The sequence below is a fragment of the Euphorbia lathyris genome, chromosome 5 (genome assembly GCF_963576675.1).
Source record: "Euphorbia lathyris chromosome 5, ddEupLath1.1, whole genome shotgun sequence".
NCBI lineage: Eukaryota > Viridiplantae > Streptophyta > Magnoliopsida > Malpighiales > Euphorbiaceae > Euphorbia > Euphorbia lathyris.
This window is the reverse complement of record NC_088914.1, coordinates 80,702,939-80,775,027: the sequence shown is the minus strand read 5'-3', so window position 1 is coordinate 80,775,027 and position 72,089 is coordinate 80,702,939. Positions and strand designations below refer to the sequence as shown.

General features: G+C 37.2%; 2 protein-coding genes across 3 annotated transcripts; both read left to right on the top strand.

The window, feature by feature from the left end:
* Positions 1–16,333: 16,333 nt before the first annotated feature.
* Positions 16,334–20,586, top strand: LOC136228819 (uncharacterized). Of its 2 annotated transcripts, XM_066017300.1 has the most exons (12): positions 16,334–16,815; positions 16,894–16,978; positions 17,553–17,628; positions 17,893–17,979; positions 18,069–18,185; positions 18,336–18,740; positions 18,821–19,221; positions 19,300–19,399; positions 19,515–19,574; positions 19,654–19,740; positions 19,856–19,984; positions 20,060–20,586. In XM_066017300.1, exons 2-12 carry the CDS (start codon positions 16,896–16,898, stop codon positions 20,360–20,362), a joined length of 1,848 nt encoding a protein of 615 aa, XP_065873372.1. In that variant the 5' UTR covers positions 16,334–16,815; positions 16,894–16,895; the 3' UTR covers positions 20,363–20,586. The 2 variants fall into 2 exon arrangements, with proteins under 2 accessions (XP_065873372.1, XP_065873373.1); XM_066017301.1 differs by lacking the exons at positions 16,334–16,815; positions 16,894–16,978 and adding an exon at positions 17,199–17,419.
* Positions 20,587–58,089: 37,503 nt separating this feature from the next.
* On the top strand, positions 58,090–59,893 carry LOC136230015 (mitochondrial import inner membrane translocase subunit TIM10-like). Its single transcript, XM_066018941.1, has 6 exons — positions 58,090–58,317; positions 58,556–58,606; positions 58,754–58,806; positions 59,200–59,238; positions 59,366–59,435; positions 59,709–59,893. The coding sequence occupies exons 2-6, from the start codon at positions 58,562–58,564 to the stop codon at positions 59,757–59,759; spliced, it is 258 nt and encodes an 85-aa protein (XP_065875013.1). The 5' UTR covers positions 58,090–58,317; positions 58,556–58,561; the 3' UTR covers positions 59,760–59,893.
* The last annotated feature ends 12,196 nt before the right edge of the window (positions 59,894–72,089 follow it).

Here is a 72,089-nt window from a genome sequence, read left to right as displayed (position 1 = left end):
CTTTGTCAAATTTGGCCAATAACGACCTCAAAATGAAAATTTTTAAGAATTAAAATTGTTTAATATCATATTTACTATGAAAACATATTTTTTTATTTGTCAAAATCATCATTTTTTGAGTTTTCTCTCACTAAACATTAATTTTATCTCTCGTAAAAAAACATCTAAATGACCTCAAATTTAAAAAGTTGAAGAATTAAAGTTACTTAAAATATTATTTAACTCTTGAAAATTTTCATTTCGAGATTGTTATCGGCTAAATTCTGACAAACTGAACTCAAATACAAAATTTTGCAAACCACAGTATTACGCTTGTAAAAAAAAATACTACAAGTATCAATCTACAATTCGGTGAAACCACATTACATCTATATATATATATATAATTAACCCATTTTAAAATTGTCGTTTCCATTTCATACCAAATCCTTCCCTAAAGCTCAAACACATACCACAAAGGTTAAAATGCAACCTCGATTTGGCATTTCTATGTTGCGAAATACCCTAACCCAACACATGCAATCCGAAAGTTAGAGTTCATCAAATCCTAAAATCTAAGCATGGAATTCATGTTTCATGTTTCACATTCCAGTCCCAAGAGGTTATTAAATAAATTCCCATGGAAAATTTGCAAAAGAAAAAGGAAGAAATACAAAAACCTCAAATTTGAAATTCCATGGTGAAAACTTCATCCTTCAAACTTTGGTTCATTAGTTTTTGATTGATCTGTTCATGGGCCGGGCCAAGCTGGACCTAACCGGGTTTAATATTAAATTGACATGTCCAAACCCAATCCAACCCATATTATATTTACATCGCGCTCGGATCGAGCTGGGCTAAACTAAAAAAAACTAATTCCCAAGCTTGGCCCGGTCCGACCATCTCATGTTTATTTATATGTTTATTTACCACTATTTCATGAATTCGTGGATCTCTGTTTTATTTTATAGCTAAATGATAATAGAAAAAATTGATGAAAAATAGCCATTATTTCGTACACTGAGTTTAACAATTACAAAAAAAAAAAAAAAAAGTATTAAAAACAAAGAGAATATAGAAATTGTTAAGTGAGGAAAAAAGAAAGGGAGCCAAAAGAGAGCAAAAAAGTATTCATATTGTATGATATCAATAAATTTCATTAAAATTTAACTAAGCTAGTTTCTGATATTTCTCTTTTACAAATAATATGTATATATAGAGCAGATGAAAATAACTCCATAATTAATATATTCATGCAATAAATTATTAGTATTAGGGTGTATCTAAAACAATAAATATCTTATTTATGAGTTATAATTATTAGGGTAGTTTTTATTATTTCTTATATAATATAAAAACATGTCGGACTGGGTTTAGCAGGCTTTTGAAATGAAATCCAAGCCCAACCCATTTTATGGCTTGTACAGGTTCGGGCAGGGTTGGGCCGAATGTTAGATAAACATGTCCAAACCCAACCCACAAATAACGGGTTTGGATGGGCTGAGCGGGGCAGTGGGTTCTTGAACAGGTTTAGTTTTTTACAATTGAAAAAAAAAAAGTGATAAAGAAGAGTTAATCTTAACCATTGAAATCGAAATTTGAAGTTGGAGACTTTTTGAAATCTTTGGAAGAGAGAAATCATGATGTTAGAGATAGAGAGCTTTGAGTGCACATTTAGGAAGGGGTGGTTATTCTTTTATTGTTATGTATTCTAAAGGGTTTAGAAGATTAAAAAGAGATGTGTAGAAAGTCTTGGGTTCAATTTTTGAAAATTGAAAATAGAGGGACTGAATTTAAAGACTTATTTATTGTGTAATTTTAATTTTGTACACAAATTGCATTGCACATAAAAAAAGAGGAGCAATTGTTGAGAGGTAATTTTTATTTTTATTTTATGTAAATAAATAGTATAGGTTATATTTTAGTACGTAGTTGGAAAATAAAATGAAATAAAAGTTATAAAAACAGAAAAGAAATAAACATGTGAGAATAAATCTGCTACTTTCTAGCAAACCTGGCCATCCATCTTTGAGGAAATATTTGAGGCTCAAGATGAGGGCATACGGCATTTTAAAAAATCGGCAAGTAATTTTAAAAGTTCATGTTGCAAGCTTTCTAAAGACGACTCGTGGGCATCAAATGGACATGTAACAAATGAGTTATGAATTTTCAAAGCTTGATACATGAACACTGATATAGTGGTAATTAAATTGGCCCTGGACGCTCAGACATCGGTTTAGGCCCAAATCCAACATTTGGGCCTAAGCTCTTCAAAGCTCATGCATACTTGCTTATTCAAATACTTAATAAGGACTAAAGCCTCTTCGGGAACTGCCTCAGTGGACACATGGACCAATGGCCATTCTGGATCCTAAAGGCATGCTCCCCAATTCTCATTTAGTATGGAACAGAAAGATAGGGTCTGAAGCCCAATTAGACATTGCCACATGTCGAGGTACACATTTTATTGCCTATAAATAGATTAGGAATCAGAGCTACAGGTACGTAATCTAAAACACACTCTCTCTTATTCAATTGCTTTCAAGTTAACTTTGTACTTCCTCAAGTACTTGTCTGATAAATATCAGGTTTTGTACTTGTCCTGGATTAGGTTGATATCTTCTTACCATCCCAACGACATGATAGATATCGGGTCTTGTACGCTAACAACGACACTAGCGTAAGGAATACTTTTCATTCGTTCTTTTTCTTCTTGTGTTTGTGGCACATATGGGTACTGAGAATGATGTCCTTAGTTATAGGGCTATCTACAGACTTACAACTATGCATACCAAATCGATCGATGACTTTGTTGACATAAGTCTCTCGAGACAGGGCCAACATGTTCTTCGAACGATCTCTTGAAATCTTAACTCCAAGAATATATGCGACTTCACCCATATCTTTCATCTCAAAACTTGTACTTAGCCAAGCTTTGTTCTGGTTCACAAATCTATTGTCATTACCTGCTACCAAGATGTCATCAACATATAATGATAGAATGATAAATTTTCTGCTTGAGCGTTTAGTGTAGAAGTAATGGTCTTCTTCAATCAACTTGAAGTCATTCGAGATCATCTGATTATGAAATTGAATATACCATTGTCTAGAAGACCGTTTAAGGACATAAACTGATTTATTCAACTTGAAAACATGTTGTTCACAGGCTTGTATGATAAAACCCACAAGTTGTTCTATGTGGATTTCTTCGTACAATTCTCCATTGAGAAAAACATTTTTCACATCCAGCTCTATGTTTAAACTTACTACTATAGCTAAGATTGACCTAATAGATGTAAACCTTACAATAGGTGAGAATGTCTCCTCAAAGTTATGTATAGCCTTTAGTGACAAGGCTAATAACATCAAAGAGTCTCTCTTATGTCCCGAAAATACAAATGAATTAAGACAATGAAAGAAGAAATGACTTCCATAACATCAAACTAATTTTGGCAGATAGTTGATCTACCAAAGGAATGCAAAGCTATTCGGAGCAAGTAGTTTCTCCATGTAAAGAAAAAGGATGATGGTAGTATTGAAAGATAGAAAACTTACCTAGTTGTTAAGGGCTATACGGAATGGAAAATGATAGATTTTGAGGCAAACATTCTTACATATTATGAGGTTTATGTTAATAAGATAAATTCTAGCTATAGTGGCAAGTTTGGACTTGAGCCTACATAAAAAAAATGATAAATTTTGAGGAAACCTTCTCATATATTGTGAGGTTTACGTTAATATGATTGATTTTAGATATAATGATAAGTTTGGACCTGAATCTACATAAAATGGATGTAAATAATGTTTCTCAATGGAGAGTTAGACAAAAAAATCTACATGGAACAACCTATGTTTTGTTGAACAAGACGACAAACAAAAGATTTGCAAATTGAGTAAATTAAATTATGGCCTTAAATAATCTTCTAGATAATTGTACATTCGATTTGATAATGAAATGATAACAAATTACTTCAAGCTAATTGAAGAAGACCATTATGTCTGTAAAGCGCTCTAGAAATAATTTTATCACTTTGTCCTTATATATTGAAGACATCATCATCATTTGTTGAATATGTGAACTAAATCAAAGCTTGACTCATCGTTTTGAAATGAAAGTCGTTCAAAGAACTTGTTGGCATTGTCTCCACAGACATACAACAACAAACCCATCAATTCTTCTGTTGGTTTTCGATTGTCCCTTTTGAACACCATTCCAGGGATTAATATCCTTATTATAGTCTATGATGATCCACTATTGCTTTGTTTTGAGCCCTTTTTTTACCCTATTTCTTCCAAACCTACGTTTCATAATTTTTAATCAACTTGGTGGCATCATAATTGCTATTGTTAAAATGCAGAGGCAATCTTGTTTAATAGTTAAGCTCAATTTTAGGCATCCATCACTGAGGAGAGGAGTGTTGATTGTGAGTACAACATCAATCACTCTTGTAATCGTTGTGAATCCAGAGTAACTCATAGTCATATTTTAGGTCCATACTCATTTACCAGTGAAGATTTATAGAAATAAATTTACATGCGAACTAAACAAAGTATGGTCTTGGTATGGTCTAAACCCTGCAAAACAAAATAGAGAAAATGGTGATTCGATATGAGATACTCTGATGTTTAAATCAGCAATATGATTTAAATAAATAAATCAAAGTGTTTGAATTCTTGTATTGGGATAATGAATGTAAAGAGATACTCTTGATGCATAAGACCTTTATATAGATGGAATAGTCCTAATTATTAAAGGACATTGATTACATATCACCTATTTAGGAGATATTGTTAGAATGGTAGACTATTTTACACTCTTCAAAATGAAGGCTACCTCAACCGCTTAGGCGCTCGAAATTAAGAATTTGTCTTGATTTTTTTGGATTAGTCTCTCTAGATATTTTTTTTTAGTTATTTTCTAAATGAATTGAATGCGAGACGAATGGTAAATCTGAATTGAAGTTTGATTTTACTCAAATGTAAAGATTAGATAAAATAAATTTTTGGATATATTCATTATTTGAAAAGAAAGAGAAAAGGAAGAGGGATAAAAATGAAAGTGGCCTTAGAAGTAAAGGGGAAATGAAATGATATGATGGGTTATAGAGTCATGCATGCCATGCCCAACCGATAAAATGTAATAATAAGAAATGATGAATATGGCTAAAATTACTTAGGTGAAACAATAGATAAATTTATGATCTATAGTTTTGAAAATGGAAGTTAATTGGGACCAATATAAAAATATAGAAAAAAAAAGGGTGGAGTAGTGGGGACATTTAGTTACAAATGAGAATATATAATATATGATTGGCATTGACTCATTGTCCAAATCTCTTTGGAAAGTTCACTTTATTGTTGGATTTTACACTTTCTCCCCATTTTCCCACTTCTTTTTTATTCATTATCTTTTTTTATTTTCTAGTAGTTATTTATATAACTAACTTGCCATTTTATTTTTCACATGTATATTTTCTATGTTCAGCTCACATACATTTTTTGCTTTGTTGTTATTTGATAAAAATAAAAATTAACTCCTGAAATGTATAAGTGTTAGAAAGTTTTAAATGATGTAACCGTTTAATAAATACCAAAAATAAGTATTGCATATAAAAAAATATTAGTTGGTAATATTTAGACTATGTTTGATAACAACAAAAATCATTTAAATTAATAGATTAAATACTTATTTAGTTTAATGTGTTTGATAATGGTTTTTTTTTATAGAAATTGGGACGAGACAGAACTTGGGTGGGGTGAACACCCATGGCCCAAGAACTGACAAACCCACAACATATAAATAAAAGAAAAATGAGTGTTTGAACAAGAGAAGAGGAAGGAGAACAAACAAAAGAAGGGGGAGGAGAAAAGATAGGAAAAGTCAAGAAAAACGCAATTGTGAAATATTACAAATGTCATCATTGATAAAACTGTGGCAAAAAGCAGGAGCTGAAGGCCACCAATTGATCACGAAGGAAGAGACTCCAAACTTTGTCAGTGCATCAGCAACTCTATTTCCTTCCCTAAAGATGTGTGAAAAGATAATGTTCATCCTAGAGCAAATGCTGAGACAATGCAACCACCCTTGTCGAATACTCCAAGGGACATTCATAGAGCGGTGTCTAAGCAGATTAACTACGTACATTGAGTCTGACTCAACCCAAAGTTGATGCCAATTTTTCTCCCAAGCAAGTTCTATTGCAAAATTAGCGGCTCTTAATTCAGCCATATAAGCAAAAGAAGGAGGGGTAGAAAAAGCAAAACAACCTTTGAGAAAGCCACGATAGTTGCGAAAAATGCCACCCGCTCCTGCCTCGCTAGGAGTGCCAAAAGCAGAGCCGTCCACATTGACTTTAACCCAGCCCGAAGGAGGTTTAAGCCAATGGACCGGAATAATGTTGGGAGCAGGAGGCGGCCTAGGCGAAGCCAGAAGGCGGCCTAGGCGAAGCCAGAAGGAGGTTTATGTACTGTGTATATTGTAGAAATCTTATTTCGAATTAACTAAATTATATGCTCACAACTAAGGTGCTGTTTGATAAAACTGAAAATTAAGTGTTGAAAAAATAAGTACTGAATTTTAATTGATGAATATTATAAGTGCTGAAAATATTGAATAATTTAATTTTTAAAAAAATATTAGTCGATAATGTTTAACTTAAAATGATAAGTTAAATATTTTGATTTATCAAAATAAGTGGTTTTTAACTTAATTAGCTAATTTAAGTAGTGGAAGAACAACCGTTATCAAACGCACTTAAATTAAATAAGTGCTTAATATTTTAATTTAAGTAATTAAGTGGTTTATCAAACAAGGCCTAACTAATTAGGCAACATTATGCTTAAAATTAAATGATCACGACCTTATAATTGTAACATCTTGGTCCAATGCTATGTAAATATTATCCGTTTTGGCTTGGATTTGGGCCTCACGGCTTTAAAACAGGTCTATATGTATTGGATTCACACCCTTACAAATAAACCTCAGTCACTCTTTCCCCATTTTTGATGTGGGATTCACTTTATTCTTGCCTCATCGTCATCCCTTAGCGCCGCTCCTTGCTCAGGCTTTCAATCCAACGCCACCTACTACGGACCGGATCGTTACAATAATGCTTTTTGCCATATATGGATGCATAACATTTGTTCTTATTACTGTTATATTTCTTACTTGGATTTTAACAACATTCTCTTTATTTTCTTGGACTATACTCATTTACAACTACTAGTGACTGCTCCCTTTTTTTTCTGTTCTTTCTTAGCCTTAAAATTTTTGGTTCAAAAGCTGCTAAAATAATGTTGCTGTGGACCTTAAAGTGAAACTGATGAAATGACTATGTTTTTGTGTTTAAATTTCAAATGCAAATTGAAATTTGAAGTTCCCAAATTAAATCTTGAAAACATAATAATGTTAATCTCGATATAGGTCTCAGGATTCCAGCTCGCATACTCATACTGATTTTTTAGACAATTAATGTCTCAGTGTATATATAATCAAGCAAAAACTCATTGATTTAGTTGAACCATTATTTCATAATTAAGTTGCTAATTTCATAAATTAAATAATGAAATAAACTTAATTATCTTGTATCAAGATATGCTCAGAGGGGACGCGTAGTGCGACCGGGCCGCCTTTTTTTTTTTTTTTTGTTATCTTGTATCAAGATTCAATGTTGGAATCTATAAATTTGAATCATGTAAAGGAACAGTGTCATTGAGATTATTAATTAAACAAGAAGATTAATATGTTTTGTTTTAAAAAAAAAAAAAAGAAGATTAATATGTTTAATTTTAATTCCAGCATATATAAAACAAAATACTAGTGATTTTAACACAAAAAGACAAGCAAGTGATAACTTTGGAATATCTATGTTATGTTTTGGAATATTGCAAGCTTCCTAATTTCAACTTCATCCTACCTAATTTAATACTCTTTTCTTTTCTGCAATATCTCAGTTTAAGATTTATGCATATATAATTTCTTGAGATTTGAGATCTGCTGCACCAAATTGCCCTCAGTAATATAATATACTCTTAAAAAATAATTAATGGTTAATTTCAAAGATTTCACTTTTTTTTTTCAGATTCGTATTTGTGGTTGGTAAAATTTTCATTTTTCCAAATTTGACCGATAACGACCTCAAAATGAAAATTTTCAAGAATTAAAATTGTTTAGTATCATATTTACTATGGAGCCACATTTTTTATTTTTCAAAATCATCATTGTTTGAGTTTTTTCTTTTTAAATATTAACTTTCTCTCTCATAAAAAAACATCTAAATGACCTCAAACCTAAAAGTTTGAAGAATTAAAGTTGCTTAAAATATTATTTGATTCTAGAAATTTTTTATTTTTGAGGTCGTTATCAACTAATTTTACCAACCACAAGTACCAATCTACAAAATATGTGAAACCAATAACCCAAGAATTAATTGGTGTTACAAACTTGTATTTTAAATATTTATAAGGAGAGGTATGCGGTAAGTTCTGTTTATAAAATACATTGTTTTAAATCACAGTCGTATTTTTGTGTTTTATAAAAACACATTTACATACGCACACAACATAATCATTCTCCCAAACACACCCCCCAAATCGAAACCATAAATCATATGGTAGACATTTGATATTTTTTTTACTAATTTAACAGTTTATAAATAAAATCCAGTTTGATATTATTGCGACCAACACAGAATATGTTATAGGAAAAAGTGCTGTGAAAAAAGCTAACCAATGTTCCGTAGATACATTACAAAATTTCTGAAAGTGAAGAAATACAAAATAAAAGAATATATAGTGTTATAATATTTTTATTCCAAAAAAATAATATGAGATTTTCCGATAATTTGTGAAAACTACTTTCTCCAAAAAGATATAAATTGTAACTTTTCCTAAATACAGTTTTTGCATCCACCGTACTAAAATGTAATTTTGACGGGGAATCTTGGTATCATTTAACAACAAATACAGTTGCTAATTTTTTTTTTTTTTTCAAATATCAACACAAAGAACATAGTTTCTTGATCTAAAAATTCATAAAGAAACACATGGGTATCTAACTTAATCTTGTGTTCATAAATTAAATCAGACTATATTTTCAAGAGAAAATTTCAACACCATATATATGTGGAACTGTGTATGTGGTAGTATAGATCATTGTAATAGGGCAGGAATATATGTATTTTATTTATTTTTGTAAGTATATATATGTCCAAAAAAAGAATATAATTAATGCAACTTATTAATTTGTTAAATCTATGAAGCATGTCTGTCAGATTCTTATAAAACTTTGTACCCACTTCAAATTTACTCTTGGTTTAGGGTTTATATAAGCCAAGAAATGTTAGTATCAAATTGATAATAAGATAAAATAGAAGTTTCATTTCTTTATTTATCGGAAAAGGAAAATTTTCAATCTCTTAAAATATAAAAATATCATATCTGTCCAAAATAACCAATCTGAAGGGTAATATTATAGTCATATGCTTGCAGTCATATTATATAGGAGATATATTAGTTAAATCCATGGTAATTTTTGCCCTTAATCTACCATTGATTTGCTTTCCATGGTTAATCAGAACTCTATATCAGAACTCCAGAAATCTATATCTGAGGGCTAATTTTAGCTTTATTGCTGGAAGTAATTTTTCGAAATTCAACCCGTTAGGATTGGACAAAAAATTTTAGCATCCAACCCATTAAAACTTTATGATTTTAGTATATTGGTTAACAATTATAACATTTTACACTTTTTTTTTATATTTTTGGCTATAAATTATTTATAATTTTTATAAAATTTAATTCAGAAATTAAGTTAATTGAGTCTCAAAAGTAAGAATTTTATTTTTTTTAATGAAAAAGAGATATAATAGCAAAAAAAAAAAATAGCCTTCAGCACGCTAAAACTCTATGATTTTGGTATGTTGGCTAAAAATCATAACACTTTTTTTATTTTTAACTATAAATTATTTATAATTTTCATAAAATTTAATTCAAAAATTAAGTTACTTTAGTTTAAAAGATAAGAATTTGATTTTTTTTTTATGAAAAATGATATAATAAATTCTAAAAAAAAAATATAATAAAAATAAGTTTAAAAGTGTAATGTTAATAAAGAGCCCTTTTGAAAAGATAAATTTCAAATAAATAAAGTTTTATTTAAACAAAAGGATTTGTAGGGATTGAATCCATAACCCTTCACCTTAGAATAAGGCTCTTAAACCAACCCAAATACTTTGAACCATTGAAATAATACTAAATCGGTTAAATATAAACCAATATTTGGAAGGCTACACGGGAAAAATTAACGATACTCAAGGACGGAGCTGGTGGCCAGAGGGGCTTCGGCCCCCCGGCCCCGGCCTTGGACTGGGCTGGTTCCGCCCCTGCTTATAGGAGAAAAAAACTTTAAGGACCCTAAGTTTTCAATTTTTAGACATTTGACCCACCAATTTCAGTTTAATACCTCAATCTTAAGCTTACAATGAAATGTAATGAATACATTGAGTTTTGGTTAGTGGGACAGTTAATTTGTGAATCTTGAATCTTAATCTTCAATATTTGAATGCTGAAAAGATTAGAAATGCTAAAATGTTTTTTTTTTCTTTTTTTGGTTAGGAGTGATACTGAAAACAGATCCTGTTTTCAATTTTATTTTATTTTTCTTAATGTAAGACCATATTTCAATATGTATATATATAAATAGGGTTAGAGTAGCTTGAGTCTAGATATGATTCTTGGTGAACTCTTTCTAAAAACTTTTGGATCTTATTGCAATTTCAAGAAAAAAGTTTCCAATTAAACAATTACTAAATAAAAAGTTTTCCAAAGAAAATATATATTTATCCCATTGGCTTGAAGCAAATAATTAATAATATTTTCCAAATTATAGTTAGCAGGTGATATGACGACAAAAGAAGAGAAGGTTGGCCAGCTTAGTTTAATCTTTTTTTGTATCGATAATGGAAAAGGGCAAAAGGTCAAGGCTCCAATATAATAATGGATTCTTTGACAAATATTAGTCTCTTTGATACTCAAGGACAATATAAGTAAGGTTACCACTAATTAAACAAAGAGAAAAACTTCATTTGCTTTCATTTTTGAAGCATCCAATGTCTCCTTTCATCCCTTTTTAGGTCTTTTTGCTTTTCTTTCATTTTAGCAATAATATTTTCATTTTATTCTCTTTTATGTTATATTTGTATGGACTCACTTGACTGACCTTTATATTTATCAAAAAAAAAAAAACTATAGTTGGTATGAAATTATGCATTTTTTTTTTGGTAGGAAAGGAAAGGAAAAAACAAAAGCAAACAAACAACAGACTAGCCTGAGATTAGCCTAGGGAAGCTAACCCCGATCCTATCTTCTAACAGAAGAGACGAGAGAAAATGAGGGGGATCCGAAAGGGTCGAAACACCTAACAACCCCTCATGACCAGCAGCGGCCAACCGATCCGCAACACGGTTCTGCTCTCTGAAAATATGAGTGAAGTCAAGGGACTCAAAGGAGGGGCGAAGCCTATTGATAGCTCTGATAAGGTTGCGGCTACAGGTACCAACATCATGATCATCAGAAATAAGATTGATGGCTTCCAAATTATCAGACTCCACAGAGAGCCTCTTAATGCCCAGCCTAATCGCAAGCTTGATACCAGAGAGAATGCCCCAGAGCTCTGCAGAGAAGGAAGAACCCAACCCCAAATTCTGGGTAAACCCCGAAAGCCAGGCTCCCCCGCGTCTCTAAGCACACCTCCAGCAGCAACCTTACCATTGATGAGGTAGGAGCCGTCAGTATTCAACTTAGCAACCCTCTCTCTAGGCCTGCTCCATCCCACAAGATGGGTAGTCCCACTCTGGGAAGGTCTGCCCGGAGAATCCCCTTTAAAACTCTCAATAATGGAGGAGAGTTTATTCGAGAAGAACTCAGCGCAGATAGGCAAGAACACAGATTTATTCCCAAAAACCTCCTCGTTCCTCCACTTCCAGACTTGGTGACTGACTATAGCAAACACCATGCTCCATATAAGAAAGTAACTTCCCACTAACACCATCAGCGAACCAATCATTCGCCGAATGAGTCATGAAAGAAGAGAGAAAATGGTGAGGAAGAATTTGTTTCCAAATCTCCTTACTCTTAGGGCAGTCCCTCAGGGCATGACAAAGAGATTCAACATGGCCAGAACATCTACTACAATCTCCAGAAACCGCCAGATGCCGTCTGTATCTATCCGCATTAGTAAGCAACCTGTCCTTAACACCCAGCCACAGGAAACTCCTAACACGGTAAGGGACTTTGAGCGCCCATAAAGACTTCCAAGTGATCGAGGGAGGAACGACCTTGTTAAAGGTAAGAGCTTCGAATGCAGATTTGCAAGAATAAACTCCCTTATTAGTCAGCGCCCAGCAGTGCCTATCCAAGTCTTCCTCTTGATTACTAACCTTCACTCCCTGAATTCTCAGGAGGGTCTCAAGGCTAAAGAACTTATCAATCTTAGTCCAGATCCAGTCCCCTTCCGAGTCCACCACATCTGCAATCCTCCAGTTATGGATGTCTCTAGACGGAGGTTGAGAGCACACCTCTATCAAAGGTTTGTCCCCAATCCAGGTGTCAAACCAAAAGCTAATGGATTTACCATTACCCACCTCCAGACCCACTCCCAGGCAGAACTCATCAAAAACGGCGCTGAGGCCTTTCCAGAGGAAAGAACAATTGGTGACTCTCTCCTTAGGGCCCCCAAAGAGTGACTTTATAAATTCTGGCCACAAAGGGAACAACTTCATGATTTTCCATGCCCCATCGCTATACTATACCTATTATTAACATCTATACTCACGAATCTAAAACCGAAATTCCAAGAATCATTGGCATAATAAACATTGTTCTAAAATGTAATATGTTTAAACTAAGTGGTGATGAAACTCTTAGCCTGTTGGTTCGGGGTTTACATATGATTGTAGAGGTCATGAGTTCCAATCACATTAGGGTGGGGCGGATTAGGGGTTTTTCTTTATCTTTAGTGTAATTTTTCTTTGTTTAATGTAAGTGCATTGCGCACAACTTTTAAAAATAATATATGTTTAAACTAAGTGACACAGATTAATGACGATAGAGTTAATTTTGACCTTAAATCAACAAAAATATTTTCAAGCTAAATTTGAAGGAGTCGTCCATATGAATTGTAAAATCCTTATTTTTGAAGGGATAAACTCTAACAAAAGCTCTCAAAGAGAAATATAAGTTTGATTGATAAAAAGTTATATCTTACAAAGAAATAAATGAATTTATATCATTAAGGAGTAAAATCGGATAAGTGTAAGGAGTGGCAAGCTTGTAAATAAGCTAGAGGTAGGAGTTGTAAATAAGAAGTGACAAACTTGTAATTAGGAAAAAGCTTGAGAAAGAAAAAACTTGCTAATTAAGTAAGTCCATACTTCGTGTGGATTAAATTAGAAACTTTAGGAGTTTGTTTTCTTCTAGCCACACGTTGTATGAGAAATCCACACGTCGTTTGGGTGTTTTGCTGACACTTCTCATTATTTCACGTCGTGTGTCTATTTGACACATCGTGTGAGCCCTGTTCTTCACACAGTTTGTCATACATTTCCCTAGACGTGTTGCTCCTTGGATCGACTTCTCTCACCAGCCATCTCCTTATATATGGTCGACTGGATGCCCGCATCACACACTCCCTCTTGAAAAGAACTTGACCTTAAGTTACTTGTTGAGTATGGAAGAAACTCGTTGACATTGAACGGGCTCAATTTTTTCAAATCGAATAAAGGTGTTGTCCAAAATGAATTCATGAATTCATCAAATGGAATATCATGATGGCACTTGTCAACTCACTTCATAGTGATCGTGAGCACTTGTATTAGCTTCTCCCTTGTCTTTTTTTAAAAGAACTTCTCCCTTGTCTTGAGTTAACAATCTCGGGATTTCAAGCTTCACCTCTTCACTAACTTAGACACTATCCTGCAACTCTTGAATATCTCTCACTGTCTCTACATCACCAGGGATGTCATTCCTATTCACCAAATACTCCATGAATCTCACACTCTTTACCACAAGGTTACATCTCATAGACCCCCCATAGGGTAGATTCTTCCTCAATAAGCATAATATAGATCCCAACATATACATTTCAATAAAGCACAAAAGAATAAGTTCAGATTTTACCAAACAGGTGACTTGATTCATTTGCATCATACATGTGCTATGAGTCTCGATTCTTTTAAGAGGCATCATAAGGTACCCTTCATGCTCCTTCTTAGAGCTCAATTTTCCATGTGGAAGACTAGGTATACTATCTCTGGGATCCCATGCCATGTCACATGGTATCCTCCCCAAAGATGGAAGCCTTCGCTGCTCATTGAAGGATAAGTACTTGTCACCTTCGGACATCGGTTCTACTTCATCACTCTCAAACTTTCTCTTTCCCTTCTCAACTTAATTTTTGTCTTTGGAGCTTACTCTATCATGAGAGAGGCTAGGCAAATGATCTACGAGACCTAAATTAATGTGATGCGGTAATTTTTCCCAAGATGGAAGTTCTTGAAGTTCATCTTGTGAAGTAGCATCCTTGGCATAGTGGGACATTGGCTCAACTATCCTTGAATTAATCTTCATTGTTTTGCCTATGCATTCATTCAAAGTTAACTCCCGAGTTGGGCAAACACTCACTGCGGCTTTTTTTTTTTTTTTTAATAGAAGAACTCTTCAAAGGTGTAAGGATGTATTTGGTTCCATCTTTGCGTATGGTGTAGGTGTTTATTCTTCCTGCATGGGAGGTATCATAATCAAATTGTCATGGCCTTCCTAAGAGCTTATGACAAGAATCCATCTCTATAACATCACACATAGCTTCATCTCGATAAACCCAATAGCGAAAGGAACCTTACACTGATGAGTAACTTGAAGCTTCTCCACCTCATTGACCCAACCAATGTGATAAGTATTAGGATGCGGCTCGGGAACCAAACCAAACTTGTTGAAGGCGACTCGACTAATGATATTCACTTGGCTTCCTCCGTTGATTATCATCTCACATTTCTTCCCAATAACTAAGTATCGAGTTCTAAATAATTGATGTCATGAGTCATGCTCTTATTCACTAAACATTAGCACCCATATCAGCAAATACACAACTCGCTCCTCGCCATCATCATCACTAGCGTTGATTAAACTACTTGTTGTGTCTGAAACCATACAAGATTTGAATTCTTAATTATCTTTTCAGTATATTGAGTTATCTTTAAATAAGTGTGTATGATTGTTTGTTACAATAGAAGATATGATATTTCAAATTATATAAGACTAATTCAAAGCTTATCCTAACTGAGTGTCTAATTATATAAGTATCCTTATCACTTCTAATTGTTTATGCTAAATGTTGCTACAAAACGCTAAACCAAATACCCTATAATAAAAACTTTGACGAATCGCTCTTACATTTGTCCTTGGACATCTCTTATATTGGAGACTTTATATAGGGCTCTGGGAGTGCCATGTCAAATGGAGCAGTTCCAATACACATATTAACATATGTATGGGCCATAACATTTTAGATTTGTGGGGTCTTATACATATGTCAAACGTGTAAAATTTTATTGTTCTCATATGTTAAATATCCCACATTGCTTAATTAGAGAGTTAATGCATCCTTATATGCGTGAGAAATCCTAACCCTTTAAGGTACCTTTTAGGGTGAGTTAAACTTTTGTTTACATGCCATGATATTCAATGTTGGCCCCCTGCAGATATTAGCATCACGCATCAAATGAATTGGGCGTGAAGAGGCGTGTTAAACATCCCACATTATGGTGAGGGCATCAAGTTGACTGAATGTATGAGAATGGTTAGTTAAGAGAAATCGGGTCAAATAGGTGACATGTCGAGCGAAAGAGATGACAAATCTTATGGAAAACATAGTTCACATGACATGCGGAGCTCCCAACACACCGTGTGAGGAGCCCACACAACATCCCGGCTCCAAAATGAGATTAATCCACATGGAGTGTGGGGGATTTTAACACGTCGTGAGATATATAAATTCAACAAGGTCTCTTCCTTTCCAAATGCCTCATGACTACAATTATTCCACTAATTATTTACATTTCTGCCATCAGCTTAATTCCGGTTCTACTACCCCAATATTTACTAAGTTTCCATTAAGATATTAGTTATCATTTTTTCGCCATTTTAAATTTATATTAATCTAGCTTATTCTACATTGTGACATTAATTTGATTAATAGGGTGTATTACTTGAGCACGGCCTAGCAAAGCCAAATGTAGGCATGGTACTATAAGACAAGGTGGGAGGGTCGGTGACCAACTCCCACTTTCTTTCTCTCCTTAACACAACAACAAAACAAGAGAAGAGAATGTAGAAATTGGATTCATACATAATAGATCATAGATCATGCATACACTTATATCATATTATAATCCAATAATAACATAACTTATAAAACTCCTCTGATTTAGAGAAAAATCTCTACTTTTTGACATTTGTTAGGAGTCTACTTCTGATATCAATTTCATACAACTTTCTTCTTCCATTAAAGCCCACGAGCTGCTCTTTTTTCCCCCTTTCTTTCTATCCCCTTCTTTTGATGTATAGAAGTCTCACCATTGCAAAAGCTTAGAGCTTTAACTTAATCCCTTCAAAGTGAAGCTTCACTAGTCAAAAGCCCTCTACGGTGTCGTCTTTAAAAAACCGTTTTAGTCTCTGCTGTGTTCAGACTTTTTTTAGCTCAGGTGCAAATGATGACGTTTGTGGGTTTGACAAGTGAAGTTTTTGGAGTCTAATTGGTGCTTCCTGTGAACCCATTTAATGGTAATTGTTTTTAGCTCTGTTTTCACTTCTGGGAAATTAAATGTTGTTCTGATTTTCCCTAATATAATGTGTTTACAGAGATGTGGTTTGAAGGGGGTGGTGGAGATACTAAAATGTTGGGGCTCAGCTTGAGAGTGATTCCTAGACATAAACGTTCAAAGAGGTAGCTATCATTTTCTGATTTTTCCCCCATACTGGAATTACTTGTTTCTTCAATTTATTAGTTAAAAATGGCAACTTTAAACCCAATTTGTGTTTTACAAGTAATTACAATGGGAAATTCATGTCTTTGAACTTAAATTCTCTTTGTTTTGTATTTAATATTTATTCTCCTGGGTTTAGTTGGTCACTATTTTCAAACTAGAAAGAAACATGAAAAGATCTGTGGTCCAGATAAAATTGAGAGCTTGTTTTTTGCTTTAAATGTCAAAAGTTTCTTCAAAATGGCTATCTTATAATTTGGGGACGTTTCTTTGCGTTTCTTTTCAACTTCTTCTCTCATAAAGTTTGTGATTAATGGGGAGTTGATGGTGTTAAAAGTAACTGAAGTTTTTCCCACTATGAACATTGGGAAAGTAGTTGCTAAATGGACCTCTAGTAGACGGTAACTTAAACTACCAGTTGTTTCATTAATCTGCTCTTCTGATGAACACAAAGTTTCAGAAATGTCCAACATTTTTCAATTCTTCTTTTCACGAATATCTCATCTTTGATTTTTCGTGTTTGTGCTATGGCAGCTTCCCTGATAAGAAAAGAATTGAGGAAGATGGAGCAGCTAGTTCCTTTGAGGCATCATCACAACGCATAAAGCTGGTAAATTTACTCACTTTTCCCCTTTTTTTTTTCCTTCAAAATATTATAAAGTATTGTCTTTTATATGAAGGTTAGAGAACTATGACAAAGAATATCTCATTATCATGTGTTTTTATACCAGTTCTTAGTTCTTTTTCCATGTTATGTAAAGATATTGAAATCAAATCTTCGTAAGGTCTTAAATAGAGTTCAATGGAATAAATTAGGTTTTTAAAGTTTAGCAGAAGGATGATTCAATGATTACCCCCAAAATTTTGATAACAGGATATGGGGCGGTTGAAGGACTCGGTCAAAACGAAGCAGAAACAATTATTACCTAAGGCTGAAGTTGAAAATTCCTTGAAGGAAGAGGTGTGAATAAAGCTAGTTTCAACATTGAAAATACAGGCTCTTCAGCTATCTTTCATATTGCAAAAAATTTAATAATATTTTGTGTGCAGATTCTACAGCTTGAGAAGAGATTACAAGATCAGTTTCATGTTCGATGTGCTCTCGAGAAGGCACTCGGTTATAGGACTTCATCTCTTGATAATGTGGCTGCAATGTCAATCTCCAAGGTAACATTGTTGTTTCTGATTGTTAATTTGTACTTTCACATTGTCATTTGTCTTTTACCTTTTCGGAAAAGAAGGCGAATAGTTATTATTATCCGAAGCAAAATGATAACATTCGGGGTTTTTGATTTGCTCCTTGCTTTGTATGTTCAGCCAGCCACAGATTTGATAAAGGAAATTGCTGTGTTAGAGTTGGAAGTTGTGTATTTGGAACAATATCTTCTCTCCTTGTATCGGAAAGCGTTTGACGAGCAAATTTCATCGGTTTCTCCAGCTAACAAGAATGAAAGAACAAAATCACCAGGAACAACCCCGCGAAGTAGTTTTCCAGCTGCAGATAGACCTGATATAACATGCAAGAGGGCTAATCAATCACATGAAAAACAATGGAAGGAGTCTAATAATACCGAAAAAGATGAGAAGCTATTAGATTCGGGTGTGAATCGATGTCACTCTTCATTATCACAATGTTCAGCATTTTCGATAAGGGCCTGTCCTCCGGATTCTTCGGAAAGAGCTGTACGTGCTTGCCATTCTCAGCCGCTTTCCATGATGGAGGTAACTTAGTATTCTCATTTCATTAATGTTCAGAAGTTCTTTTCGGCTCCCAAGTACTTACATACATGAACTTTTTGCAGTATGCTCAGAATGCATCGAATATAATCAGTTTGGCAGAGCATCTTGGAACGCGTATTTCCGACCATGTTCAAGAGACGCCTAACAAGCTTTCTGAGGAAATGATCAAGTGCATGTCAGCTATATATTGCAAACTTTCAGACCCACCTTTGACACATAATGGTCTTTCATCTCCCAATTCATCTTATTCATCAATAAGTGCATATTCACCGCGAGATCAATGTGATATGTGGAGTCCAGGGTTCAGGAATAACTCATCATTTGACGTGCGGCTGGATAACCCTTTTCTTGTCGAAGGATTGAAAGAATTTAGCGGACCATACAGTACAATGGTTGAAGTGCCATGGATTTATCGAGATAGTCAAAAGTTGGGAGATGTTGAACACTTGCTACAAAGTTTCAGGTGAGCCATTCTTCGGTTTTCGCTAAAGGACATATTGATATGAAAATATTGACATTTTATCGGCTTATTCTTCTGTAGATCGCTTATCTGTCGTCTGGAAGAGGTCGATCCGAGGAGGCTGAAACATGAAGAGAAACTTGCTTTCTGGATCAACATACACAATGCACTTGTTATGCATGTAATGTTTCAAGTTCAATATGAACATTCTTCCTCAATTTCCCAAATCGTTTTAAGCGGTTCTGTTTCTCTTATTAAGTAGAATTGAATATGGATATTTTCTAATTTTTCTACAGGCATATCTTGCTTATGGTATTCCACAAAACAATGTAAAGAGACTTTTTCTACTCTTGAAGGTAAGAAAGCCTCCATTAGTCCTTACGGAAATTCGGTCCAATTCTCTTCGTGTTTTCCTTACAGCTCGATTCTGTGCAGGCTGCTTATAATATTGGGGGTCATACAATTAGTGCAGATACAATACAGAATTCCATCCTCGGATGCCGGATGTCTCGTCCTGGACAGGTTTATCTCCAGCCCTGCATCAAATTAAGATAAATGTGATTCTTGATTTACTGAAACATGAAGCAAGCATCATCTAGTTTAGTTGCACTGATAAAATCTTGCATTTTGATTTTAGTGGCTTAGATTATTACTTTCAACAAGGTCCAAATTCAAGACAGCAGATGAACGGCAAGCATATGCAATCGAACATCCTGAATCCCTTTTGCATTTTGCCCTCTGCTCGGGAAGCCATTCTGATCCTGCGGTACTTCATCCTTGACCCGCATCTACTTATGCAGAATGTTGTTTCTAGTCTAATAATAATGATATTGCTTTCCAGGTTCGCGTCTACACACCGAAAAGAATATTTCAAGAGCTTGATGCAGCAAAAGAAGAGTATATCCGTGCTACCTTTGGTGTGAAAAAAGATCAGAAAATCCTCCTTCCGAAGATAGTAGAATCATTTGCAAAGGATTCCGGTTTGTGTCAGGCTGGTGTTATTGAAATGATCCAACAGACTTTACCAGAATCTTTAAGGAAGAACATTAAAAAACGTCAACTAGGAAAATCTCGTAAAAGCATTGAATGGATTCCTCATAATTTTAGTTTTCGGTATCTAATATCTAAAGAACTAGTAAGGTAAAAGCATACTTGAGCTGATATTGCATTGCTCTCAAGGTTTTTTCATATATTTTTGAGATGTGATACCTTTCCTTGTACAAAGTAGAAGATGAAAGTCAGAAAGATTACAATAGAACAATGCACTTTTGTATTCCGCCGCAATGCAATCTCAGGTCGGTTATGTTGCTTTCGGGTTTTCCATGATTTTTGTAATGCTTTAAAGGAATGGAAATTGTGAAATCATCATTGTACATAGATTTAGTCCATTAGTTCAATGTTCTAACTTAGCTCAATGTTTTTCCTGTTTGTAGAATTTGTAGAAACTGAGCATAGTGTTTATAATCTCAAACTGATTGCATTGCAGAAATCACTGAATTATCTTCCGTATCGCGTATTAAGGTCATATGTTTTCAGATATTGAATTGGGCGTCTTTGATACTTGTATGTTAGAAACTCGAGTTTAATGTCGCACAAAAGGTAGCTCAAAAGGGGAGAATTGATTCGCAACATTAAAAATGATAAAACTTAGAAACATCCAAACACAATGGAATTAACCTAAACCACATGAATGTAAGAGCAAAATGGATTGCATTTGACAAATCTGATTCTAACCATTTGTGGTTCACATCTTTCTGTCGGTGGACAAGAACAAGATCCATTTTCAACCACTATGCACCAGAATTCTCCCAAAAAATGAATAAAAAAACTGATCTTTTCACCAAATTTGTCCCACTTGCAGTCACTGAGCTGTGGTTAGTATAATGCTAATCAGATTAATTATATTGACCCTGTCAGAGAAAAACTGAAACAGAAATTGCTTACAGCTAGATGAAGAACATTAAAAACACAATTAATACTAAATCTGACTCAAACCCATACCTATGATTCCCATTCTCAAAAAGATTCAAACTTGGAAATCAATTTCACATAACAAAAGAAGAAACTAAATCTACTCTAATAAGGACTTTCCCCTATAAAATTCCCAGGAGGATTATAAAAACAGACAGTTAAACTAGATTGTTCTTTGACACAAGAAGCTTGAGCACAACCTAATTCCAGAGACTTTTTCCACACAACTTGGGTATAAACACCACATTGGTGATTTGGTAAACATGAATTACTGGTGTGGTTATAGTAAATCTTCTGTTGAACCCAATGGTCAACAACCATTAATGGAGTCACAGCCAGACCACTAGCCCATAGCTGGTTAGCACCATACTTGCCGTTGCTGAGATTAGCAAATTGACAACCCATTTTGTTTCTTTGATATCTGACAAGTCTGCTTGAGGCATTGGCTAGCTTTTCACTCCATTTCAGAGGCCCAACGGATACTGCTGATCTTGCTTGGTTGTGTGCTTGTAGATACTCTCTGGCTGTGGATTTTAGGGGCTGTGCCCCTTGGGTTAGGCCTTGGCTTATGGCTAAAACTAGAAGAGAAAGAAGCAATGGGGAGGACATTCTTTTTTTTTTTTCTGTTTTTCAAGTGATTGAACAAATTGGAGTTTGAGTTGACAATCAATTTATAGGGGATTGGTTCTGGTGTGGACACTCCAACATGTAGAGAATTTGCAACAGGTACAGATTCTATGGGTCAGATATATGAACATATGAGAGTTTATGTTTAATAAATAAATTTGAAGATAGTAGCAAGTAACGACTCAGTTCGGAATGGGTGGTGTCAGGATAGAATTCTTGAGCAAGAAGCGGCTCTAAGGGATGCCGATAGGGTAAAAATGAACTAAATTTCATATCAGAAATGGAGAGAGTGACTGAAGATTTATTAGTAAACTGAGTTTTTAAGAAATGTATGTGTTGAAGCAGTGGAGACCAAAGAGTTGTATTTGGGTCAAAAGGATAATATGACTAGGTTGTTATAACCGGTATCAACTATCTACTTTACAAAGTGTGGATCGGGGACAAAGCAGGTGGAAGTTTGTGGTCTAAAATGACTCAATTCGAAGTGGGTGACACCCAGATGAGTAATGAACAATCTTAAATGATGAGGATATCTAAGAATGAATTGAATCACAAAGAGGCCAACTGATACAAACTGTTACAGTCAAACTAACAAGATGACACTCACATTGTATTTAACTATAAAGTACAAATTTAACCTTATGGTTATTGGAACGGAGTGCATTTAGTCATATATGAAACACTGCAAGCTTAAATCTAATGTACAATAATGCAATATCGTACTATTAAACAATGTAATTTAAACCTTATTAATAAAAAAATAAATTTATTTTCATTAATATTTAATATTTCAATTTGGTAGATTGAATATTTAAAATTTGAATTTGATATATTAAGAAATGGATGAATAATAATAATAATAAAAATATACATTGAGATTCTAAATGAAGGAAAAATAATTTGGCAACATCAAAATCGAATAAAATAAAAGAAATAATTTTAAAAAGAGACATAGCATGTTGAATCCAATACATTTTAGAAGCTAAGCTTGCTTCAATGTAATAGGAAATATATATTAGGTAGAAAAGAATCCTAACACATGAGATGAGATGATTTTCTTATAACAAAATAAGATCCCTTGTGTACTCCAATCTTCACTTTATACGAGACAACTTATTCCAATCACCCTTCAAATATAATAAAAGAAAATAGCTGGTGCAGATCAGAAAATCATAACATTTATGGTTGATTACGGATCTCGAAGATTTTCTAACCGGGTGAATAACGGAATAATTACTCAGAATTTAATTGAACCGTTGATTATTTTTGTTCGGTATGTTCTGATACTATATCATACCAATTGAATTAAAACTTAAATTGATAATTAAAGATTCAATTCACATTAATATCTCACAAACGGGGCTGAATAAATCTTAATACCAAACAAAAATGTGTAGTTAACTTTTATTAGGTTAAATTCTCAAGAAAGAATTGTAACAAACCAATAATCTCAGCCTAGAATTCACAATATATCTATCTTTACATGTCCTTCCCATAGTGTTAGAGTCAAGATGAAATGGTAAACTTCTATTAGGTGATGACATGTCATTAGGGTATTTTAGGAAGATATTTCATTAGTAATTGTTTACTAAAAGGTTCTTTTTGTATTAAGTATAAATAGCCTATGTACTGCTCTGTTTTACATAAGTGAAATAAGTGAAGAAGAAGAAAACCAGAGAAATATCAAGAGAAGATCAGTTCACTGATGAAGAGGATTTACAGAATCTCAATCCTTTCGCAGATCTGGAAGAAGAAACTGAATCGCATAGATCGCACAACACAGGATTTGATAATCCAGGTCTTGTTCTCTTTACAAATCAATTGATTGGAAATAATTACCTCTCATGGAGAAATTCTATGATCCGTGTTCTTACTGTCAAGGAGAAACTCCATTTCATCATCGGATCTGAAAAGGAACCGAATGAAGGGACGACTGAGTACAGGAGATGGAGGAAGAACGATTGCCTAGTTGTTTCGTGGATTCTGAACACTATTTCAAAAGAAGTGGCTGAAGGTTTTCAATACGTATCATCTGTGCGTATTTTGTGGAAGGAACTTGAACACAGGTTCGGTGATAACAACGGACCGTTATTATACAAGATCAAACGTGAATTGAGCTTCTGCACACAAGGTAATCTTTCTTTGATGCAATATTTTAATAAACTCAAGCGCTATTGGGATGAGTTAATGTTGCTAAGGCCTATGCAAAATTGTACGTGTGGAAGTGGTAAGAATTGCACTTGTAATGCGTTTCAGCGCATGGCTTATAACAATGAAGAAGATAAGCTCATACAATTTCTCATGGGGCTTGATTCACACTATGATCATGTGAAGAATCAAATATTGCTTTTAGATCCACTACCAGATGTGAATAAGGGCTATTCGATGGTGTTACGTATTGAGAAACAAACAGAAATTGCAATGGAACAATCTATCGAGATTGCTAGTTTTTCAAGCTCACATAATCAAACTTCAAAGGCAGAATCAAGTTACAGAGGAAGGAAGAAGGATACAGGTGACAAATTTTGTGAGCATTGCAAATCAGCAGACCATCTCAAATCTGGTTGTTTCAAACTGATTGGATATCCAGAATGGTGGAAATGAAAGAATGCTAATACTGGTAAGACAAATGCTACCAAATCCTTTAATTCTGCTAATTTGTCTATGAAGAATGAATGTGCAGATGAGAATAATGAGGATGATAGTGCAAATATGGCGCATATGATTAAAGAAGTCTGTATGATGATGAAAAATAAGAGCACCGATCTGCAAGATACACCAATCCAGTGCAGAGATTTTACTGCTTTTACCGGATTCACAGGTCAGTCTAACTGTTATATTCCAGATAATGTGTGTTGGATTGTTGATAGTGGTGCGACATCGCACATGAGTTCACAGAAAAATTGGTTTTCCATATGCAAATCAGTTTTTAGAAAACAGGACATTGTGATGCCTGATGGTTCAACTCAAATAGTGAGTCATGTAGGAACTGTGAAGTTAACTCCTAGCCTTTTTCTACTGGATGTTCTTTATGTGCCATCTTTTCAGTTCAATCTCCTCTCGGTAGGACAACTTTTGCAACAGTCAAGCATTGAAGTTATCTTTTGTGCTACTTATTGCTGTTTGCAGGACTCGAAGACACATGAGGTCATTACAGTTGCTTGGAAAACGGATGGTTTATATTTGTTAGATAAGAATTCCTTCTCGTTAGATACAATTTCTAGGATTAAGCAATATCAAACAACAAATAATATTGCTTGTAATGTTACAGACTATATTGATCCATGGCATATGAGGCTAGGGCATGCTTCTTTGGAGGCACTGAGTCATATTTCTGTAATAGATGTTAAACGACATTCCTCTAGTTGTGAAGTTTGTCAATATGCAAAACAACATAGATTTGTTTTTCATAAGAGTGTAATCTCTTCTACTGTTCGTTTTAATTTGCTGCATATGGATGTGTGGGGGCCATATTCGATACCTTCTCTTATAAGTGGAAGATTTTTTCTCACAATAGTTGACGACTATACAAGGGTCACTTGGATAGTTTTGTTGAAGTATAAGTCACAGGTTTGTGATGCTATTAGTGTGTTCATCAATATGGCAATTAAACAGCATGATGCTATTGTGAAAGTTATCAGAACAGATAATGGAGGGGAGTTTGTCAATCAACAATGTTCTCAGTTATTTCAAAAACATGGAATTGTGCATCAACGTACTTGTGCATATACTCCACAGCAAAATGGGGTAGCTGAGAGGAAACATCGTCATTTATTAGAGGTAGCTAGAGCCTTTATGTTTCAAGCTTCATTACCAACTAATTTTTGGGGGGAAGCAGTTTTACACGCTGCAGCGGTCATCAATGTGCTGCCAAGTAGACTACTGAATTGGCAGTCTCCTTTTGAACGTTTTCATGGAAAACTTCCTGATTACAGTCGGATGTATACTTTTGGTTGTTAGTGTTTTTACAAAGTGTTACCAGTGGGACAAAAATTTGATCCGAGAGCACAGAAGGGGATTTATCTGGGTAATCCTACAGGACAGAAAGGATATAAAGTTTATGATGTGGTTAGCCAAAGAATTATTGTGACTAGAGAAGTGGTCTTTCATGAGACTACATATCCATATGAAGCAGCAAAAACCTCTTCAGTACAACCTGTACATATAGAAGAACCAATTTCAGAAATAAACTTTGTACAGAAGCATGTGGATCAGTTTATGGTTCCTTCTACATCAAATGATACAACTGTTCAGCCATCATTGCGAAGATCTTCTAGACAAGTTTCTTCACCGGCTTGGATGTAGGATTTTGTCATGAGTACTCGACAAAAGACCTCATCACAGGCATTACCAATTTTGTCTCGTATTGGTATTAAACATGCAGCTTTTATGTCAAATATTTTACAGGTTCCAGAACCTAAGAGTTACGAGGAAGCAAGCAAGAATCCAGAGTGGGTTAAAGCAATGCAATCTGAACTGGATGCATTAGAAATGTACCAGACTTGGGAGATTGTCCCTCTTCCACAACACAAGAAGCCAATTGCTTCTCGTTGGGTGTTCAAAGTGAAGTACAAGCCCACAGGAGAAATAGAGTGTTTCAAAGCCCGGCTGGTTGCCAAAGGATATAATCAAATGCAGGGAGTGGATTTTCACGAGTCTTTTAGTCCGGTAGCGAAAGCGGTCACAGTGAGGATGTTTCTCGCAATTGGAGCTACTTTGGGGTGGTTTATACACCAAATTGATGTGAATAACGCTTACTTGCATGGTGTTCTTGATGAAGATGTATACTTATCGCCTCCACGGGGTTATAGTAAAGCAGATCAAGGGCAAGTGTGCAAGCTTATCAAGTCTTTGTATGGACTTAAACAAGCAGGGCGATAGTGGCACTCTGAGTTATCTAGCAAACTAATTGGTTTTGGTTTTGTTAGATCCCAAAATGACTATTGTCTCTTTGTAAAGAGAACTGATAAGGTTTTTCTGGTCTTGCTAATATATGTAGACGACATATTAATAGCAGGAATGAATGAAGAGCAGGTAGAGGAGGTGAAGCAATATCTGCATTCCTTGTTTACTATCAAGAATTTAGGAAGTGTTAAATACTTCTTGGGAATTGAAGTTGCAAGGTCTACTGATGGGATTCTTTTGACACAAACAAAATACATAACAGATATGATTAATGATGCTGGTCTCAAAGATGCTAAACCTGCTACAAGTCCACTTACCTCCGGTGTTGATTTGACGGTTATCGGTGAAGCAATTTCTGATCCAGAAGTGTATAGGAGACTGGTTGGGAGATTACTGTATCTCAATTTTACACGACCAGATATTACATATGCCACACAGCAGCTTAGTCAATATATGCAGTCCCCAAATGAACATCATTTGACAGCAGCTTTACAGGTCTTACGTTATTTGAAAGGTACAATTTCGTATGGTCTATTTTATTCTGCAGTTTCTGATTTAAAGATAAAGGGATATTGTGATTCTGATTGGGTGGTTGCAAGACAACTCGAAAGTCATTAACAGGTTATTGTATTTTCTTGGGATCATCCTTGATTTCATGGGAAAGTAAGAAACAAGGCACTGTTAGCAAGTCTTCTGCAGAGGCCGAGTATAGAAGTATGGCATCCACATGTTGTGAATTGAAGTGGATGACTTATTTACTCAAGGATTTTGGATTGGATTTGAATTTGCCAATACAACTTAACTGTGATAGTCAAGCAGCTATAGCGATAGCTAAGAACCATGTTTTTCACGAGTAAATGAAGCATGTTGAGATTGATTGTCACATTGTGCGTAACTGTGTTGAAGAAGGGTTTATAGTAACACCATATGTTCAGACTTCGAATCAGTTGGCAGATGTTTTTACCAAAAATCTAAGTGCAACACAGATGCTTTCTTCACTTGTCGAAATGGGATTTGTAGATACTTTACCATGTTCATCTTGAGGGAGGGCTGTTAGAGTCAAGATGAAATGGTAAACTTCTATTAGGTGATGACATGTCATTAGGGTATTTTAGGAAGATATTTCATTAGTAATTTTTTACTAAAAGGTTCTTTTTGTATTAAGTATAAATAGCCTATATACTGCTCTGTTTTACATAAGTGAAATAAACACTTTTCCAGAATTCTCTTTTCTCAAATTAGTCAAGTTTAGACATAGCACAGGTAAGGAAGTAAATATATAACGAGGCAGTACAGATTAAGTGTCCGTTTATTTCCAATTTTTTGAAATTATTTTTTGTCTTAACTTTAAATATGAGATAAAAAAACGTGTTTAGTAAAATTTCGACACAATTGCTTCTATAGAAAAATCAGTTAATTTTTATTATATAACATCAAACTGCAAACAGCAAACTTTAACACCAAATAGATGAACTGGACTAGCTAAAACATTAAAAATTAATATTTACATCCATGAATGAAGCAACAGGAATAGGGTTTGGGACAGAGAGCCATTGTCGGAGAGTGGCTACCATATATAGTATGGGATTTTATTTTGTTTAATACTGAACTGAAGCAACATCCATGGGGCTTATGATCAAAGATTAAAAAACCAATCTGATTTTAAAAATGAACACGGCTTAAATTAGTAATAAAAATAATGGGTTAGTTTAAATAATAATAATAATATGGTCTGACTTCCACGAGCATCTCCAACAACCTCTTAATTTGACTCTTAAGTTAAAATTTGAGAAGAGAAAATTAAAAATCAGCTCCAACAGTCTGTTAGTGGCTCCTCAAATAACTAAGAGTCTCTTCATCATCTCTATTAATAGAGAGCTTCTCTCCACCTATTAGTGCCTCTTAACTTCATTTTTTTATTAGAGCATCCTTAGAGCATCTCCAATGGGGTATGATAAACCACTCAATATATTCCATTGTATCATACTCTCCCATTGGAGATAGTATGATAAAAAGTAATCATTATCAACCACTCAATGTTTATTGAGCTTTTGCTTATTTATATATATATATATACATTATTTTTAAAATAATATGATTGGTTTAATTAATTGGTGGATCAATTATGATTGGTTTAATTAATTGGTGGAGCCTTTATGATTGGTGGAGCCTTTATGATTGAGTGGTTATAGAGTTTAACCATTGGAGTTGCATAGTTTAATAAAATGAAATTTATTAAATTGATGATGTGGCATGTACATTGAGTGGTAGTGAGTATAAACCATTGTGGATGCTCGTGCACACAAATTAGTTGTAACTTATGTGGAGTTATAACCTCCCATTAGACACTTTGTTACTTTTTCTAGTTTGTTAACAAGTTACAAACTTTTATGTTTCATTTAAAATAAAAAAGTAAAAAAGTGGAGATTGGACATCTGGCGTCTCCCAAAGCAGTATGCTGCTTTCTTTTTCTTTATTTTTAATGTTTTTGTCCCTAAGCATTAATTACACTATTTTTTTATACCCACAAAATTTTGAAATCACAACCTAATATAATGGGTTGTTACTTCAACTTCTTACTTTTCCTATGTGTCATGTGAGAGATTACAAAGTTTGTAACCGTGGACTAGGGATGCTCTTAATAATTTATTGTTAAGGAGTCTCTCTTTTCACACTATTGATAAATATAACAATAAATAATAATCTTAATACTAAAATAATAAATAAGGAGTGAATATAAGGAGTATTGTTGGAGATGATATATCTTAATCACTCTTAAATTACTAAGAGTCAATTATTTATATTATTTTTAGAAAGTAAACTAAGAATCTTTTGGAAATGCTCTAAGTTTTTATTTACAAAATAAGTATTGAAGTTGTTCAGCCATTACCAAATTGCGAATTTTTTTTATAACACTGTCAATTTTGTAGATGTGGGTGTTGGACTTTTCTTATTCACGAGAAGTCCAAATTGGGTTAGACATCAACTGTATGAGTATAAAATGATAAGTTTTTAAGAGAGAAATAAAAGAAGATTAACCGCTATGAGTTTCCGAGTCCCGACTCTAATGGGATATATTAATCCTATATAAAAGGGTATGAGACAGATATAAAATTTCAAAATTATCTATAACGAGCACGGGATGAGTATGAGATTATCTCTCACGGCACCCGGTACCCGCTATGTATTTGGATACAAATTTTATTCTTTTAAAAGTTGATGAAAGTGGACATCAAATGGAGGGGAAAATGAGGATTATTATTGTATCAAAATGATCTTTTTACTTTTATTTTTAATGCATTTTAATTTCTTGATAATTTGAGTAATTTAGAATGTTGATTAAATTTGTTGATGGTTTATTAAATCTATGTCTTGTTAGATTTGTAATTTATTTGTTTTTGTGTTGATTCTTAACGGGTAATTGTATCCGTAATTTAAATGGGACATGTATGAGATTCAAGAAGTATACCCGTTAGAGTAATGAAACGGGTACGCATAATTAAAACATAAACCTGTAAGGATTTATGATTGACATTACCTACGAATACTCTACTTGTTGTTATCCCTAATTACAACCATAAAAGAAAGATAGTGTGTGTGAGAAATCTGATTTTTCCTCTATTTCGCCCAACTGCACCATTTTAGATTTTCTCGGAGTTTGATTAATCATCATGATTTTTTAATCATGAGCTTTTTGACATTTGGTTCTTTGTTTTGAACCGTCGAATTCATGAGGTTACCGGGACTCGAACCTTCGACCGTTTGGTCCTGAAGTGTCACACCCGACCCTAAATGACCTCAATCGGCATCGGGCGTGAAATAGAAAGATCACAATCAACACTTAGAAGTCTCCAATTTATCCAAATATCATTATATTACAATTGCAAGACCAAAGTTCTAACCATAATGCTAACAATAAGCAGCCAACTTCCAAACCTCGCCTAATCGGTTGGGAACCTTCTCTATATCCTGTACTGTCTCACCTAAAAACATTAAAACATTTAAAAAGGTGAGACAAAAATCTCAGTAAGAAACTATCAGCCATAAAAATCAGCTTTACTTAACATAACTACATATATACCTTTAGAAAGGGATTTAGTCAAAACTTTATAAAATATACTCAAAACCAAAGTTCATAATATAGTCAAAGTAGTTAACTAAAAACCAAAAATATATAATCTTGTATCGATTCTTGAGTTCAAAACCTTATAAAATATTATAATCAAATAAACGTTTTATCAAACCAAATCGTAATCAATCAAACGTAAAATCTTATATTAAAATCAATCATAACGGAAAACATAATCCAAATGAACTTAAAAACGTTGTATCCATCCTCGAGTTTCTCCCCTTAAGTATCAATCCATAACCACATATATAATCGAGACGTCTCTTAACATTGCCTATCCCATATGGTCTTACCCGACACTTCTTTGCCATACCCAATAGGTCTTTCAAACTGTGTACACAGGTGTAGACACCGAGTCGGAGGACCTGTGACGAAAACCTGAAAACAAGACGGTCGAAGCGATTGATTCTGGAAGTTTTGAAAAATATATAAAGAATAATAAGCGGAGGAAAATTGACGGCACGCGCGGGCACGACGGTCGAACGTCCGCTTGACGGCTCGAGACGTGCGCGCGGCGTCCGTCGGACGCACCGCGAGTGGCACGCTCTCGACGTCCGAGCAATGCCTGGGACCGCTGGCGGTGCGCGCCCTCATGGGCCGTTGAGCGCACGCGCCTGGCAGCGTGAGGCGCGCGTTCGGCGGCCGCGACGTGCGAGCGTCTGGCTGCGTGGAACGCGCACTCGGCGGCCACGGAGTGCACGCGTCCGACGGCGCGGGGCACGCCCCGAGGGTCGCCGGGCGGGCGCCCAACCACGTCGGGCGAACGCCCAACGCGTCGGGCGGACGCCCGACGAGGGTTGGGCGCTCGCCCAACGCCGTTGGGCGGCCGCCCAACCACAATGGGCGACGCCCAAATTTTTTTGGGCGTCGCCCATTGTTCCGGGATCCGTTTCCCTATATAAGGGCACAGATCCCAAGGTGAGGAGAGGCTTTTTTGGGGGGAGGGGATTTTTGGATAAACTTTCTCACTCTAAACATTTTTAGAGAGAGAGGGTGAATTTTTTTGAGAAAAATATTTTTTTCTCAAAAATTCCAAATTTCCTAAGTTCAATTTTTTACTAAATTTTCATTAAAAACGGGAGCTCGCGGTTCGTGGAATCAATCGGCTTCGACTGTCAGATACCGAATTAAAGGTATTATCCGAGGACTAGACTCTTTATTTTATTTAATTTATTCTCTCCTTCTATTTTTTTTTTATGCTATAGTTCTTATTCCTTTAGTTATTTATTTATTTTGTCACGTTTTATTTAGTTAGCGTATTTATTTAATTTTCATTTCGTGTTAAATAAAATTCGGTTTTGTTTTAAAATAAAAACCTCGTTTTGGATATCCCAATACGAACCGTGATCCGATAAAAAGGTAGTTCGGGTATCGAAAATGTTGTAATTATAAGTTTTTTTTTAATTTAAAAGAGGTTTCCAAATAACGTTTTAAAATAAAAACATCGTTTTAGGAACTTCCGTTTTCGACTATGATCCATCTTTGGTAGTTCGGAAGTCCAAAACGATTGAATTAGATTTAATTTAAAGCTTTCGAATAAATCTGGAAAATATTGGAGTGCTGCTGTAATTTGTCAATTCTGTCACTAAATGCTGTTTACCGACGGATTTTCCGTCGGTAAATCTGCCAAAATGTAAAAAATGTCATTTTGGTCCCTTTTTCTTAACTTTTAGACTTTTAATCCTTAGTATATATATATATAATTATGTAATACCTGTTTTTCAAATTATTTTAGAATTTTAGTATATACATTTATTTTAGAATATTGGTATATCATTTTTATTTTATTTTATAATATAAGTATAAATATATATATAAGTATTTCCTTTTTATTAACTTAGGCTATGTTTAAATATTAGTTATTTGATATTTTGAGAAATAATGGATGGATATTAGTATATGTCATTTTTGGTATTTAAACTATATTAATTATGTATATATATGTATAGTTTTGGGAACATTTGGGTTATTTTGTTGATTATTGAAGGAAGTTATTTTTGAGTAAATATTATTTTCTTATCCATAAGATTTACTTATTGTTTTAGCATTTTTAAAGTATAAGTATATAGTACCTATTATTTCCATATACATAAAGTTCCTCTTATATTAATTTTTGGGTTTTCATATCCTCCTTTTTGATTTACTTGTATATATATATATGTCTAAATTATTTTCTCTATTCTTTTGGGCCCATTCATGGGTCCATGTCTCAAATGGGCCTTGTTTGATTATAAGTCTTGCTTTAAATAAGTGTCTTATTGTAATTATAATAGTTAGAGAGTCCATTAAATAAGTGGGAAAAATAAATCACAAAAAGAGAGTTTTCAATTAAATTACTTAAGCTAATGAGCTTTCTTAGATCTCTAATGTAGATAAATAGAGTCATTTTGGTTGATATTTCAAATCGTCTTCAAAACACCACGTTTTAAAACCTTAGTCCGTTCCAACGACGGATTGAGCGAACATTGTAATCAAAATCGTTTTCTTTGTTAATAATGGAGATTTTGAATCGATTTCTTAATGAATTTGTACAAAATAAAATTGACTTGTATGTTTAACCACGTTTTCTTATTAAAAGGCTTTTACTTTAACGTTTTCAATTACTCGAGTCGTTCCAACGGCGATTCGGGTAAGCTTCATCAAACGGGGTTTTAAAACGCACCTAAATCGTTCCAACGGCGATTAAGGTGCGAACCATGTAAATAAACTCGTTTTGGGGAAATAAGTTAGCGTAGAATAAACACACAACATAACATTTAAAAACGGTTGTAAATAAATCACTTCTTTTTCCCCCCCTCTCTGTGTATGTATAAATATAAATGGGTGATTCTTTACTGATGTGGCTTTTCAATAATATATGCTCAAAATGGTTTCTAAAAAGAGAAAGAAAAGGGTTTCAAATGAATTTTAAACTTAAAGAAGTATACGGTTAGTCCGTTATCGCCTAACATGCTGAGTAGGAGGCTGGTGGTTCATAACCGGGCGATGTCGGGGTGCCTAGTAGCCTTTCTCCGGAAAGGAGCTAGCCTTCTCGGCTCGTACCTAAGTTTCCCGAACCCACACCGGTCTCCCGCAAGGGATCGGTGTTCATTTTTCCATTCGTGGGTGGCGACTCTTCCATATCTCCGAGCTCCGGTCCTGCCGAGCAGCTTGATTCTACGATTGGTTGCTTTCGGCGCCAATCACCGCTTACGTCGCCATGAGGTTGTCCACCCCCTGGTCCGCCCGGGAGATTAGGCCGCGGCACCTCGTCTAACAAGTGGCGACTCTGCTGGGGAAGCGAGAAATTTGATTCCGGAAGGCGTGTATTAAGCCCTTAACGGGGACGGATCGTTTTACTTCTTTTCGTATGCACTCATATGCATTATTGCAAACCCTTTGGGTAATTTCCGCGAAACCTCTAGCGAGAGTCCATTCGTCGCTCGAAAGAGGCTAGCGTAAGTTCCCCCTTACAGTAAGGCGCCAGAGGGTCCCCATCCATTCGTTAGGGGCGAATCTGTGCGGTCCTGTGAGGTCCCGCGGTCAGCCGTGTCAGCATATAGTAGCCTTAGAAGTTTCCATAGGATTACCCGTTACTATTTTTGATGTGATAAATGAATCAGTTCGTGTTTTCAAACCGCCATGATACGTGTCTAAATCCTAAAATATGTAAAGAAAATGAGACGATGTGTTAATATATGCTCATGAATCGACATACTAATTACCCTAAAACATTGAAACGATTTGAACTAAAGACAACTTAGTCATCTCGTATGAATGAACATGTGCGACCCGCCTTGTCCCTTTCGGTGTCCCGACGAAGGCACATGTTCAGGAAATGCGTTATGATGTAAGCACGTATTAGTATGAATCGGTTTGTTGTTGAGGATGATTACATGTCGATACAAAAGACTATATTAACGGTAGCCGTTATTCACATTCTTTAAATAAATTGGGATAAAACGAAATCATGACGAAACGAAAACAAAGAACATTTCTGTCTCGAATGACCCTGTCGTAACGTGAAAAGTTTCGCACAAGTAGCCCGTCCCTTCTGAATAAAAGACGAGCTTTCACGTTACGCCTCGAGTTGTTCTTAAGAGAAATTGATGTGTCCGCAAAGGTGACTAAGAAAATAAAAGAAAAATAAACTATACGACCAAAATCTTTCCGAACCTACGATATATATCAATCCCGAGGGTAGTTAAAGAAAATAAACCAATGCCGTTGAATACGTGTCTCGAACGATTATATACCCCGTTTGAAATCTCGAAGCCGAATCAAGCCAAACCATATAATTGCGCCATATGGACGAGACTGCGGGTTTTGACTAACGACTCGATCATTTCGACCGTTACCAAAACTGCAAGAAATATGGCCCGATGTACGTGTTTACTTAATTCGTGCCTAAAGGAAAGAGAACGGTGATATCCTCGCTTCGAATAAGCATGCGATTCAACGAAATGTTGATTTTCTATAACCACACTAAGATGATATATCCCGTGGATTGGGAAGAACAATGAATTGTTGCTAGCCGAAAGGTTACCGTGCGCTCAAAATAAGACTCGCCGTCTTTTCACGTAGCTAAAATGAGCAAACGGATCCTCGACGCTAAGAACAAACGCGTTACGCGATGAGTCCGTTCCCTAAAATAAAATCCAAAAGTGATTCCATCACTAAATAAACACGTGGTTACGTCTCTCGATAGATCCAAAAGATCCCGTTGTAATCCAAAAATCGAGACACGAACCCGCGTGAATAAAAAGGAACGAGTCATTGACAATAACGAACGGTGGGACTAGAAGAATAACTCGTACCACGTCTAAAAACTGAGATGCGCTCAAAGGGAGTCAAAACCCGAACTAATGTGTCTCACGAAAGAACGAAAGACGAGTTATCCCGAAAGGACAATCCAACTTGGTCGATATCTTAGTCACTGAACACTGATACGTCAAAAACGAACTGTATTGTCTGATGGATGATTTACTTTTTCCTCAATAATTGACGGCATCACGCGTCCTCTGGACCTCGATGTGAGCCCATACCAAAATCCTAGGAAAGAGACTTGGACCAACGAGTGTGTGGAGGAATAAGGATGGAAGAGAGATGATGTGATAATTGTGATTGATATCTAACATTTTCTTTCTCTTGTTACGATCTGATTACGCATTATGTTCGATTTTCGCTAACTAGTTTGTTTGTATAGATTTATATCTTGTTGTACATCAGTCGAGTCAGATTTAAGTTATAATGCGTTCTATGCTTAACGAATCATTGCAATCATACCATATAGAGCGTTGCATGCTAACCGCATTGCGTGCAGCCATTCTAGGTTTCGTAGATTTAGGACGTGTTTATTAGGAAAGTGAGAAAGAGTCGACCCCAGCGTCGCGTGTCATTCAGGAGGCATACTAGTTACGTCGTAACGTATCCCATACGTCTTTGCCTTGTCGTACCTATGTGTTGGGACGCATCCTATGTGTCCTTGGCACGTCTCGCGCGTCTTTACCATGTCGTTTGTATGCTAGCTAGGAGGCATGTCCATTATGTCGTGACGTATCCTATGCGTCTTTGCCTTAGCATACCTTATGCATGGTAGTGTACCTCGTATGTTTCTTCAGTGTCGTAGGCACTAGTCGGAAGGTACAACCCTTATGTCATAGCATGCCCCATACGCTTTTGTTTTGGCATACCCCGTATGTCATGGCACCTCCAATATGTCCTTACCCCGTCAAGAGGCGTACTGTTCTCTCGTGACGTATCCCCTATGTCCTTGCAGTATCGTGTCATCACGCGTCCACCCGTCAGAAGTCCCACCTGTCATGTGGTGACGTATTCCTTACATCTTTACTTTGTCGTACCCCTGGGGACGTAACGCACCCCCATGCATTTTCCATTAATCATTCAGACACCGATCAAGGGGCGTACCTGTTATGCTATGACGTATACCACATGTATTTTCCCTGTTGTGCCTCGTATATTATGATCCATTCCTTGTGCCTCTACCACATCATTACACATCGGTCAAAAGGGGTACCATGTGTGTCATAACGCATCATGTACATCTTAGCCTCATTCCTTGCGCCAAGCAAGGGGCATAAGTTGCATGCCCCATATGTCAGGGCATATCAGGTGCTGGTTCACCATGTTATATACGTTAGACAAAAGGCATACCATTTGGGCCGTGACGTATCCCATACGTCCTTACCCCGTCCCATCTTCCATATCGTGGAATGTCCTATGCGTCTCCATCACGTCAGCTATACGCTAGTCAAGACGTGTACTCGATGCGCCACCGTGCACCGCGTACATTCAGGCATTGTCAAGGTCGCACATCGTGATAGGTCACAAATGCGTCGTCCATATCAGATACACTAGTCCAGAGCCATACCCCACATGTCACGACTTGAGTTCTCACCTTGTTAGGTGCCTAATGAAAGACATACCCCGTATGTCATGATGAATCTCGCACGTCTTTACCAGGTCTTGCATACCCGTCAAGTGGTCTACCTCTAGACCCCGAGGTGTTCTCTACGTCTTCGCCAGGTTATACTTTGCGTGGGATGGGTCAGACATATCTTTATCATCCCGTTCATACCATTAGGGGGTATACCGCCTGCATCGTGACCTGCCACACGCACCTTCGCCATCGTGTTTAAGTCATCCGGAGACATATCCTGTCACACCCGACCCTAAACGACATCAATCGGCATCAGGCGTGAAATAGAAAGATCATAATCAATACTTAATACTCTCCAAATTTAGATCACAATCAATTAAATAGTAAAGTTCTGACGTGACATATCCCATATGTCGTGACGTACTCCGCCTCCCTCTGTCATGGTTAACAATACCAAGCTGCTTGGTGGTCGTACCTTGTTGTCCTAACATTCACATCGTGGGTAAAATTCCGTTCACTTTCTGCATGGTCGACTCGAGACATATTATGTGTGTCGCCACGTCACTTACAACTTATCGATAGTTCAAAAAAAAAAGAAACATTGTCATGGCATCGGTTCCTCCCGAGACTCGAATTAACCATTCGTCACATGTCTCACACACGTCCTACTTATGTCTCAAGACATACCATGTATGTCGATACGCCTTAGCCAACACATCTCAAGATTATGACTGGTACCTTGATCTCAAATAGAACCATAATCTCATGGGTCATCGTCACCTCCCTTTCGTATCTCAAAACATAACCACGAATGTCGCCACGCTATACATAATGCCTAAGTGATTCCAAATATATGTTGTTGTATTATTCATGCCCCTCACCTCGTAGGTTGCCATCATGACCTTCGCACGCTAAGACATGCCACGTGTGTCGGTGCGCCGTGCACCTATACTCCAAAGTTACGTGGTTGTAAGATCGAAACCTTAGGGTAGAGTGAACTGTTTCACACGAATCTTGTTTACCTGTCGTCATTCGCATCTGGGGAGGTAGTCCATACGTAGCACCTCCGTATTTCAGAATTATGGGCAATACCCTGAACTTCGAAATGAACCCTTGACTGGTGTGTTGTCCACGCTTCCCATTTGTACCTTTAGGTGCGCCATGGGGGTCGTCATAGTGTCCCCTCGTATTTACATCATCCCACTGTCCGGACCCCAAGTTCACATTGACCCACTGACGCACGCTTCACCCGAAGTCATGGCGTCACATCCGCGCTTTAACTGGCGCCTTATATGTCGCCTCGTCACATCTAATGAATCTATGCATCATTGTACTAACCTCTTGGCTAGTAGGTCATCATCACACCCCATTGGTACCCTCGGTCGTACCTTGTATGTCGACATGTCATTGTACTAGGGTAACCCGCGCATCCTTGATCTTCTTGAGACACCCCGTCGCATCTTCAAAACAGCCAAATCTATATGAGGTGTACCAGGTGTGTCACCGTATATCGTAACACGTCCGTATTCCAAAACATGTGACACTAGTGCTTCGAACACGTATCAACTTTCGGTGCATATCCCGTATGTCACCGCTTGCGCTTTAGTCATACGTTGGGCCTTGTCAAAACGTGCCCCACATATCGCCTTGTCATCGGCAATATTTGCAGTCCACGAATATATCATTAGGCTATCCAATTCTGGACCGACCTTTGACGCGCGTTCCGTATGTCATCCCTCGCACCTTACTCACATGTCAAAGGCTTAGTCGTTTATACCATCCAGTCAGGGTTAAGCTTATGGCACACACCCATATACGCGGTTCGGTACGTCCTGTTCGCATGTCAAATGTCGAGTCACTCATGTCATTGACTTCCAGTCGAATCTGGGGCAAGTTCATATATGTCATCACGTGCATCTTGCTTACACCCCTAATGTCGAGTCATTTGTATCGACAAGTTCAAGTTGAACTTTTGGCCCGTACCTGTCATATAGAGTGATTCATGTCATCAAGTCCAAGTCACACCCTTAGGCACGTACCCTATGGGCCGTCTCGAGCATCCCGCTCATACCTTGACACCCTGAGTCGTTCATGTCGTGAGGTTCCTGTCAAACTCTTGACGTACGCCCTGTAAATTGTCACTCATATCTTGAGTACGCCTCAAACAGCGGTTTGTTTATGTTGTCAAATCCTCGACACGCTCCCCTTACACCCTTGGTATTATTGTCGATGCGCCCCAAACTCCGAATTGCCTTATTTATGAGTCTGAGACATATGCTCTATGTGTCCTTATTTGGGTCTCGCTCATATCCGTAGTATCAAGTTGTTTATACCGCGGCTAAGTCCAACATTTGGCACTTACCTCGAAGGTCTTGGTTTGCGTCCTCGTTGCTCTTCGAGTTGTTCATAGTAATAGGTTCCAGTCATCTCAAATATCGGTGATGAACCCAATCCGTCGTAAATATCCATATAAGATCTTTAAGGATTCTCATAAAACATATCGTCATCAGGTTCACGCTATGAAACAAATTGACCTTCGACACGTACCAGGTAAGTCGTCGTTTCTGTCTCGTTGATACCTCGATCAGATTAGGACACTTCTCATTCTACCAGACGCACCGATGTCCGCAAATTCATTGAGGTATTTGGGGTCTCTAGCTTAAGTTAATCCTTGAACCGCACCCTGCGTGTCGGTATCGTGTCTAGCTGACACTTCCAATGTTGTTAGAAGGTACCTCTTGAGTCATCTCTGTGCTTCATCCACACCCAAAGTTGGTCAGATAATACGTGTGTAGTATGCGTACCCTATTCGTGTCTCGTACTTAGAATGTTGGATTTCCCCCACTATGGTCGAAATCCCAAAATCAAGCCATCATATCGTTCGTGAGTTGCGTATTAGTAAATCGTGGGGGCACATCAAGTGGGACTCCCATCCTGCCGTTTGGCTACCTCTAAGGCATACAACGTACGTCACCGTATTCCCTAAATGCACCATGTCTCAAACCACTCTGCCCAGGCACTAGTGAGTCGAGTAGGAGTTAATAATTGGCACATACCTCATATGTTGACATATGCATCCTATTCGAACCTCGAGTATCAGGTATTCCGTGTGCATTATCCCGTCAAATAATACCCATCATCGTAATAGTTGCTTTCCAGCAGAAGCTGACAATCGGCGCACATCACGTATGTCACTCGAGTCTCCCATATGCCTTAACCTGTTTAGGGCATGTCCCGTGCGTCACCACTTTCTGCATAACACACTAAGGTTCCGTTGGTACGTCTACGTATTAGTGTCTTGGGTTTAAACTAACCATCGACCCACACCCCATATGCGGTGGTCTCGTCCCGTTTGCTTCTAGTTTAGGACACACCCTCTATGCCGGCCTGTTTCAGGAAAATTGTGATTCCCAGAAAGACGTTTCCCTGTTATCAGTATCAATACCAAGTAAACTATGGACAAGTGCCCTGCATGTCTCCGTCACGGTCTGTTTGAGTCTCGGACATACCATGAGCGTCACATCAGTCCATGTAACACCGCGTATCTTCGAAGTACGTCATTACTACCAAGGAGGGCAATCCCTCACCTACACCTCATGCATGATCGCTTAGGTTGTTCTTTTTAGATCGTGAGTGGTATCGATGTACCAAATATGCCATTCCCACCACTTATATCGCTACCCCTCCAATGTATCTACACGTCACGGATATCATCGGGGTACACTCTCATTTACCTAGTGTCATAGGGGATTTTACGTATCATGAGGGTCGTCTCAATCTCACAAGTGTCAGTCGTGTCGAGCGTCATTCAACATTATACATCTTGTAAAGCATTGCAAGGTTAACTTGTAGGGTTCGTACTAGTGTGTGTATAACAGTCGAAATGGTTTCAGACATCGGCACTTCCAAACTGGTAAGTTAGCACAAACGATCGAGGTACTGCCGACGGCTCTGGTAAAAAAAAAGAAAAAGAAAAAAAGGGGTTTAGCTCCAGTCAAATCGTGTTTATGTTGTAAGAAATAAAGCGCAGACCACGAATCATGCATAAATCATACATCCATCTATAGGAGGCACAAGTAGATAGCTTTAGCATTCGCATCGCACGTGCATCATCAAAATTCATAATGCCTAAAAAGCTCCACTCACCGATCCTTTCTCTTTCCTTGTTAGAGACCCAACTCATGGCCCAGTCCAGCAATTCTAACCACAATCTTGAGAGCCGTGTGCAAAGGGCTTTAGCCAAATACATCTTTTCTGATGAGTTCAAACGTGCTCTTAATGATCCGGAGAATACTAAGCATGAGGGGGTTAAAAATTCCCAAGAGATGATAGGAGATTTCAATCTCAGAGCAGAAATCGAGCGAGTTCTTCCCGAGATACTTGCTGCAGATGAATTCAAGATAGAGCTGAAAAGGTTGGTCAGGGAGGTCCTGAGTGAGTCACTGGTTGCGGAGATCCCGAAAGCTGCTGTGGAGAAACCTATGTTCCAGCTCGCGTCACAAGTTAATCCACAAACATTCACTCCACCAAGGGTAGTCTCGCACCATATTTCACGAACACAACAAGATCCACACCACCAAGGACATGAGATTACCAGGGTTGTTCGCCCTCCGTCGCCCACTCAGTATAGAAGGGATGGAAGGGAATTCTCCACTTTCACTCAACCCTTGTTTGAAGTGTTGGAGGGTCTACGAATGCATGACTTACTTCACCCTCTACCAGCCACGGGAGGTCACACCACTGAATTAGTCAAACGCAGGGGCTACTGCCACTTCCACCAGAAATATGGTCACGAAACAAGCACTTGCATGAAGTTGAAGCATGAAATCCAAGATCTCATCGAAGCTGGGAAGATAAGTGATCCAGATCCTTTTCAGCGGATGAAGTCTTCGACTTGTTCCTTGAACGGTGTGGTCTATCACGGATCAGGATAAGCGAGAGAAGAAGTTCTCTAGATTGAGGACACTTAGGAAGCAGGTGAACTTGAAGCTTCCTGAAGTAGTATGAGAGAGAGGATTGCACTTGTAGTCTTTATCCTTGTCTTTTATTTTATCTTCTATTCCACAAGATGTTATTAACCTCCTTTTGAATTCAATAAAATTTCGTTTTCGCAAATTTATCCTAAACATACGTACTTACATTTGATATCTACTCATGGCACGGACGTAAGATCTAGAATATACTTATTGCTCAATACTTAACCACTGAAGAGAGAAAATTAAGAGGGTAAAAAAAAAACAAAATAAGTCATGAGAAGCGATTCCCTGACTCTACGATGATAAGTCGGGCGTAGACCCATCAAACGAAGGGTTCTCACCGGCTTTTGGCCAAGAAGAAGATTGAGCGACAATCAACCAAGTCCAAAAGAGAGAAAAAAAAGAAAAGAAAATATGGAGCAAGCGACTAGCCCTCAGAGCCATACTTACACTGAGGCACCGACAAAGATTTCTCCCCCCAAAGGGATACACAAGTACAGGAGTGCGCTATTCAGAACAAGGCAGGGGCAACTAACCTGTCATCGATAAAATATTTTGTTCCAGGATCAACGAAAGGGTTTAGACCTATGATGACTCAAAGTTAAACAAGGAAAGAAAAATGATACTAAAAAGGCTCAGGGGCAAAGTCAAGCCAATTAGAAGTAAGAGAAAATTATCAAGCAGACGTAACTAGCCGAGGGGCGTCAAGGGGACAAAAGCGGTTGACATTACCCAGCAAATGGGTAATCAAATGTATGAGAAAAACTCACTTTAACGAAGAAAGATCAAATGCGTAGTCAAGTGAAGCCGAAGGCGGCGACAAAGTTCAGATCTTTAATCAATCTCAAGGGAACCGAGGAATCCTTCTCATGAAAATTTAAAAAAAGAAAGAAAGAAAGAAAGAAAATCCCGATAGGTTGAAAATCCGCAAAGGGCAGCCTATGCAACAATAAGGGACACCCCAATAAGTGAAAACCCCACGGGGCGCTTGTTTGAAAATTCCGGGGTAAAAGGAGAGCGTTAAAATAATTGAAATGTGAAAACCCGAAAGAGCATACTTCGGTGACAGTGGTTAATAAACTGAGCAGTAAACAATTCAATGTATGTTTGCCAAGTGCTTTATTTAAGCTAGACGGTTGCATTTGCAATAAAAACACCCGCATCAATAGACACTCCATCTCCACTAAAGTCGCCTCGACACCCATGAACCGATCCAAAATCTATAAAAAAAAAAACAAAAAAGACTATTCTTCTCTCTCATGCTCCATGAAGTCTGGTTCCTCAGCTCCTATGTGGTCCTCTCAAGAGTCAAACTTCGGCCGAAGCGTCTCTCCTCCATAACTACTCCCGACGGCAGTATCCCTAGTTTGAGCGCAAGTGAAAATCTCACCTTAAGTTGGCAGGGGCGTGCGTTCGCATCAACTTCTAACCCACACCAAGACGGTAACTTCAATCGAGGGTACGACCATGCAATCAGGTCACCGTCCATCTCGCTCTGGAAGCTTCTCCATTAACAAAGGCATCAGGCACAAACCCATCGTCAAATGCTCAACATAGAAGTGGCATGTAGATACGAACCCCCTGTGCTATCCGGTAGCATTTACAATAATAAAAAAAACTGAACAAAAGTTGGATTGAAAACCTCAAAAGAGGTGATCCAAGCAAAAGGAGAGATAGAGAAAATCGGTGAGATATAGAAAAGATGAATTGAAAACCCCTAGGGGCAGTTCATGCAAAAGGAGAGATAGAGAATATCGGAGAGATCCCGTTGAGTTGAAAACCCGAAAAGGGCGGCTCAGGCAAAAATTAGGGAAAAATGAATACAACTAACTCTGGTTAAAAGTGAGAGCCCTTTTGACACGAGCTCATCAAGACCAAATCCTCATCCTTACAACCCTTAGTTTCAAACTTAACCTCGCCCGCATCCTCGCACTCCTGGGGGACGGCCCGAAACATCATTTCTCGATCTGAAGCTACAAAAATCCTCCAAGCCTATGAAAAGGGAATCCATCCGAGCATTTTATCCACATGTACATAGTTTGCATACACACATGTCCATACATCCGCATAAAGCAAAACACATAAGCCACACTTATGCACATTCAAACACACGCACAGTCACCTACACACACATATAGGTGTTTACATGCATCCATAGACTAGGCTACATTCATCCATCTATATGCATCACTACACACATGAGGTCGATTTAGAGACCAGGGTTGCTTTTGAGCCATTTTGACTCACGGTCGCAGACCGGAGTTGCTTTTGAGCCATCTGACTCGCGGTCGCAGATCGGAGTTGCTTTTGAGCCATTTGACTCACGGTCGCAGACCGGAGTTGCTTTTGAGCCATCTGACTCGCGGTCGCAGACCGGAGTTGCTTTTGAGCCATTTGACTCACGGTCGCAGACCAGAGTTGCTTTTGAGCCATCTGACTCACGGTCGCAGACCGGAGTTGCTTTTGAGCCATCTGACTCACGATCGCAGACCGGAGTTGCTTTTGAGCCATCTAACTCACGGTCGCAGACCGGAGTTGCTTTTGAGCCATCTGACTCACGGTCGCAGACCGGAGTTGCTTTTGAGCCATCGCTTTTGAGCCATCTGACTCGCGGTCGCAGACCGGAGTTGCTTTTGAGCCATCTGACTCGCGGTCGCAGACCGGAGTCGCTTTTGAGCCATCTGACTCACGGTCGTAGACCGGAGTTGCTTTTGAGCCATTTGACTCACGGTCATAGATCGGAGTTGCTTTTGAGCCATCTGACTCATGGTCGCAGGCCGGAGTTGCTTTTGAGCCATATTTACCTAAGATCGTAAATCGGGGTAGCTATTTAGCCATTATCCCCGCAATCTTGAAATAGGGTAGCTGTTTAGCCATTATCCCCACAATCTTGAAATAGGGTAGCTATTTAGCCATTATCCCAGCAGTCGTAAATCAGGGTAGCTATTTAGCCATTATCCCCGCAATCTTGACCGGAGTTGCTTTTTAGCCATCTTCACCACAGTCGCAAATCAGGGTAGCTATTTAGCCATTATCCCCGTGATCTTGAAATAGGGTAGCTGTTTAGCCATTATCCCCGCAATCTTGAAATAGGGTAGCTGTTTAGCCATTATCCCCGCAATCTTGAAATAGGGTAGCTGTTTAGCCATTATCCCCGCAATCTTGAAATAGGGTAGCTGTTTAGCCATTATCCCCGCAATCTTGAAATAGGATAGCTGTTCAGCCATTATCCCCGCAATCTTGAAATAGGGTAGCTGTTCAGCCATTATCCCCGCAATCTTGAAATGGGGTAGCTGTTTAGCCATTATCCCCGCAATCTTGAAATAGGGTAGCTGTTTAGCCATTATTCCCGCAGTCCTGAATTAGGGTGCAGCCCGAAGCAGAGTCTGAAGAGGTCAGAGAACAACGCCGGAGCGCGCAGCGCAAGGGTCAGGTATGTTCCCTCCTACTCGTTACGTGTCTTTTACTTTTATATGTTTTACATTGCATGTGTACGTTAGCAAAACAACGTTTTCGAAACACACACATCACTATCAAAATAGAAAAGTAGGGGCAAGTGTAGACACCGAGTCGGAGGACCTGTGACGAAAACCTGAAAACAAGACGGTCGAAGCGATTGATTCCGGAAGTTTTGAAAAATATATAAAGAATAATAAGCGGAGGAAAATTGACGGCACGGCGCGGGCACGCAACGGCATCCCGCACGCGGACGACGATGGTCGAACGCCCGCTTGACGGCTCGAGACGTGCGCGCGGCGTCCGTCGGACGCACCGCGAGTGGCACGCTCTCGACGTCCGAGCAATGCCTGGGACCGCTGGCGGTGCGCGCCCTCGTGGGCCGTTGAGCGCACGCGCTTGGCAGCGTGAGGCGCGCGTTCGGCGGCCGCGACGTGCGAGCGTCTGGCTGCGCGGAACGCGCGCTCGGCGGCCACGGAGTGCACACGTCCGACGGCGCGGGGCACGCCCCGAGGGTCACCGGACGGGCGCCCAACCACGTCGAGCGAACGCCCAACGCGTCGGGCGGACACCCGACGAGGGTTGGGCGCGGGCGCCCAACCTCGCGTTGGGCGCTCGCCCAACGCCGTTGGGCGGCCGCCCAACCACAATGGGCGATGCCCAAATTTTTTTGGGCGTCGCCCATTGTTCCGGGATCCGTTTCCCTATATAAGGGCACGGATCCCAAGGTGAGGAGAGGCTTTTTTGGGGGGAGGGGATTTTTGGATAAACTTTCTCACTCTAAACATTTTTAGAGAGAGAGGGTGAATTTTTTTGAGAAAAATATTTTTTTCTCAAAAATTCCAAATTTCCTAAGTTCACTTTTTTACTAAATTTTCATTAAAAACGGGAGCTCGCGGTTCGTGGAATCAATCGGCTTCGACTGTCAGATACCGAATTAAAGGTATTATCCGAGGACTAGACTCTTTATTTTATTTAATTTATTCTCTCCTTCTATTTTTTTTATGCTATAGTTCTTATTCCTTTAGTTATTTATTTATTTTGTCACGTTTTATTTAGTTAGCGTATTTATTTAATTTTCGTTTCGTGTTAAATAAAATTCGGTTTTATTTTAAAATAAAAACCTCGTTTTGGATATCCCAATACGAACCGTGATCCGATAAAAATGTAGTTCGGGTATCGAAAATGTTGTAATTATAAGTTTTTTTTTTTAATTTAAAAGAGGTTTCCAAATAACGTTTTAAAATAAAAACATCGTTTTAGGAACTTCCGTTTTCGACTATGATCCATCTTTGGTAGTTCGGTAAATCTGCCAAAATGTAAAAAATGTCATTTCGGTCCCTTTTTCTTAACTTTTAGACTTTTAATCCTTTGTATATATATATATATATAATTATGTAATACCTGTTTTTCAAATTATTTTAGAATTTTAGTATATACATTTATTTTAGAATATTGGTATATCATTTTTATTTTATTTTATAATATAAGTATAAATATATATATAAGTATTTCCTTTTTATTAACTTAGGCTATGTTTAAATATTAGTTATTTGATATTTTGAGAAATAATGGATGGATATTAGTATATGTCATTTTTGGTATTTAAACTATATTAATTATGTATATACATGTATAGTTTTGGGAACATTTGGGTTATTTTGTTGATTATTGAAGGAAGTTATTTTTGGGTAAATATTATTTTCTTATCCATAAGATTTACTTATTGTTTTAGCATTTTTAAAGTATAAGTATATAGTACCTATTATTTCCATATACATAAAGTTCCTCTTATATTAATTTTTGGGTTTTCATATCCTCCTTTTTGATTTACTTGTATATATATATATGTCTAAATTATTTTATCTATTCTTTTGGGCTCATTCATGGGTCCATGTCTCAAATGGGCCTTATTTGATTATAAGTCTTGCTTTAAATAAGTGTCTTATTGTAATTATAATAGTTAGAGAGTCCATTAAATAAGTGGGGAAAATAAATCACAAAAAGAGAGTTTTCAATTAAATTACTTAAGCTAATGAGCTTTCTTAGATCTCTAATGTAGATAAATAGAGTCATTTTGGTTGATATTTCAAATCGTCTTCAAAACACCACGTTTTAAAACCTTAGTCCGTTCCAACGACGGATTGAGCGAACATTGTAATCAAAATCGTTTTCTTTGTTAATAATGGAGATTTTGAATCGCTTTCTTAATGAATTTGTACAAAATAAAATTGACTTGTATGTTTAACCACGTTTTCTTATTAAAAGGCTTTTACTTTAACGTTTTCAATTACTCGAGTCGTTCCAACGGCGATTCGGGTAAGCTTCATCAAACGGGGTTTTAAAACGCACCTAAATTGTTCCAACGGCGATTAAGGTGCGAACCATGTAAATAAACTCGTTTTGGGGAAATAAGTTAGCGTAGAATAAACACACAACATAACATTTAAAAACGGCTGTAAATAAATCACTTCTTTTTTCCCCCCCTCTCTGTGTATGTATAAACATAAATGGGTGATTCTTTACTGATGTGGCTTTTCAATAATATATGCTCAAAATGGTTTCTAAAAAGAGAAAGAAAAGGGTTTCAAATGAATTTTAAACTTAAAGAAGTATACGATTAGTCCGTTATCGCCTAACATGCTGAGTAGGAGGCCGGTGGTTCATAACCGGGCGATGTCGGGGTGCCTAGTAGACTTTCTCCGGAAAGGAGCTAGCCTTCTCGGCTCGTACCTAAGTTTCCCGAACCCACACCGGTCTCCCGCAAGGGATCGGTGTTCATTTTCCCATTCGTGGGTGGCGACTCTTCCATATCTCCGAGCTCCGGTCCTGCCGAGCAGCTTGATTCCACGATTGGTTGCTTTCGGCGCCAATCACCGCTTACGTCGCCATGAGGTTGTCCACCCCCCGGTCCGCCCGGGAGATTAGGCCGCGGCACCTCGTCTAACAACAGGCCATGTCCCTCACTGAACATGGTCTTCAAATATGGAACCACCGATCCGAATAGCTCTCGATGGATATAAAATCATAAAATCATAACGTGCTCAAATATCCTTTCACAATCAAATGCCAAACTATTTCTTAACCAAAATCATTTGGCTTCAATTAGCCATTTTGTATCATAAAAATCATATTTGGACTTCAATTCAAAATAATAACAACAATAACCGCAACAGATTTCTCAATCCAAAAACATATCGTAAGAAATCATCAACTTCATTTTCTTCAATATAGATATATATTGAAACCAAAAACATATACGTATATATGTAAATCAATCAAATCAAGCCTTAAATCAACATAATCAAGTAAAATCTGAAATTCACATAGAAGCATAATCAATAGCTTCATTTGAACCATAATTTCATAATAAAAAGCAAAATCGTGAAAACCCCCAATTTTACAAAATTCATACATAACCCTAAAATATCAATTTCTGAAACTTCTTTGATTATATATATATTTGTATACATAAAACTCAAAATATAATTGATAGTTACTTACCTTGGCTAAAATACACCCGTTCAATTCTCATCTAAATCCTGTTTAAGACATTTCGCTCCAAACATTGCCGAAACTCAAAAACTCTTCGGTTAAGACTTAGATCTATACATAAGTATGTTATATTTTAAATTTCAAGTGATTCGGACGATCGAATCTCCGTAAATCAAAAAAACGGTGGAGAAACGATTCAGAAAAAACTGATAAATATATAAAAGAAAAATAAAAAGAAAAAGAAAAGGAATGAAATGATATATACGTATATCACCGCCTCATGATATTTGAGATATATATCTCAATTTTATTAAACATCACGTTTGATCCTCCATCTTTCTATAATATTTTTAAAAATTATCCTAACTTTTCATTTACACATAAAACCATCAAATTAACTTCAAACTTTTCCTATAACACCAAATAAAAATCACACACCTAATAATTATCATATATACTAATATCAAAATATGAATTCTAGAAATTTAGTCACTGACGTGACATAAAGGCTCTGATACCATATCATGGAACCGATTAAATTAAAAGTTCGAACCGATAATTAAAGCTCAATCATATATCTTATGTTCATCTCCCACCTTTGTCTCATTTTACAAGTCAATCGAAGTTGTTAGCTTGGGACGAATTCTCTATGAAACAGAGATCAAGGGTGCTCCCCTAAAAAGCTCTAGGGATCGCTAGCTTCCAAGAGGAAGCACTAGGATCAGACTGGCTATGATTAGGGGTATAAATTGGTCTTGATAATTCAATAACTATTTGAGTTCGGTTTGATCAAAGTTTTTAAGTTCGGTTCAATAAAATTGCCTTAAAGAGTTTAAGCATTAACGAGCTTAAGCCTAAACTTCCTTAGATTCAATTCAAAAATTCGTGAACAAACTCGATTATTTTTTAATTATTAATATTATATGTGTATATATATTTCATTAATTTTTTATTATATATATGATATGTTTTCATTATTTTAAATTTTTCTTTCATGGAATATTATTATTTTTTTTTATCGCAATTCACAACTCACATACTAAACTTTAACTCTCCGAAAAAATGACACAAAAAACTTTAGCTAGAAACTTATATTTTGATAAAGAATAAAATACATTATAAAATTTAAGGGATAATTACTAATCTGACCCAATCAAGGACCCCAATTTACATATCTAACCCACCTTACCTCAAAGTTACCAAATTAGACACTTTCACCCATTTTGGACAAAACTAACCTTAGTTCTATTTGATGAATCGATCATCCGCTTCTTGTTCTTCTTCTTCTTCCTCCGCTTCATCCGCTTCTTGTTCTCCTTCTTCCTCCTCCGCTTCATCCGCTTCTTGTTTTTCTTCTTCTTGTTGTTCTTCTCCTTCTTCGTTTCAACTTCTTCATCTTCTTCAATTTCTTATACCAATCGTTAGCGATTTTTGACATATTATGTTCAATTTTCCATACAAAATGGTATATTTTTTGCTTATACGCTTGCTTTTCTTGTTGGTTTTGCCTCTTTCTTCATCTTTAATGGTATCGTTTCTATTTCCTCTATTTTCCATAAAAAAAATTTCATTTTCGTCCATTATTGTCGCATTTGTGACGAAATTGTCGCATTTCGTCACAAATGCGACAAGAACTGTCGCATTTCGTCGCAAATGCGACAAGAACTGTCGCATTTGTTAATGCGACAACTCTTGTCGCATTTGCGACGAAATGCGACAGTTCTTGTCGCATTTGCGACGAAATGCGACAATTTCGTAACAAATGCGACAGCAATGGAGGAAAATGGAAAAAATTATGGGAAAATAGAGGAAATTGAAACGATACCATTACAGATGATGAAAGAGGGAAAACCAACGAGAAAAGCAAGCATATAAGCAAAAAATATACCATTTGTACGGGAAATTGAACATAATATGTCAAAAATCTCAAAAATCGCTAACGATTGATATCAGAAATTGAAGAAGATGAACTGAAGAAGAAGTTGAAACAGAGAAGAACAGGAAGAAGAAGAAGAGGAGGAGGAGGAGGAGGAAGAAGATCGATTCATCAAATAGAACTAAGGTTAGTTTTGTCCAAAATGGGTGAAAATGTCTAATTTGGTAACTTTGAGGTAAGGTGAGTTAGATATGTAAATTGGGGTCCTTGATTGGGTCAAATTAGTAATTATCCCAAAATTTAATATATATTTCAGTGTTTTAAATTTTTATATCAATTGCGTTTTCTAATCACGAGTAAAATCTATTATTAAGGTTTTTTTTATCTCATACACTACTTATTTTATTCATCTCGATCAAAGTTCGACTCAGTCTCAATTTGAGATATTAACGAGCCAATACTGAACATGCTTAGATTCGACACGGCTCAGCTCATATACACCCCTAACCATGATATATTTCTTATGGTTCAACAAGCTTTCTTTGATATTGTTTTGATAAACAATTGAACATGTAACATTTAGTGACTTGAGACCTACCAGTCTGTGTATATTGGTTTATACGACTATTGCCAAATTTATCTCAAGTCGTCTTAAAAGGGTGATGTTGGTTTGGTCTCTCCTTAATAGATGAGTTTTTTACGGGTCAGAATATGACAGAGATCGGTTTCGGGACGAGTTAGTTTTGATCGTAAACTAATAAAGAAGTCCTTCTCTAGCTAAACTAGAAGGAGTTAATTTGGGGTTTTACGGACTAAACCGTAGGAAATCATAGATCCCCTATTGTTGAAGGTTGAAAAGTTTTAAAAAGTTTTACAAAGAAGATAAATCCGTATTGATAAAAATTGCATATTAAGGATGCTTATATAGCTCTCTCAAATTAAAAGATAAAAGACTAAAATACCTAGCTAGGATTACAAATAATATAGAGTGATAGAGGTGAATGGGGAGGGAGAACACAAATGGCATTTAGGTTATTAACCCTAAATGGAAAAACAGTAAATACATGAGTGGCAAAACAGTAATTTTTAGAGTGGCAGAAAACTGGTAGAAATGTCTCACAATCATTTTTGGTGCAGGAAACACCCCACACGACGTGTGGGTCAAACCACATGGTGTGTGAATCACTCCACACAGCGTGTGGCAGAGCTTCTACCTTCGTACTTGAATTCGTTCGTCCTAACTCCTTGTGACAACTTTCTTCAAATAAAAATCAGGATATTGTTTAAAAAAAAAAATCAACATACAAACCATAAAAAAGAATCAAGATACAAGGTTAATCATCCAAATTAATTAATTATGATTTTAATAGTTAAAGGGATCACAAATGAGATATGGCGGGATGGGATTACTTCTCCTCATCCTCATGGAAAAAATAAAGTCTTTAAATTTGTGGAGATCTCAATTCTCAATTTCTCAAATTCTTAAAAAACATTTTATCTATCTCAAAAAAAATATCTCTAGAGAATTTTAAAAGTTTACCATATAATAGCAGGATCAGCCCTGAGCATACGCTTAAGACCCATGATCAAAAGAGACTCAAATTGCTTTTCTACTATGTATATAATAGTTTTTTATTATTATAAATATAATTATAATACCTCTTCATATCTAAAAGGATCCAAATAATGTGATATTTTAAGTTTAAAATGGATGCAATTTTCTTTTTTAAAATTTTAAATATAATTTTTCTTTATTATTAAAAGTCTTTTATCACTACCCCCGGATATTAAGAAGGGGATTGAGACTGGAGTGGACTCAGCTTCAGGTTCCGGGTCAAGGTTCGGTGTTTTGTCTATGGAGGAAGATCAGGACTCGGATCCTTCTGATAAGCAGATTGATTTAAGCATGCCTGGTCTGGAGTCGGTAGAGCATGCCTCTAGTCTGGGTAATTCTATTAATCCTCTCTTTGTCTCTAATGCTTCTGCTAAAGGCAAAGAGATTCCCCAGTCTATCATGTCAGCTGGGAAGGGTTTGAGTAGGGAGGCGAGTATTCTACATCCTCCTGTTGATGCTCCTATTGGTAAGACTATAGGAGTGAGTAAGTTAAACATGAAGAATCCCAAAGGGAAACCTAAAAAGAACCTTCATGGTTTGAATTCTTTGGATAAAAGGGGTCCTTCTAGGACCGCCTCTAGGCTCTCCGGAGCCCCGAACAAATACCTGATCTAGGGTTTGGGCCTGCATCTGTAGTCTCCCCCTCTGATGGACTTCTTCGTTTGGAATGTTAGAGGTGCGGCGAGCAAGGCTACCCGCATTCATGTCAATGATCTCATTAAACAGTTTAACCCTTCCTGCTTTGTCCTTCTTGAGACCAAGGTCAGTGGAGCCAAAGCAGATGAGGTGGTTAGAAAGTTTAAGTATTGGAATTGCGTCAGGTCGGAGGCTACTGGCCGGGCAGGGGGGGTTTGGCTCTTTTGGAAGCCAGGTCAAGTCAATATTGATATTGTTACTATGGGCAGTCAATTCATCCATAGTAAGGTGTGTTATCCGGGTAATAAACCCTTCTTTATTACCTTCGTCTATGCTGATCCTGTTTTGACTAACCGAAGAAGGCTGTGGGAGATCCTTCATTCTTTTAGCTCTAACATGGTGGAGGCGTGGTTGGTTGCCGGGGATTTTAATGACATTGCCCTCTTGAGTGATCAGAGAGGAGGGGGTAATCATTATGTGAACCGGTGTCTTAATCATAAGCAAAGTATGGATATGTGCGGGCTTTCGGACCTGGGTGCTGCTGGCCACAAATTTACTTGGAAAAGGAATAGTGTGTTTGTTAGGTTGGATAAGGTGTACGCTAATGTTGCAGCGATTTATAGGTTTCCTGAGGTTAAGGTGCTTAATCTCCCTTTCCGTCACTCAGACCATTGCCCTATCCTCATTAATTTGGTCAAAGGAAATCGGCTGAAAGGTAATAGACCTTTTAGGTATCTGGTGGCTTGGGAGTCTCACCCCGAGTTTAAGGATTTCGTTAAAAGCAATTGGCATCCCCACTCTGATGTTCTCCTCGCTATTGAGGAATTCAGGAGGAATGTGGCTGTTTGGAATAAAAATACGTTTGGTCATATTATCAGGAGGAAGAACAAACTCTTGAGGAGAATGGAAGGTGTTCAGCGTTGCTTGGAGGTTCGTTTTGATCATAGCCTGAATGGTCACCTAAGAGCTCTTCAGAACGAGTTGGAAGCCGTGCTTAGACAGGAAGAGCTTCTGTGGTTCCAGAAATCTAGGAAGGCTTGGATTCAAGACGGGGACCAGAATACCAGGTTTTTCCACCTCTCAACGATCATTAGGAGACAGCGAAATAGGATCGAGGCTATTAAAGACGCCAGTGGTGAGTGGATTTTTGAGGAGGAGGACATTCGGCGCCTTGCCCTTGATTTCTACAAGGACCTGTTCAGAGAGGAAGCTGTGGACCTAGAGAGTGCCCACTCTGTCATTTCCTTTCCTCGTTTGGGGGAGGATGCTATTAATGATGCTTTCCATCCTATTGAGCTTAAAGAGATTGATCTGGCCTTCTCCAGCATCGGTTCCACTAAGGCTCCTGGTATTGATGGTATCCCCGCTAGTTTCTATCATAAACACTGGGACACTGTTAAAGAGGGTATATACAGCTTTGTGTTAGGTGTCTTTGGTGGTTCGAACGATATCAGTTTGGTTAATAAAACCCTCATTGTCTTGATTCCTAAGGTTGCCAAGCCTTCTTCCTTTCTCCAGATGAGACCCATCAGTCTTTGTAATGTCTTGTATAAAGCTATTACTAAGATTGTGGCTAATAGAATCCGGAAGATCCTTCCGGATATTATCAGCCAAAATCAATGGAGCTTTGTTCCTGGAAGACAATTGATGGATAACGTTGTTATTGCCCAGGAGGTTGTCCATTCTATGAAGATTAAGAAAGGCAAGAAAGGGATCGTGGCTCTCAAGCTGGATCTGGAGAAAGCCTATGATAGGTTGAACTGGAGCTTTCTTCTGGATAGTTTAGCCAAAACTGGTATCCCGGAGAACTGGAGGAATTTGATTGGAAAGTGTATCTCCTCTCCTGGTTTCCAGGTTATGATCAATAGGGATATGTCGGATGAGTTCTCTCCATCCAGGGGTATTCATCAAGGGGATCCTATGAGCCCCTTCCTTTTTGTTATTGCCATGGAAAGATTGTCTCACCTGATCCAAGAGGCGGTGAGCAAAGGGACTCTCCACCCTGTTTCCATCAACAGACATTGCCCCCCTGTTACCCATTTACTCTTTGCTGATGATGTCATGCTTTTTGTGGAGGGTAATGAGGTTCAAATTAAGGCTGTGATGGATATCCTCGACTGCTTTTGTGAGGCTTCTGGCCAGAAAATTAACATCCATAAATCCCGTATGCTTTGTTCCAAGAATATGGATAATAGCTTGTGTAGAAGACTGAGTGAGATGTCTGGCATTCCCCTGACTCAATCATTTGGGAAATACCTTGGGGTCCCTCTTCATAGTGACAGGGTGTCCAAAGCCTCTTTTAAAGATATTTTGGACAAATCTAACGGTTTGTGTGCTAGCTGGAAAGCAAATTCTCTTTCGCTTGCAGGTCGCCTTACTTTAATCTAGTCTATCAACTGCGCTGCTCCAAATCACATCATGCAAGCCTGTAAGCTCCCAGAGCCGGTCCTCAACGACCTTGATAAAATTACTCGGCGTTTTCTGTGGGGAGAGTCTGGGGATGGGAGGAAGATTCACCTGGTCCCTTGGAAGGAAGCTTGCCAGCCTAAGAGCAAGGGGGGTCTTGGTATAAGGCAAGCTAAGGACAATAATAAAGTCCTGTTAATGAAGCTTCTTTGGAGAATGTGGCAATCCCCCTCCTCCCTTTGGGTTCGTCTTCTGTGCGGCAAGTATAGGAAAGATAGAATCTTTGGTGGCCCGAAGGAGAGGGTTGTCAGCTGTGCCTTCCTCTGGAAAGGGCTTAGTGCTGTTTTTGCTGAGTTCTGTATGGGGATTGGCTTGGAGGTGGGTAATGGGAGATCCATTAGTTTCTGGTATGACACCTGGATTGGTGACAAACCGTTGATTGAGGTGTGCATCGCCCCTCCGCCGAATGATCTCCTCTCCTGGAGAATTGCTGATGTGGTGGACTCGGAGGGAGACTGGATCTGGTCTAAGTTCGACTCCTTCCTTAGCCTGGAGACCCTCCTTAATATTAGAGGTGTGAAGATTAGTAATCAGGAGGAGGATAAGGACAGACACTGCTGGGCCTTGACTAATAATGGTTCTTATTCTTGCAAATCGGCCTATGAAGCTTTTACCCCTAATAGGGCTGATCCTCCCTTGGAAATTTGGAAGTCCATTTGGGCGCTCAAAGTCCCCTACCGCATTAGGAGTTTCCTATGGCTGGGAGTCAAAGACAGGCTCCTCACGAACGCAAATAGACACAGAAGACACTTGGCTGTTTCTGGTGCCTGTAGCAGATGCAGCGACCATGTGGAAACCTTGTGCCATGCTTTGAGGGATTGCCCGAATAGTAGAAAGGTTTGGGAAGGGGTCCTTCCTCACCACATCCTTCCTTCCTTTATGGGGTTCTCTGATATTGACTGGTTCTTTGAAGGCGTTAATGGGAATTTGTTGGCCAGTATGGAGCACGGGGCTATTCTCTTCGCTATTATTTGTCACCAAATGTGGAAATGGAGGAATGAAGAGTTATTTGCTGAGAAGACTGTCTTTATTCCTGACCTCCGATTTTACTTCTCGAAAAAACTCTCTGTTATTACAAAGAGTTTTGAAGGAGAGCCCCTGGTTCGCCCCTCCCCGGTTAAAGAGGTCCAGTTAGTTGGTTGGAGGAAGTCCAGGGAATGGGTTGTCAATTTGAATACGGATGGCTCCTGCCTTAGTAATGGCAGAATTGATGCTGGTGGAGTTCTTCGGGATGCTGGTGGCACCTGGGTGGCTGGGTTTACCCATAACTTGGGTACGGGCTCCTCCTTTACTGCGGAGCTCTGGGGGATCTTGTCTGGCATTAAACTCGCCATTCGCATGGGTGTTAAAAGACTTTCGGTGGAGTCTAACAATTTGGAGGCTATCAACAGGATTTCGGATAGACAGGCCGTTTGTCTTAAGAGTCAGAATCTCATTAAAGCCATCTTGAGGCTTCGTCCTGCCTTCGATTCTCTTACCTTCTCCCATATTTATAGGGAGCAAAACCGCGTGGCGGATCGCTTGGCAGCTGCTGGGCATGAGGGGATGTTAGGTGTTTCTACCCTTTCCGTTACTCCTTCTTTTCTGTTACCTTCTCTTCTTGAGGATAGGATTGGGGTCAATCTTCCTAGACTGATCCCGGGTTAGGTTTTTTTGTTTGTTTTTTTCTCTTCCCTTCTTACCAAAAAAAAAAAAAAGTCTTTTATCACTTATTTCATCTAATGCCTATAAAATATCAAGTCTGGCCCTATATAATAGTAATACAGTAAGGAAATATAATTTATAAGACATTAACATACTTAATATAAAAATATATCAATCATAATTCATAAGTAATACATCAATGTATTAATTATAAAAATAAATAAAGATTGTCTAAATATACAAAGACTTTTTTCCCCATTGGGGAAAATAAATGAGGATATCTCATCAAGGTAAATTCCGACTGGAAATGGATAAACTCCACCATGTTTTCAACTAGTAGTTAATCAAAATTAATAGATTGATATATGGTTAATATTTTTTTTTAGTAATAATGGTCAAATTTAACTTTAACATTTCAAGCAAAGTGAAGATTTAATTTTAATATATATGAAATTATGTAAATTTAACTCCAACGTTTTTAAACAAGATCAATTTTAGTTATGTGTATTTAACTATTATATCGGACTTTCCAAACGAGTTTATTGATAAATTGAAACAATTATATATATATATATTTTTTAAATATATCAATAACACAATAAATATTATAAACCATTTCAAAAAGAAAAAAAAAAACTGAGGAGTCCTAACCTAGAAAAACCTCTATAAAACCTCTATCCAATCAAATTCAAAACCTTTTCTTCCAATTTTATCCTCCGCCGCTATTCCCTAACCTAACCTAACCTTTCCTCCTGTTCTGCCTTTCTAACCCAACCCTTGCTGCCCTCTTCTATACCTCCTCCATTATCCAGCCTCAGCCAGTCATTCATCTGCTACTCCTTTTGCCCGGCCATTCCCATCGTCGATTCAGGGGTTCATAGCCGCCGTTCCAGTTGAGATCCGTCGCCAGGGTTCCAGGTTCAGGCAAGAGATTTTTTTTTTTTGTATCAACATTTATTAGTATTTGTTGGCAGTTACATTATCAATATTTGAGATGAATTGATTGTTGTTTCAAATGCTAAACTGATAATCGTTGTTTTTCAAATTAAACTAACAAGGATCAATAATACAGAGTTTATCGTGTTATTATTGTAGCGTTGATATTTATTCTTTGCAATTTTTCCTTTGTATGTGTTCTTTAATTGGGCATTCGCTGTTTCAGGTTTAGATGGCTGCTAATTCAGATATACCAGCAGGTATGGATAAAGAACAGGTGGGTGTTTCTCTTTCACCATTTTGGGGGTTCTCTTTGGAGATGAACTAAAATTGCATCTCATTGTTATTTAGGGGTTTTAGAGTTGTTTACAGTGAACTTACTTTTTTGTGGGATGACTTTATTTTGATCTTATTGGTGTTGTAGATTTTCAGTATGCTAGGAATGGAGATGGAGTATAAAGTAGAGCTATTTAACAGGTATGTCTGTTAATTTAGATATCATATACCGTTGTTTAAGTTTCCCTTTGATTGAACAAGTGGGCTTGATCTTATATTCAAGTAATTGTTGTTTAGAATAGTGTTAGGGTGCATACTGTTTGGCCTTCTTCCATGATCTTTATATTTTGGATTGTGCCTCTCTATGTTGCACCGAAACGGGACACCAGAAAACGTTATTTTTAAAATATAGTCTTCAAAACGGAAACTTAAATGAACACGAAATGCAGAAACTCTACAAAGAGGAGTTTCCGTGCAACATAGGTGCCCCTTACTCTCATCCCAAAAACTTGGGTTATTTGGATTATGTTTGGAGTTTATATTTCACTCATTACTTTCTCTCAAATATTCTTTTCTTTTTTAATGTTAACGCAGGCTTGCTATGACCTGTTTCAACAAGTGTGTTGACAAGAGGTACTTCTTTCATTTACTTAGATCTGTATGAAAAATAAGTGATGCAAAGATCATATATACATTTTTTCTGGGAAAAGCTGCTTGTCACTCTATTCAAACATTGGTTTATATACCTAATCTATTTCAGGTACAAGGAACCTGAGCTAAATATGGGCGAAAATAGTTGCATTGATCGCTGTGTCTCGAAGTATTTTCTGGTACTCTTCACGCTTTTGTTTTAAATTTGAAGTGTGGTTTCTTTCTTATTGATGCAAATGCAACTGGAATTAGATACCATTATCTACTATTTGAATTTGAAAGACTTGTCATGATTTTGTTTTCCCATTCATAATGAATGATAATTTACTTGTTAGTTTCGGATAGACCTGAAATCGAACCAAATAACCTTGGATGAGCTCTATCATTAAAGTTAAATATCCAGTGGCCACTTGAGCTAAATAAAGGTTGTGTTGTGTGTCTGTTTTTTTCAGGTGAACAATATAATTGGGCAGATGCTTAGTGCTGGTCAGCGTCCAATGTGAAATTAAGGCTTGCTCTCTACATAACAGCATGTTGAGAAATGCTCATTTAGTTTTGCTCTAGAATTAGTTGATGATGAGTAATCTTTCTTCCTAAATTTGTGATAGAATTTATATAATGCAAGTATTTTCTGCAATGAGTTTCAGGAACAAAAAATGGGCTCCCAACTTGTTTTAATAATTATGATGAAATTGCACATTAAGAAAAAAGAAACTTATTTTTGTTAAATCAGGTTCGACATTGCACCGTTTGATAAAATGTTAAGCCTAAGATTATTCTGTTTTGTTTTCCATGTTGGGGCTAAATCCACTCTTAATAACTAATAGGTTAAATTGGAATGACTTGGAATGAATGAATGAATGTTGTGCATACATGGAAGATGCATGTGCTTTTAGGCTTTGATTAGATGATGGGTTTTGGGAGTTAGTAAAGGAAATGATAGAAAAGATTTATTAGTTCTATTTTGTAAAGATTATTGTTAACTTTTCGAAACACTTTTTAACCCTCCAAAACTATTCTGTGAACAAAGAATTTGATGCGGAACGAAGCAGTATTTTTCAGTTCATAACAAGCTGACGTGAGTTTAATCAGTTCATAACAAGCTAACGTGAGTTTAATAAAATTGAAAATTAAATATTGAAAAGAATTTATAATACTGTTTAATTTTTTTTATAATATATAAAAAATGTCCATTAAATTCATGGCATCATCCACTTTTCTATAATGATACATATTTTTTCGTAGCTCATGTTCGTATTCTCTGGATTGTTAGTGAATGAAGTTCTCAATTCTACAAACCATACCAAGTTGAGAACCCATATGATTAGATTGTATGTGAAGATATTGAAGAAATCCAATATTCTCTTCGACCACAAACCTTTCAGATTTTTCTCGAGAAATTACACCCGTAGCCACTGAATTTTACTCATTTTCACAATGGGACTATAAAAATTCTAAATATAACATAAAAGGTTTTCGATATTACATTTTTTGATGGACCATTAATGATCAAATATTCAAGAATTAATCAAATAATACCTGGATGATCTCTAAATAAAAAATTTTGAAGAATTAAAGTTGTTTAAAATATCACCAATTCTTATAAATTTTTTTGTTTTGAAATCGTCAATAGTCATTTGAGCGTTAATTGAAGTTTAATGACAATAATGTTAAAATGTATAAAGTTGAGTAATATTTACGTTAAAATTTAATTGTCATTTTATAAAAATGAGTAAAGGTAAATTGGCATGGATGTAATTTATTGGGTTTTTTCTTATGAAAAATCTTTTACTTTGTCATGGTGATTTTGTATTGACACTGTTTATTTATTTTTGTAGTGGGTTCTGTGTATTTAGAACAGTGCTTTTCCATGATTTATTAAAATGCAATATATTATATTTATTTTTGTATTTTCTTCTCTCATTTGAAGTTGTACATCAATTTACAAATAAGGAAATATGGTATTTGTACATAAATCCAGTGGCAGATGTTGGGTCCCCCATCATCCCTATAATAATAATAATAATAAATTAGTTAAAAAAAAAAAAAAAAAGTTAAGCTGCAAAATACCTCTAATGTTTTGGATCAGTAGCAATTCTAAAATTGTGCAATTTTATCCCTAATGTTGGAAGCTAAAAACAGTTTTACCTCTAATGTTGATAAATTGGGTGAATTTGAGAAATAATCCATCAAACTGTCTTCTCGGTCACGAATCTTGTCATCTACACTTCACACATGCGTTATTTTATCAGTAACAAATCACAAACATATGTTGGGATGTCAAAAAAACAAGAAAAAAACATTAAAAATATAGTATCTATTGTACCAATTAGACAAAAAAAAAAAAAAATTCACCGAATTTATAAATATTAATCTCCAATTTTATTATTAAATTACAAAAAAACATTATATCTTTTTTTAGAACAAATTAATATGCAATTGGTGCAAAATAAAAAAATGACTGTATGTTATAATAGTGTCTGAAATTGATCCAATTTATCAACGTTAGGGGTAAAATTGCTCTTGGCTATAAACATTAGGGGTAAAGTTGCCCCATTTTAGACGTTAGAGGTAAAATTGCTCTTGGCCCAAAACGTTAAGGGTATTTTTGCTCTTAGCTACTAACGTTAGTCTAAAAAAATTATATAGAGTTTTGACCCATCCCTCGAATCCTGGATACCCGCTGACTGGACGGTTACATTAGTACTCTCACCTATTACATAAACTCTTGTATATTCTGACCCATAGAATCTTGACCTGTTGCAAACTCTATACATGTTGGAGTGTCCACACCACATCCAATCCCCTATAAATTGATTGTCAACCAAACCTCTAATTCATTCAATCCCTTGCAAAACAGAAAAAAAAAAAAAATGTCCTCCCCATTGCTTCTTCCATTTCTAGTTTTAGTTTTAGCCATATGCCAAGACCTAACCCAAGGGGCACAGCCCCTAGAATCCACAGCCAGTGAGTATCTAAAAGCACACAACCAAGCAAGATCAGCAGTAGGCGTTGGGCCTCTTAAATGGAGTGAACAGCTAGCCAATGTCGCAAGCAGCCTTGTCACATATGAAAGAGACAAAATGGGTTGCCAATTTGCTAATCTCAGCAACTACAAGTATGGTGCAAACCAACTACTATGGTCTGGTCGTCTGGCTGTGACTCCATTAATGGTTGTTGATAACTGGGTTCAACAGAAGATTTACTATAACCACACCAGTAACTCATGTTTACCAAATCACCATTGTGATGTTTATACTCAAGTTGTCTGGAAAAAGTCTCTGGAATTAGGCTGTGCTCAAGCTTCTTGTGTCAAACAAAAAGCTAGTTTAACTGTCTGTTTTTATAATCCTCCTGGGAATATTAGAGGAGAAAGCCCTTATTAGGGTAGATTTAGTTTTTTCTTTTGTTATGTGAAATTGATTTCCAAGCTTGAATCTTTTTGAGAATGGGAATCATAATAAGTATGGGTTTGGTCATCTACCTGTAAACGTGTTCTGTTTCAATAAAATTAAGTACTAAATTTAAGTCAGAGATTACAAGAAATTATTGGAAGTATTTCGATTAAGAAAATGATTGTATGTATTGTTCTGATGAATATTTTTGTTCACTCTAATAAACGAATTCTTTGATCTGAAATTGTTTTTGATCAAATTCAGACTGTCCACACTTTTTCTTCAAGACATAAAACAATGGTGGTTTCTAATAGTTGTGATTCATTGTCGAAGATTATGGGATTTTTAATCTGTTTAATACTTCAAACTCGGGCAAAATATGATCATAGAGTAGAAAAACAATCAAATGGTAATTGTTTGCTGTTTGTTGTTTACTTATTTGTTGAAAAACAAAGATTATCGTCTTAAAAATGGACACGGTGAAATTAAATTAGTATATTCGAAACTGCTTTTTATCTTCACAAATTTTATTTTGTAGTGTAAATCACAACTATTGTTCTTGGAATACATTTTTGTTCGGAATTTAAGGTCTGTTTTGTTTGGTTCAACTATTAGCTGATAACTATTAATAACTTTTTGTTTTGTTAAACCATCCGGTACTCTGAACCACATTGGGCCGACTAATCCGGATTCGGGGCGGGTCCACGGTATTTAAACCCTTTCCAATCATAATTGTTTACTGTTAGCCATTGTTGTTAATAGGTAAAATGTCTAATATAGATATATTTTAAATTATGCAATAAATAAATTATAAAAATATAAAAAAAAAGACAGATTCCAAAGATAACTCGTTGTAAATTGATGCCTATGTTAAAAAAGAAAAAGAGGATTGCGATTCTCTTGGTTATCAAAACTAGAGATTTTTAAGTTAACATACTCAGTTTTGACTGTTCATCATGCACACAAAATAAGAAAAATTCAAAAATTTATGATATTCTAAACAATTTTAAATCTTCAATTTTTTTATAGAGTTTAATACATTATTTGCCACCTAAACTTCTCAAAAAAAAAAAAAAAAAACTTGATTGGTCCCTTGAACTTTCAAAGTGTTTTAATAGCTCTCTCAACTTGCATAAAATGGCCAAATAGCCCCCTCAACTTGTGTAAAATGTAATCAATTATTGAGTGATTGCAAAAAAAATAAATTAAATGTAGAAAGTATGTTGCACGCATCTTGAAAAGTAAAACAATTAAGATCGGGATATGAGGTTCTAATATTAGACCAGACAAGTTTTACAGTTAAGCAAGTAAGAATTTCATTATTACTATGATTTAATTTATTTTGAAAATCATGTAATAACAGTTTAAGGCACGTGCAACACACGTTCCGCATGTAGCTTACTTTTTTTAAAATCGAGTGATTAGTTGATTACATTTTAAGCAAGTTGAGGGAGTTGTCAAGATATTTTAAGCAAGTTAAGGGAGCTATTAGGACACTTTGAAAGTTCAGGTAGCCAATCTAAGTTCTTGGACAAGTTCAGGGGGCCAATCAAACTTGTTTGTTATAAAGCATACCACTCTGAGACCTATTTGACTCTCGAGAGCTAAGTTCACCATATCGCAAAGTCTAAATTCATTGAGCCATTTGTCGTGCCAAAAACTAATGTTTTTGCCATCTCTAACGCTCCAGCTGATTCCCTTTTTAAATTCTGATAGGACTGTCATGATGCTTCTCCACATATGGGAGCAATTTTTTTAGGTGCAATGGCCGAAGAGATATCATTGTTGGGGAAGTATTTACCTTTCATAGGTTTCACCCACATGGACTCGGGTTCTCTAATTATACGCTATAACAGTTTCATCAATAGCGATCTATTATGGTCGCTTAATTTTCTCAGACCAATACCCCTTTATTCTTCGACTGGTATACCTCGTTCCAATTAAACATGTGCATTTTCTTTTTTCCATCTTGACTCCCCTAGAGGAACCTCCTGTTCATGCTATCCAAGGCCTTCGACGTGGTCTTTAGGAGCAGATTCGTGTACATGTTGTTTGTAAGGATAGCGCTGGCCACATATTGAATCAAAGTTGCCCTTCCTGCCAAAGAGAGAGTTGTCGCCTTCAATCATGCTAAATGTTGATTGACACTGTTAAAGACCCATTGGAAGTCTATTACACCAGCTTTTATGATACAAGTTCACATTGAGGTACTTGCTAATGAACGTTGTCAAATGTCTCCCACACAGAGCACTGAGAGTTCTAGCATGCCCATTGGAAGTATTACTAGAGAAGTAGATTTTTTATTTTGTTAACCTAAGTTTTTGACCAGAAACATCGCAAAATGAATCTAGGCACTCTTTGAGGACACTCACCTGTTTTGTGTTAGATTCTGTGAATAAGATTAGATCGTTTGCAAATAACAGATGAGTGAGCGTAGGGCTATTTTTGGTAATCTTCAATCCTTTCCATTTTCCTCCATTGGCTCTTTGTTGATCATCTAGATTAAATGTCCCATACCCAACACAAAGGTGAATGAAGAAATGGGGTCTCCTTGCCTAATACCTCTAGATGGTCTAAATTCATCAGTGAGATCACCATTTACTACTACTTGGATGGAAGAAGTTGAAATGCATTTTTCAACAAGTGAAACCCAGCTTCTAAGCATACCTATACCTTTGAGAGCATATAGAACAAAATCCCATCTCAGCCTGTCGTAAGCCTTCTTGAGATCAATCTTGATTTCCATATACCTTTTCCACCTTTTTTTGTACGCATTGAATGTATAGCTTATTGTGCGATGTTATCATGAAGTTACATGCCTTTAATGAAGTTGCTCTGATTTTGATCCACTAGGAGAGGCATTATGTTCTTCAATCTAGTTGTTATCTGCTTGGTAATGATTTGGTACATCACTAAACATAGGCTGCGAGAATTGGCCTAGATTTTCTAGTGTACTTACTTTGGGGATGAGAACTAGTGTCGTTTCATTGATAATCTATATAGAAAACTGCCTTATGAGTATCTCTATAATTAACCGGTGCACGTTGTTTGCCACTATTTTCCAATGCTTCTGATAGAAACCCACAATTAGGCCGTCTGGGCCCGGTGCTTTATTGCTTTCATATCAAACATGGCTTTCTGAATCTCCCTAGAAATAATCAGGCGAAAAGTGTCCCTGGTTGTCTCGGTAGGCAACACAAGGAAGTTGGCCTTAATGGAATTTTTTTCACGAGAGTATTTCTCAATTGTAAACAATTGTTTGAAAAAATTGGCCACACCATGTTTTTAATTGATCCTTGATTAGAAATGGTTGCCCCCTTATTCATCCTTCAATATCGTAACACAATTTGTATATCGTCAAATCATGGTTCCGACATGAAAATATATGGTGTTTGTGTCTCCGTCGAAAATCCACTTTTCCTCGATTTTTTGAGCCAATATAACTCCTCTTGTTTCACGATGTTCACTGGCTCTATTTGTAAGTTGTCTTCCAAGGTATAAAGACTTTGACTCCTTCCTTGAACTAAATCCCATTGGATACATGCCAATCAATTTAAAACTCACATTTGAAAATATTATCAAACACCTCTCTGTTCCATCCTTGAAATTTTACTAACAAAATTAGGAATGGCTAGCAGAATGTTGCGTATTGGGTTCCAGTTTTTTTTAATGAAATCAGTAAAAGAATCATGTAGCTCCCAAGGAACTTCGTACCTGAATGGTTTGTTCTTTCTTTTCGTGTTAGTGAATCCCTAAAGGTTCAACATAATGGGGGCGTGGTTTGAACTTCTGAAAGGCGGAATAATTGTTTCAGGTTTGTGAAAGCTAGTTCGGCCAGCAACCTTGATGTATGGCTTATCTATCCTTTCTTGGAGACTTCTCCTTTTCCAAGAGAAACGATGTCCAGGATTTCAAAGATCAATTAGTTCTATTCGATCTATCAGGTCTTTGTGGGTTGCACAACGTCTACTGTATAGGTTTGAGACCCCCATTTGATCTGTAATTTGGGTTATGGCATTGAAGTCTCCTATTACAATCCAAACTGCCGTTGGAGTCGGTTGAAAATTGTAGATGTCTTCCCAAAGGCATCGCCTGTAGAATGGTTTGTATTGGCATTACTGACTGTCAAGAAAGAAATAAACTTGTTGTTTGTAACAATTTACCCATAAATGTATTGAGTGCTGGCTTTAAGCAACTCAAATCACAAACGCCTTTTTCAGAAAAGGCAAATTCCTCCAGGTCGGCCAATTGTTTCTGAACGTATTGAATGCCATTCACTAAATTGACTCACAACATCATCTATTTTCCTTCCGTTGATTTTAGTTTCTAGAATAGAAAATAGATGGACTCTTTTTAATGCTTGACTACCACTCTCAAATAATATTCAAGATGTCAATTTAGGGAAACGTTTGTTTTGGAGGTTTCAGGAAAGGATAAAGAAAAGATGAGGTTTCATTCATTTTGTTTGTGTTTGTTTTATTAATTTAATCATTTGATTACCATTTTTTAGTTCTGAGTTTACCCATAACTCACCTAATATCATTCTTCAATCTCCTTTATGGTTTTCCATTCCCTTTCTCCCTCCTACTAATTTGAACCTCTACTATTCATATAAAATTATATTTTATACTCTATTTTATTTTTAATTTTTATTTTGGTTCATATATTTATTTATTTATACTTTTTTATTCTTTGGATTCATTTCACTTTTGATCCTTATACTTATATATTTTTTTATTTTTTTCCTCAAAAAATATTTTTGATTAAATTTTACTTTTTGATTTTGATTTTAATCCTTGTACTTTTTTATTTATATTTTTTTATCCCTAGACTAATTTCACTTTTAATCTTTATACTTATTTATTTTTACTTTTTTACCTTGAAAAATATTTTTGACAAATATTTTTCATTTATCATATTATTCAGTTTTAGTATTTATTTTAAAATGATTGTTTTCTTTTTAAAATGAAATGTTTATGCATATTTATTTATTTATTTTATTTCAGTTTCCTCTGTTTGATCGTCTTTTGATTTTAATGGTTGAAGTAATTGATTTTCATTCAAATATTTATACGCGATTAATTTGTTAATACAAGCACATATATATATTAAAATTATTGTTAAAAATACAACTCTGATTTATTACTTCATTTGAACAAAACAGACACAAAGAAAACAGAGATATAACATTCCTTTTTGTGGAAGTGAAACAAACACATAAGAGAATTAAATATCATTACATTCATTTCTCCTTATTTCCTTTTTTTTTGTTTCCATTCCGTTACTCTTGCACGAACCAAAACGGTCCGTTAGTGAAGTGATATATAAATTTCGATTTATTCTAAACCAAACATGTGTTCTAAGTTCGTAGGCCAAATTGACACTTAATATAAGCAATTAATAGGAAAGTTGACTATGGTAGTAGACATATATAAAGGGCAGTACTGATGGCGTTTAGGTAGGAAATTGGTAATAATCTCCTCTTGCAAAATACAAAAACGGAAACGTGAGCTAGTTGACTTGCACAATGCCGAACTGTAAACGTTAATGGTGAATTAATTAGGAGATAAAAACAAGACCTAGTCTACACTAGACTAGACTGACTGGTCCTAACCTTATTTGAAATACTTCAATTCAATGCCCTTGTTTTTTCTCACAACTATTTAATCTTACCATCACAAATTTGTTTTCACAATGTGTCATGTCTATCTTAATACCCTTAATTTTAAGGGTGTTGTTAAACATAGCCTCCATTTCTGATACGGATTAATTCTATCTGAGAGTTTTAAACCGTAAACTCACAAAGGCTAACAATTTATCTAGCTAAACTAGAAGGAGTGGATCCTAATTTATGGACTAAATCCATAGGAATATAAAATCCCCCATTGTTGAAGGTGAAAACCTTAACAAAAGCTTCTTGAAGAAGATATTAATTTGATTGATAAAAAGTTAACCAATACAAAGAGAAAGAGATGAATTTATATCATCTCAAAAACCCCACTTGCCTAATTACAAAAAGGGTAGATTACATAATTAATGAAAAGCATAAAGATAAGGGTAAATTGGGTAAAGATAAGTGGAGCTGAGGGATCAAATGTGTAAATAACAAGGAAGTTGAAGTAAGGAGCAAGTTGCTGAAAAGTGAAAATACGTCCTGCGTTTCCAACAGTACGCCCTGCGTGACTTGGCTGATGAACTCTTCTCAGGATCAGACAGTCAAATACGCAGGACATGTCCAACAGTACGCCCTGCGTGTTTTGGCTGCTGACTCTTCTCCGGATCATTCCTGTTTTACACGCGGAGCGTGTTTTCTCTGTACGCGGGGCGTGCTTGATCCACGCCTCGCGTGTATGACCTCTTGGGCTTTTCTTTGGCTCAAGTTCTCAAGTACGCAGAGCGTGTTCAACTACACGCGGGGCGTGTCTGAGCAGATGTGTTGTATTGTTTTGGCCTCTTTAATCACTTGTTGCTCGCACTTGGTTCTTCCTCCGACTTCCCTTTCTCGGACTCGATCCTAGGGAAAGATGCTCCGCATCATTCACTCTCTCTTAAAAAGAATTTGACCCCAAGTTGCTTGTCACGCATTGAAGAGACGAGTTTGTTGTGAATGAACCCAAGTCCTCAAATCGAACCAAGGTGTTGTTCGAGATGAATTCAAGGAGTCCACTCCACATATTGTCGGACTCACCTTCTCCTCAAGAGCTTTTCCCGATATCTCAACGAGTACTTCACCCCGGCATCCATCTTCCATGGCACTCATCTCCCAATCTCCACCAATCTCGGATGCTCTACCAACATCGAATGGTATGTCTTGGCGAAGCTTGTCAAACCACTTCCCCATAACTACTTGGACGATCTGCCCACACTCCTTGTGTCGCTGAACGGACCACCCATGGACCCTCTTGATCTCCCCATCACGAACTTGATGAATCAACACAACCTTCTTCCGCTCATGGCCTACCTCGAATGGAATATCCCGACGACACATATCAACCCAACTAGAATCAATCTCACAAGTATTCTTCAAAACCCCAACATGATCTTGAGTCGAATATGCCTGGATCTCAATGTACCTCACGCCATCAACCCGGATGCTAGGCTCATCCTCCACTCGCACATAGCCAACCTCACATAACAAGTCCCGACGCCTTATATCAACCCAAATTGGAGCGATCCATTGAGTACTCTTCACAACCCAAATACGATTTTGACTTGAATAGGCCCGACCTTCGCTTTCATTCATGCCACTAACCCGGCTATCATGCCCAATCTCTCCTTACCCATGGCCCACATCAAACGGAATATCCCGGCGACACTTGTCAACCCACTTCAAAGCGAACTCAAGAACACATAGATTAGCTCCATCCTCACCTTGGGTTAACAATCCCGGAACTTCAAGACTTGCCACATTACTAACTTGGCCCTCAATCCCCAAGACTTGAATTTCTTCTACCTTCTCAACATCTCTCGGGTGGCTATCCCCATTCATCAAAGACTTCACAAACCCAACTCTCTTCATCACAAGATCGCTTCTCATTGACTCCTCATAGGGTTGATGCTTCTTCAACAAGCACCACATATACCCCCACATATACATAGCAATAAAACGCAAAATAATGAGTTCCGAATTTACCAAGTCTTGATCTCCTATCATCCTTTCTATGTTCCCCGGGAAGTCATTCCCCCTCAATGAACAAACACCAAAGCCCCCAACAAGATCACCCTTCATGGTTCCATCATAGGGAAGGTTCTCCCTCAACATAAAGCTCATCTTTCTCACAATAAGATCACCTCTCATAGGCTCATCATAGGGAAGGTTCTCCCTCAACATAGAGCTCACACTTCCCACAACAAGATCATCTCCCATAGGCTGATCATCGGGAAGGTTCTCCCTCAACATACACATCTAAGATTCCAACAAAAATATCTCAACAAAGCACAAAAGAATAAGTTCAGATTTTACCCAATGAGTGACTCGATTCTTTTGCATGTGGCATGTGCTAGGCATCTCGGTACTATCAATAGGCTTCATAGAGCAACCTTCCTCCTCCTCCTCTCTAGAGCTCAACTCACCATATGTAGAGCTAGGTGCACTATCTCCCGGATCCCATGCAATGTCTCGTGGTAGCTTTCTCAAAGGTGGCAGCCCTTTAGGAAGCCCTATAGGTGGCTCATTGAAAGACACGTGCTTGTCCCCTTTGAACATCGGCTCTACTTCCTCACTCCCAACTTTGCTACTCCCCTTCTCAACCTCATTCCCCTCTTGGGATTTGACCTCACTAGGAGAGTGGCTAGCTAGCTCAACCATGGAACCCAAGTCAAGATGATTCAAGGTCTCAACCGTTCCACCAATGCACCCATTCACATTCAACTCCCGAGTTGGACATTCTTCCAAAGTGGTCTCCATTTTCTTACTAGGAGAACTCTTCAAAGGTATAAGGACATATCGGATTCCGCCTTTGCGTATGGTGTAGGTGTTGCTCTTTCCCGCATGTGAGGCACCACAATCAAATTGCCATGGCCTACCAAGTAGCACATCACAAGCACCCATCTCTACAACATCACACATAGCTTCATCCCCATAAGCTCCAATAGTGAAAGGAACCTTACACCAATGAGTAACTTGAAGCTTTTCCACCTCGTTGACCCAACCAAGGCGGTAAGGTCTAGGATGTGGCTCGGGAACCAACCCAAACTTGCTCACGGCGAACCGACTAATGATATTCACTTGGCTTCCCCCGTCGATCACCATCTCACACTTCTTCCCACGAACTAAGCATCGAGTTCTAAATAATCGATGACGTTGGCTAGGCTCCTCTTCACTAGGCATTGGCACCCTAGTCACCAAATACACATTGTGCTCATCGCCATCATCATCAACTTCATAAGTGTCTTCCTCTTGGCTCCACTCAACACTTCTTGACTCATAGTCATCTCGGAACCAACCATCATCATGCTCATAAGTATCTTCGTTCCGACCCCACTCTACATTTTCCGTCTCATGGTCATCTCGGAGCCGACCCTCATCATACTCATAAGTGTCTTCATTTCGGTCCTACTCTACATTCCTCAACTCATCATCATGATGGAACCTACCTCCACCATACTCATAGATATCTTCATTATAGGACCGGTCAAAATCCTCCAACTCGTCATCACAATGGAATCTACACTCATTATCTTCATAAGGAGCCCCGTGTCGATCCCACTCAACACACCGACGCCCACTTTCATCATAGTAGACCCCATCTTTGTCTTCCTCATGAGCGGTCCCATATTGGTTCCACTCAATGCGTTGACATTCATCTTCCTCATGGTAAACTCTACCATCTTCATCATAATCAAGCTCATGTGCACTATGACAAAGTTCACCATCCTCACATATCTCACCTACGGAAGCGCTCTCTCTCTCTCTTTAACCTCATCTTCGAATTCACC

Coding starts and splice junctions, on each gene's coding strand:
- LOC136230015 (XM_066018941.1), top strand. CDS start 58,562: ATGGCTGCTAATTCAGATATACCAGCAGGTATGGATAAAGAACAG. Junction 58,607..58,753: donor CAGGTATGGATAAAGAACAG/GTGGGTGTTTCT, acceptor TTGGTGTTGTAG/ATTTTCAGTATGCTAGGAAT. Junction 58,807..59,199: donor AAAGTAGAGCTATTTAACAG/GTATGTCTGTTA, acceptor ATGTTAACGCAG/GCTTGCTATGACCTGTTTCA.
- LOC136228819 (XM_066017300.1), top strand. CDS start 16,896: ATGTGGTTTGAAGGGGGTGGTGGAGATACTAAAATGTTGGGGCTCAGC. Junction 17,980..18,068: donor AAAATTCCTTGAAGGAAGAG/GTGTGAATAAAG, acceptor TTTTGTGTGCAG/ATTCTACAGCTTGAGAAGAG. Junction 19,222..19,299: donor CACTTGCTACAAAGTTTCAG/GTGAGCCATTCT, acceptor ATTCTTCTGTAG/ATCGCTTATCTGTCGTCTGG.